The sequence below is a fragment of the Epinephelus moara genome, chromosome 11 (assembly GCF_006386435.1).
Source record: "Epinephelus moara isolate mb chromosome 11, YSFRI_EMoa_1.0, whole genome shotgun sequence".
Classification (NCBI taxonomy): domain Eukaryota; kingdom Metazoa; phylum Chordata; class Actinopteri; order Perciformes; family Serranidae; genus Epinephelus; species Epinephelus moara.
Genome location: NC_065516.1, coordinates 17681282 through 17753370, shown reverse-complemented (window position 1 = coordinate 17753370; position 72089 = coordinate 17681282). Strand labels below are relative to the sequence as shown.

The 72089-nt window shown below is 40.6% G+C and overlaps 2 protein-coding genes across 2 annotated transcripts; both read right to left on the bottom strand.

Moving 5' to 3' along the window:
- Window positions 1-18565: 18565 nt before the first annotated feature.
- Window positions 18566-32879, bottom strand: htr5ab (5-hydroxytryptamine (serotonin) receptor 5A, genome duplicate b). Its single transcript, XM_050057295.1, has 3 exons — window positions 32742-32879; window positions 28558-29337; window positions 18566-19377 (listed from the first exon to the last, which is right to left on the bottom strand). The coding sequence occupies exons 2-3, from the start codon at window positions 29263-29265 to the stop codon at window positions 19045-19047; spliced, it is 1041 nt and encodes a 346-aa protein (XP_049913252.1). The 5' UTR covers window positions 29266-29337; window positions 32742-32879; the 3' UTR covers window positions 18566-19044.
- Window positions 32880-53091: 20212 nt separating this feature from the next.
- LOC126398094 (uncharacterized) lies at window positions 53092-57640 on the bottom strand. Its single transcript, XM_050057296.1, has 7 exons — window positions 57510-57640; window positions 56036-56180; window positions 54752-54865; window positions 54513-54657; window positions 54235-54383; window positions 54008-54147; window positions 53092-53916 (listed from the first exon to the last, which is right to left on the bottom strand). Exons 1-7 carry the CDS (start codon window positions 57637-57639, stop codon window positions 53735-53737), a joined length of 1005 nt encoding a protein of 334 aa, XP_049913253.1. The 5' UTR covers window position 57640; the 3' UTR covers window positions 53092-53734.
- Between the last annotated feature and the right edge of the window lie 14449 nt (window positions 57641-72089).

Sequence of the window (72089 nt, the reverse complement as noted above, 5' to 3'; positions counted from 1 at the left end):
TACAGGCCTGTCTCAATTAGAGGCCTGGTCTGCCAAGCAAATAACTTCTATAGAAGCTCTTTGGATGTATAAAACTAGGCTGTTGGCTACCCGCTGGAACTAACCTGAGATAGCTTTAAGATCGCACATACAAATCTAAATATTTAAACTTTTGTCAATATGGAGATGCTACACAACATTTGCTCAGTTAGATTCTCCACAGTTCAGTGATTCAATTCATTTTACTGCGACCATGACCGCAAGAGAAGACCCTCATTCATTCATGACAAAAAAATGTGACTCCTTTCCTGTGCTACTAATTTAAGTTTTACTGTAATCATTTAAGTCACATCTGATAGATTTGACAGGAATTTAAGATCAGTCTACAGCAATGGGAGCAGCTCTGTGAGGCTTTACTTTGGCACAGCAGTGCTATGAACTTAACGCTAACAACAGTATGCTAACATGCTCACAATCGCTGTGCCCAAAATCACATACTATGCATCATATGTGAGCTATTGTTAAACATACTTTGTGTAAATTAACAGTTGTATGTATATTTTTGGTCACACTGAGCAATAATTACATCACTTCCAAAGGGCCTCCTTGCAGTTTGGAGACGCATTACCGAGGTAACCCTTGCCAACCTCAGCTCTATCAGAAATTAAAAATTATTTTGAAAATACATTACGACTAACAAAGACAAATCTTATACTTGCACTTAAAGCATTCTTGACGTTACAGAGCTGTCTTGTTGGTCGCTGTCAGTTATGAAGGTGTCGTCTCCTGCTTTGGATTGTGGGATACTGATGCTGGAATAGTGTTGAGTGTTTGCTTAGAGAAGCAAATTCCCTCCCCTTCCAGTGGACCACCATGGGCCCTTATTTCAGAAAAAATGTTTGAGAGTTACTGGCAAGAGACAAATAGTTTTTTTTATCCTGTTGGAACTGTGTAATGAATTACACACATAATGTTTCTTAATTTAAAAGAAAATTTTTCAAGTAAAAACTACATACCGTGGCGACACAGACCTCCTGTCTATTTTTGTAAGCTGACACCATTTCCCTCAGTGGAAACGAAGCTTTTATTGACTTTAATTTTATAGGTAAGAAACAATAAATTGTGAAGACAATAAAGCCTCCACAAAATAGCATTTTAAGTCTCGTGTGTGATTTATCTTTGCTTCATATGAGCAGAGGAAATCTCTGCTATTTGCTAGGCTAATTTATACAATGTAAAATGCCATAGGCTTATGCTAATAATGTTAGCATGTTGTATTTGTTTGAAAAACATGTTTAGTATATGACAGTTGTTTTGTCGGTGAACCTTGTGAGTTGTAATGGAGCTGAATTTTGTAACTTTACCTTTGTTAAATGTTGTTGTTGTCTCTGGCCTCATATGAGTAGTGGAAAAGTCCGCTAGCTGCTAGGCTAATTTATACAATGGAAAATGCTATAGGAGTGTGCTAAAAACATTAGCATGTTGTATTTGTGGGAAAAATGTGTCCAGATAAAGACAAATTCTTTGTCTGTGAATGCTACAAATTATGGTGAAGCTGATTTGTGTACTTGTGTTTGAAATCGTCACTATTAAGCCAGGTTTGAAGTTTTTTTTTTTTTGAACCAACTAAACTTTACAGCACTTCACAGATACCCTGACGCCGACTACTGTTTTGGACGTCTCTCTGCATAGAGCTGACATAAAAGTATAAATCCTGCTTTACACATCATATGTAGTCTTTTTGGATTACGTATTTTTATGTAATACATCTAATATTTCAAAGGTTTTATGACAAACTACTGGTTTCGTACTAAGGTTTCTGAGTTATACTAAAATATCTTACATATTGTTTTAGCATGGTTAATAGCATGTTTGCATGGAATTTTGGACGCAACCCATGACAATGCTGAGGATTAGCGTTCTAGTCCAGAATATCAGCATGCTAACATTTGCTATTATGTGCTTAACACAAAATACATTTGAGGCTGATCGGAGTGTCACTTGTTTTGCAGGTATTATTTAAAGTATTGGACAAATGAAAATTTTGATGTGATGAGGGTACTGGTTGGTTGAGGGATGACCAAAGTTATTACAGCTCATCCTGTGGGGAACATGAATGTCATGGAAATGGCATCCATCCAATAGTTGTTGAGACATTAATTTTGAAACCACAAACAGCAGCCTCACTGTGGTGCTAAGGGAAGGTGAAGGGATCACTGAAGCCATTAGGATAGATGCTCTTGAAACTATCACAACCCATTAATCATATAACATGAATATTAAAATCATTTGACTTGTTTGGTACATTTCTATGTCTTTTTCTTTTGCAAATATGAGAAAATATTTTTGACTCCTTTGAATCCTTAAGCCCATAGCTCACACAGTAAATAGCGCTGTTGCAGATTTATCCTCAAGAAATCACTTGCTCCAACAGAGCCAGAGTATCAGATGAAAGCATTTCACCGCAGTCATGTAGCGACTCTCTGACACAGCACAAGACACTGAAATCTGCTTTTGCATTTCACACATTAAAATATTTTCACATGCTACAGACCCCATCGTGAGGTGTAACAAAAAAAAGAAGTGTAACAGATGAGATGGCTCACTGGATTTAAGTGGAATTTATTGGTGGGTACATGGAGCACTCGGATGCTAATTAAGATCGCTGGCTACAGAGGAGGCGGCAATGTGGGAACCATTATCTGTAAATGAAGTGAGACGGAACAACCCATTCAGCAAACGGTGTCAGTGACATGCCAATTCACCTTGTTTCACCTTGGGCAAAACACACACGCACACACACACACACACACACACACACACACACACACACACACACACACACACACACACACTGATCTATCTATCTATCTATCTATCTATCTATCTATCTGTCTATCTATCTATCTGTCTATCTATCTGTCTATCCAGAAATTGCATCACTTCATGAAAAGCTGATTTTCTTGACCTTACATCACCTGCTCTCTTCATTTTTAACATCCCACTGTGCTCAGCGGGGAATCAAATTTGTCTTGCCACCTTAAAGAAATAAATCAATACTGATAAATAATGACGAGTCCTACAATTACACACACACACACACACACACACACACACACACACACACACACAGACATACACACACGGGTGACCGTGACTGATAATGCAGCAGACTCTGGAGACAAACGCATGAATCCACATATGGTGCTCTAAATTACATCGTGAATCTCAATTAAGCTACACAGCTGGGGTGTTTTAGTCATGCAGCACACCATGTTGCACTTTTTTGAACTTTTCAGGGAGCAGCGTTGGCAGATGAGTGAAGCCCTGAGAGATGTACACTTCTGCAGCGATATGTTAATGGCAATCGGTCAGTGAGGTGGATTCGTTACCGGGTGGAAAGTGTCTGTACATGCTGACATGTTGGGGGAAGGAGCGCTTTAGGATGCCTGCTTTTATGTTGCTCTCATGGGGACAGTTGCGTTGTCTTCAACACACATGAAGTATGGACATCTCTGGGAATTCATTTCAAACGCTCTACATGAGCTTATTAAGGGGGGAAGAAAACGACACAGAGGATGTGGCTTCTCTGATAATTTGTACCACTGTCAACACTGTCAGTGGGAGCTGCCGTTAAGTAGGGCTCGGAAGTGAAAATGCACAGAAGGAAAACAGGATCTGTGAGAGCATTAATGGTAATTAGGCTTGTAATGCTGAAGACAACATCCTAATATAGCTTATTTATACCCATTTAGCGTTATATATGGGAGAAGTGTATTCGAGGCTAGTCATATAAATACATTTGTGAGAGAATAATGAGCGTTCGGTTCATCAGTGGGGTTAATCTCGTATTCACAAGTACCAGAGGCTCACACTGTGCCAAAGTGATAATGCATGCCAGGAGGTTTAGCATATATCTCTCTGGAGCCCCAGCATGGCACTTGAACCGGTTTCACACACCGTTGTCGATGCACACAAAGCGAGTAGGCCGATGATGCTCGCTCTGCTTTGAAGATCATCATGTGCTTGTCTGTGCTTTGTTGCCTCGTGCATGCATTTCCTGTGAATCAGAGGGCTGTGATGAAGGTTTGATTGACCTCTGTCTGGCAGTTCCTTCCTGTCTTGATGATGACAAATGACTCACATGCACGTACACACAACTGAACACTGAAACACACACACACGGCCAACATAGGAAACACATCCAGTCAGCACAATACATCTGTTACTTGTACTTTTTATTCGTTTATTCATAACCGTAACATCATTGTACCTTTGATCTTTACTCAGTTGACTGTTCTCTAAAATCCTCCCCTGAACAGCTGTCGTCCAATCATAGCTTAGCAACCGTAACCAGCCACAACAGGCATTTAAGCACCATGCTTCTCCACATATTGAAGTGATGTACATGTGCCTCAAGTAGGAGTGACATTTTTAGACTTTGCAAAACTAACGTACAAGAGCAAATGTGTAAGGCATATATTCAACAGTGTTTGCTCTAACGTAAGCTTCGACTGTTATCATGTCTGTTTGTTAGCTTACTACCTATAGACCCTTGTACTGTTGGTAAACAGTATGACCTTTATTGGTGGGTGGGGCTTAGCTGGAGGCAAAACAATTCTCCACATACAATAGCTAACGCTAGGTAGCAAGTTCTGTTGGTTGGTACAGCTACATAGAAGGTGGTGACGAATCGTGTTTTGCCTCCAGCTAATAAAATGATGTCATTGTAACGTCGGTGCTAAAAGGGTCTATGGCTGTTTATTCGTTTGTGAGGTTACAGGTAACATTAAAAGAAAAGCAGTCTTTATGACAAGCATTGTGTGGAAGCCAGTCCTCGATGCCAGAGTCTAGCAGTTTTGTCCTGCTCTTTTTTGGGTTTGGGGAAGTTTACCTTCACTCCAGCAAACAGACACTGCGCTTTCCAAACACAGCGTTTAGTCCTCATCCAAAAAGCATTTTCTTTTAACAATAAAAATGAAAACACTTTAAAAATACAGACAGGCATGTGTTGGAATGAAGTAACTGTCTGATTTTACCCCTGGATTCCAATGTATCACAGCCTGCATTCTGCTCCCTTGCTCTCCCACCTGATCACCCCATTCCACTCACCTGCCTCCACAGCTGCAGCTCATCAGCCAATCAGCCTGGTATTTAAGCCTCTCCAGCACACAACCCCCTTCCAGATTGTTCTTCACCCACATGCAAGACTTTCCAGCACTTCTTACCTGCTTGATCTCCTGTTACCGACCCTGTCTGCCTCTGACCTGTCTACATCGTCTGTTTCCTGGTAGACTCACCAGCCTTCTGTCCCCGACCACGTGCTCTGCCTCTGCGTCTCTGGTTTCTGTCTGCCTGTGGCTGTGCGGTGTTTTCCTGCAACAACGTTTTGGCGTGAGTGTTCCACCTGCTCGTCAGTTGCCTGATGCAGCTCAGACTATCTGTGAGATGCCACACGCTACCTTGCGTGTATGTGTGTCCTCCTTTCGCCTACCTGTCGGCTTGTCCTTGTCCTCAGTCCCACTTCCGAGTTTGCCTCGGCCCCTGAACCCAGGGACTGTGTGTGGGCTCTGAGCCCAAAGAATGAACTGTTGCAAGAATATCTTCGTCAGCTCAAGTTCCTGTTTACTCTGTGTACAAATAAAGCTTATTACCAGCTTTCACTGAGTGCTGCATTTTAGTTCAATCACACCTGTTACACAATGGCTGCTGCACATTCAAGCTGCAACAAGGCTGCCGGAGGTGATCGCAGCCTCTTTAAACAATGCCTGTTATTCCCCCAGATGTGCAGCAGCACATTTCAGAAGCTCCCTGCTCAGCTAAAATACACGTCTAGTCTATTTTTAAGTTGCGATGCAGTTGCACAGATCAAATTAAGTGGGTCAGGAAATGGCATGGCAGCATCCGGCTTCAAAATAAGCACTCTTATGTAAAAATACTGTGGATACAAAATAACTAGAAGAATGAATGTTTTAACAACTAAAACACAGCCACAAATCTTTGACCCATGTTATTCATAACTGGACTTTAAATGGTATTAACTTTGTCTAGCTGAGCTGCAGCCAGAATGCACCACAGTTTTACCCATTGGAATCCAGGCGTTAGTTGTCTTTGCCTGCAGCTTAGCCTCAGTCTTTTAGTATTATATCATGTATGTAGCTGTTATGTGCCCTTTTACAAGATCCTTGAGTCAGCTGGAAACCGTGAGCTACCGTTAGCTTAATTGGTGTAGTGCCACTGCCCAATATAAAGGGCAAAAGAGTTTGATTGGCACCGGAAAACCTGACGTGACGTTAAAGAACCAGGTCGATAAGCAGGAGTCGTGCAGAAAAAGTCATTTATTAGCAAAAATTTTACTGCAACAAAGGGTAAAAAGTGGAACACAGGACATTAAATCAAAACTACATTTAAACTGAAGCAAAAGAACATGAAACAAATGAAAGCTGCAGCCTCACACGGCAAGCTGCCAACTCTCTTCCACCCTCAAACCTGTGAATGGACTTTTACCTTCTCAGCCTCACCTAACTGGGACCTACCATCTGCCCAGGTAAGTGTAGGCTGAGCTAAACAGAGCGGGCATACAAATCACACAGAATAATATTCATACCATGATTACAAGATCTCTAGGTTACTGCTGATATTACTATCTATCAGTATCAATGAGCACATCAAATATTACAGCATGCCATTTATTGCATAACTACCCACTGTATCTCTGCATCTACACGGTGCCCAGCTGACACCAACATCTCAGAACCATAACAACCAAAAAAATCTTTTAAACCCATAAAACAAATAAACTAAACAAGCTTGTGGCATTTATACACCTTAAATGATAAGGTATCAAATAAATTGAAACATTTGACTGAAATTAATAATTAAGCAGACACAAAACACTGTTAATACTGGTGAGTAGGGCCTGGGGAGAATGAAAAAGCTTAGCTTAATTAGGTAGCTAGCTACAGCTGATAACACCTGTTATTTCAGTGGCAAAAATGACAGTCGCAGGCTGAAATTGGGAAGCCTGCTTTGTCTATCTCTTTTTTTAAAGGGACAGTTCACCCCAAAATCAAAAATACATATTTTTCCTTTCACATGTAGTGCTGTTTATCAATCCAGATTGTTTTGGTGTGAGTTGCTGAGTGTTGGAGATATCGGCCATAGAGAGGTCTGACTTCTCTTGAATATAATGGAACTAGATGGCACTCAGCTTGTGGTGCTTAAAGTGCCAAAAAATACATCTGTAAATCTCAACAGCAATGTCTCTTTCCGGAAATCATGACCTGGTTACTCAAGATAAGCAGTTTCATGTAGGAACTATTTTCTTTCTACTGAACTACACCTGTTCCACCACACAGAAGATAGCATGCATCTACTAATGGATGAGAGGCTCGCGCATGTGACAGCGTGAGATGTAAACATAAATGGCGTCCTCTGCTGAGCTGTAACGTTAGCTAGCTCAGTGGTGCTAGGTGAGCAGGCAGTAGATGCACACTTCCTTCTGTGTAGTGATGCAGGTGGCAGGTGTAGTTTGGTAGACAGAAAATAGTTCCTACATCACCCAACAGAAGGAAGCGTGCACCTACTAATTTATCAGAGGCTCGCGCATGTGACAGCGTGAGATGTGAACATAAATGACGTCCTCCTCTGCTGAGCTGTAACGTTAGCTAGCTCAGTGGTGCTAGGTGAGCTAGTAGTAGATGCACACTTCCTTCTGCACAGTGATACGGGTGGAAGGTGCAGTTTGGTAGAAAGAAAATAGTTCCTAAATGAAACTACTCACATCAAGGTCTGTGGATTATCTTGAGTAACCAGATCATGATTTCTGGAAAGAGACATTGCTGTTGAGTTTTTATGTATTTTTTTGGCATGTAATGCACCACAAGCCAAGTACCATTCAGTTTTATCATATTTGAGACTGTAACTCACACTGACACAATCCAGACTGATAAATACCTCCACAAGTAAGAGGAAAAATATGTGTTTTCATTTTGGGGTGAACAGTCTCTTTAAAAATAACTGAACTAATAATACCTTAGAGTGATAAATCTGCCACTGCTATCATTGCAGATTGCAAGCGTACTATGCAAAAAAGGAAAGACATGCGTAACAACAGTAACTAAGGGAGAGAGAGACTGCTGCCAAAGATACATTAATACAGTTGTAAGAATAATTCACTGTATTTTCTGCTGCATTGTCTATTGTGGATGTTTATGTTCCAACACTGTGCATTTCCTCTCTATACATCCTCCTTTATAATCACACCTGCCTTTATTTTGATACTATCCCCACAGATCAGAGCTATACTCTCCCACGCAACACTTATTTCCATGATCACAGTTAACATGCTTTAAGCTAATGGGACAGCTCAATCCTCTTGAATCTGCCCACTCAGCACATTGTGCACATTGCGATCTGCCTAATTAAATAATCAATAATCGAATGAACACTTCAAGTTGAATTTAGAAACTGCTGAAACAATACAACGATGTATGAGCAGAGATAGGAAGATTTGTGCATGGCGATTGACCAAGCAGTGTTCACACCCTAACTATATCATAATATGATAATACTCTTTTCTTAATTATGGCTCCTCGGGAAGTCATTCAGTCGCACTACTTTTGTTATCTCACTTTTGTTCAGTTTTTAAAGCAAATTATTCAGATTTGAAGCCCTCTGGGTGTAAAATGATTAAACCTTATAAGGGGAATGTTCTCCATCTATAATACATAACCGAACAGTGCATTAATTTGACGTTTCCTGAGGAGAAATTGGCAATTCATTTTAACTTCAGCTCTTATCTCCTCTATGATTTAGGTGGTATCGAGCCTTCCTGGGCTGGCAGAGAGAACATGTTGCTAAGTGCTGCACCCCAAGAGGACATTTTAAGTGAGAAGTGGGCTGTGTGGAGTGGAGTTGGCGTGGACCAACTGTGGCTATAAAAAACCCAAGGCAGGGGTAGACAATGGTGCTAAATACAATCTGCCTTCTAGTTTGGCAGCAGTCAGATATTTCCAAACAGTCATTATCTATCTGAATGACTGAGATTATCAATAAATGGTTTATGATGCTAAGTAAAGATGCTGATCACATACAGATCCAGGGTTTGCACATTTTATTGAGCATGTACTGATTCGTCATCCATCTACATTAACTAAGACTTCACTTTTTGGTCGTTACGTGCTTCTTGCCAGACAGCAATGATATGCAAATTCAACATTTCCTCATGCAGTTTGAACCTCTCAAAAACAGCTACAGCAGAAGTGGAGACTAACAGGCAATCAGCTGGCCAATAAAGGTTACCACTGCAGGCATTTTAGCGAAGCACAATTTGTCCGAGACCCTAATGAAAATGCTACAGTGGCACACAGAGATATTTTTGCATCTTGTGGATACTTCCAGCTCTGCTGTGGAATTGCCAAATAAATCAAATAAAGACAAAAGTTTCTTTTATCTAATCGAAAAAAAAAGCATGCCAGAGTCAGAAGTGGGATATTTAGACTTGATCTGAAACAAGGATTTACTGATGTTAATACAGCTTGCATATTAGAAAAGGCACCAGTTAAGCCTGTGCAGATGTCTTCCTTCCACAGAATACCATAGCAACAAGCTGGACAAAATGTTGCAGTTTTCCAATGATGCTCATCTTGGGAAAACACCAAAAAAAAGTCATGTTTTCACTGTGTGAAAATGAGGTGATGGGGTGTTGAGGGCCATGTAGTTGGTTTAATGTCTGCCAATGTACCACAAGCATCTCGTGAATATGAATAGACTGCAACAATGGCATGCAAAACAAAGCCTGTTTTTCCCTCGGGGGACTCGTTGTGGTGCGAACATATGAGCTGTAATGCCGGCTCTTGTTCCAGTTGCAGAGGTTGGGTCAACATGGTTTCTAAGGCGGCTCTAAATCCTTGTTAGGAAACACAGCCCGGGGGATTTTCACTATAATATCCTGGAGCTCATGGTCACGCTGTTTTCGCCGCCGTTCTGATCATCAGGCAGGGTAATCAACCGCATTTTGTTCCCTTGCAACAGATCTCATTCATATTGTAATGTTTCTTCAAGGGAATTCAAACCAGAAGCTCTCACGTTGGGGGTGTACAATGTGAGTGACGATAAAGCGGCGCCGACATGCACGTTGTCAGACATCAAAGTGGCGTGTGCAAACATCCTCCGAGCTGATTGAGGTGGAGGGCATCAGCGTAGACTAAATTAGCAAAAAAAAAAAAAAAGGAACAGAAGGAATGGCAATACTTAGTGTGGTTGCTTCCCAAAGTACCAGTCAACTCTGCCAAACATGACATCACCCCCTTCCTCGATCTTACTCTCAGGCTGGCTCGTCTGCCAAGAGAAGTGTCTTCACTCAGGCATAACGTTGCAGTCTCTGTTGAACTTTGCTGGACTCTCATACGCAAACCGAGCCAAGCCTGATATAAATCTGAGCACAAAACAAATGAGGCATGCACAAGTGAACAGGGAGTACTTGACAGGCTTTTTCTTTTCTTTTTTTCTTCAATGCATACAAGTAGAAAGTAAAAGGCGAGCAGACATGTTGAAGATGTTTCAGGACAAGAACAAACATCTTCATTCTTTAACATAGCACTCATACACACCCTATATAACCCGGGTGACTGAGAATCTTCACAGACATGTACGGAGCTTTCTTTCACTGTCTTGGTGCCATAGCAACAGAGCATGAGGCTGTGTTGGTTTATCTTGACAGTGCTAAGGAAACAGGGGAATCACCTGTTCCTGCTTTGACTACCCTGCAATGGAATGACTGAACAGCACCACCGCAACCTCTTTGTCTTTGTGTTTCTGTATGACTGTGTCTGTGGCTTATCCGTGTTTGTATGCATGTACCTCCGTGTCTTGTCTCCCTGATGAACACATGTTGAGACTCCCCGCAGCTTACCATTTACCCACTCTGAGCAATCACCTCCTGAATTAGTTTGCTCGCGATTTCCTGCAATCTCGAAATTACAACGCCACCTGCCTGATCTCACCGGGAGCTAGCTCTCGCATAACAGCATTTAGACTCATCTGTCTGTGCTATTTAAAAAAAAAACTTCTCTCAAAGGTCTCTCTGTTCTCTTTCAGTGTCTGCATTGGTTTAAACAAGCCCACTGGGGTGTAAAATTGAAATGCAGACAGTCAGACAACACAAAGATAAGACTGTGTTTTTTCTTTCACTCCACCACAACCCAATAAAAAAATCATATTTTTTGTTGTGAGGATGCACTGGCAGGATCTCTTGAAACAAATTATGCATACACATACTGTAGCTTGCTACTGCTATCACAAGAGAATGCATTGCTACTTAGAAAGGCTTTAAAGGCTGATGAAGGCACTCCAGAGCGCCTCCGTTTAAAATGTCATAGGCTTAACCTAATTCATCAGTTGGACTGTAGCACAGCAGCATCTGCTGAATCTGTTTGAGATTCTTCCCACCTACATTGTATTAACTATTCATGGCCTGGCAGAGTGAGTTATTACAGTGAATGACAGCGCAGGGGTCAGAAGAGAGGGGAGGCAGAAAGAATAGCAGAACATAAGCAGTGGATCAGCGTTCAGAGCGAGCAGATGACATTAATGCTTACGAATTCCAACAAAAGACTGATGACTCTTAGCGGTGCTTAAGAATTTCAATGGCAGCGTTTCCCCCAAGGGTTCAGATCCTGTCTTGTTTTTTTCTTTTGAGGCTAAAAGGAAACTTTATTAAAGTGTTTTATTGTCACGCTACGAACTCGAGACCCTCACTCATAAAGTTTTATTGTGGACTGCACAGCTGTTCGTTTAAAGTTATGGGTACATTTATTCTTGTTTTGCTTTCTTTTATATTTCATGGTGGAAGATACTGTTTATGACTGAGTGAAGTGTTTTTGTTATTTGTGCTTTCATATATATCATCCCTCTTCACAGGCTCATTGAGCAAAGATATAAATCTGGAATAAAATATGTTTCACCTCAGTTTGATTGAACCTTTTTGTGCTACATCAGCAGCATGGCTCTAGACATGCAACCCTGTCTCCTAGAAATTACCATTGTATATTACTAAACTGCATCCATAATTACATTGTGATGACAATACGTGCTGCCTGGATTATGTTCACAGATGTTACTTTGATTTAAGCATAACGTACTGTAGTGGATTAATAAGAAGGCATCTTTTTGTGGTTTTGTGTCTTATTATAGTCATTTTATGTCTCTTTTAGGTAACTTTATATCTTGTCATTTTGTGTGGCTTTGTACTCTTGTCTTTTTGTAGTTGTTTTGCCCATTTCTATAGTTAATTTGTCTTTTTGCAGGTTCTTTGCATCTCTTTGTTGTCTTTTTGTGTCTCTTAGTGCAGTGGTTCCCAACTGGTCCAGCCCCAGGGTCCAGATTTGTCCTTAGTCATTAGTTCAAGGTCCACCCAGTTTAATACATTTAGTGTCCTACTTGCATTTGGCCATGTCGGCGAGTTAGTTTGCCGTCTCTATTAAATAGCTGTCTGTTAGTCACTCACTCTACGGCAGGAAACAGCACTTCAAAATAAAAGCTCTGTGCCAGAAATTCACTGTACTTCAAAATAAAGTGTTTTTTTTTTACAAACTTGACACGTTTCAGAGTCACTTGTGGCTCATTCCGACTGGACCCACAACCCTCTTTTGGACTTCTACCCACTAGTTGGGAACCACTTAGTGCACAGCGTATTGCAAGACTGCCTATTTTGGTGGAAAACATGAAATACATTGTCAGGGAACATTTTGCGGTCCAATTAATTAATTACAATTAATGTACATTCATTTTTTTCATTATGTTAATAGAAAACATGATTTGCTCAACCCTACATTTCCCTCATGGTCATATTTGCTGTTTCAAATCGTTTTTACATAAGCGTAATATCTAGGAGACAGGCTGATACATTTGGTGATCTGTTGTTTTTCCTCCAGCCCCCCACGAGGTTGACTTAGCAAATGCTGGCATGCTTATACACTTAATTAAGATGGTAAACACTATAAACATACCTTTCAAACACATGCATGTAAGAACTGTCATTTTGGGTCATGTTGAGCATGCTGACAGTTTGCATTTTGTGCATCAGTAGCCTCGAGGCGCCATTGTGGTTGTAGACTCATGTTTCTACGGATTGCACATTGCTTTTGTGTTTTCACTGGAGGATTTCTTAAAATATCGTCAGACTTCTGTCAGATAAATAAAATCAGCAAATTAAAAATATTCATGTCTATCAATGCAGGCTGTTCTGATGCACTGTATACCTAAGTAATGCACCACAATGCATATAAAACCCACGTAACCCATGTAATTGTGCAGGCTGCGATCCCATGACCAATGCGCTGATGGGGGCAAAGACAGGAGTAATATGAAGGTGGAAAGTCTGTGCAAGGAGGTATGCTGGGATCACAGGAGATTGCTGCTCAAAGCCATGTGAAACCAACTGAACGTTGAGTTGTTCTAAAGTACGGCGTCACCAGGTTTCTACTCCTAAACCTAACGCACATAACTTCATGTTAAGTAGATAAAGTCATTTTTGGGGCACTAATTCGTTAGCTATCATACAAACCATTGTGTTTGCATTGTGGTAAGATATATGAACCGTGTATGAGGGTATGTTGATCAATGCTATATTTTGCGTAGTTTGAACAGTTTTGGATAGCTTACATACTGATATTTAGAGAAAAGAAAAACAAAGGAAATCATTCTTCAACAAATTTCTACTTCTGGGTGTTAAGCTGCAGCTTCAACCCTTCACTTCTGCAGAGCTCATGAATTAAAGTGTGAAAGAAGAAAGTTTAAAAATCCTGTAAGCACTGTCCATCCCAGTTCTGTCCTGAGGCAAAGAAAGGTTTATCAGCTTGTATCTCCTCTGGAGTATTATAAAATTTCCAATTTTCCATTCTCCTACAATCATGTCTGTTTTGCCCCGAGAACCTGAATTAAAAGCAAGCGAGGAGTCGAGCGGAAGGTGAGAAAGTGAGAGAGATGCGCTCATTCAGATCACACATACGTACGCTCACTAGGATCCTCTTCTCCACAGTCCTGCTGTGCAGTTTCTATTTGGATAAAACTGAGCTGTTGCAGAATAACAAGTGGAATAACAACAGAGTCACACAGTCGCCGACGCCTCAGACAGGAAGAGACTGAGCCCACTTTGTTCTGGAGATAAGAGAGACGAGGCAGTGCGGGACATCTGGTCCTGTCTGGTCATTCTGCACTACATGCCACATGCACTTCACCCATTTCGTGACGCCTGTTTTATTGTTACAAGAGGCTAGTGTTGGCAAACTAGGAATATCTTTGTTTACATATAAACTGGCTTGGACAATACATAAATACTGGTATGTGGTAAGAAGTGCAGAGAGACACATATGCATATAATGGGTGCTGTTTAGGGTGTGAAAACAGTTCATAAGTCCCTGTACTTGGCCACATACTCCATTTATCATACATTAGAGGATAATCTATCACTGTACATGTGTCATCATGAGGCCGCTTGTGCATCTATTTCAGTAAAACTCAGTGGCTAAAGCACAGGTTTGCCTTGCCAGAGGCATCTGGTTCTAATCCTAAGTCAGTTTAGCCAAGGCACATTTTCATGCATGCTGTCTTCCCTGAAAACATGGATGGATGTGCTCCTTTGAACAGGAGCAGGCTCACTCCTGGCTCTGAAATGTGTGTGCTGGCAGTGGCACCACAGAGAGATAGGAGACGCCAATGCCTGTTTATAAAATGACCTCCAGTTGTTGGGCTGTGTTCATCATTAGAAAGAATTATTATCAAAACTGAACACTAAATTCTTTCTCCCTTTCATTCTGTCTTTTCTCTATGTGTCAGTCTGTGCAGGCGTGTGTGTGTTCGTTTGTGAATAAGTGTGTGTCTGTAGCCAACTGTTAGCAAATATCTAGCGGTATGCCTCGTGGCTCAACCTGAATAGCTGCTACTTTCATAAGCTTCCTTGTCAAAGTGCCAAGCTTGACGCTGCGTATCACAAATCAAGGTCTTGTTTATTGTCAATTTTATCATCCAAGGCTTCTGTGGAGGAGAACATGCACACATTGAAAGAACACTGACACAATTACACATGATTTATCATCCAAAATTCCACTACTTTTATGTTTTTTTTTTAGGTATGGATACAAGTATGGATTTCCAAAAATGCCTCTTTTTTTCCCACTTCTTTTGAACATGTAGAATGGAAACAGAGATGGATGGTAAACAACACAATTCTGCAACACTTTGCATTTCCTGAGCTGGGTCACCACAGAGAACAAGAGCTAAGAGGGGCAAAGGGGGAATAATCAACCAGCCTTGGGCGATCTGGAGAGCTGTGAGAAACTATTTGAATAAGTAAATCCTGCAGAACACCGTTGGCTCAAGTCATGCAATTTATACATGAAAGAAGTGCTGAGAGTGAACAGATCAGTTTCACCATTACTGTCATTTATTTTTTTACCCTATCTAATAATGATTTCTGTTTCTGACTATTTTCCATGTATTTCATTATTTACCACAGAATGTTTTCACTAGAACCACCGCAGCATTGAGTGGACTCATTTTCTTTTCACACATATTTATGTCTCTTCATTATGATGTATTTCTCTGTTGAACTTGATCATGTAGTACAGTCTAAATGATTTCTTGTTTGTTTAATACTATTGAGCTTTTTCTTATAAATATGGCACATTTAAAATTATAAAACACTCATGTCATTTGAGGTCTGTAAGTTTTTAACATACAGTAAATACATAATGTAAAAGTACAAATCAAGGTTAAAGGCTGAGGTCAGGTAGAGACCAGATACAGTCTTACAGTCTTTTTTTACAGATCGTAGTCTAAATTTGTGTATACAAAAATGTGTGTAATGTTTTATAGTGTTGTTTTCATTTAAAATATTAAGTCAGGTGAAAACTATGTATCTCAAAAATGTTAGGTTAGCTAAAACTCTGCAAAATCGCATTCTTCATATAATACAATCATTTTATGTTCTGAGCCATGTTACCAGCATGTCTTTTGGGATTGCAATATCACTTAAATATCTTAAAAACTATTGGATAGATTGGAATGAAACTTGCCATGATACCCATGGAGTAAAGCGGATGAATCCAAATGACTTTGGTGATCTCCTGACTTTTCATCTAGCACCATTGGTGTTTTTCAGTTAAATGCTTAAAAATGAGTTGCCATGGAATTAGCACATAAATTCATGTTCCCCAGTAATAACTTTGGTGATCCCCTTTTCATGTAGCACCATCATCAAGTTTAAGACAAAATACCTGCACCAGCTGCACTTTGTGTTCGGTGCTAATTAGCAAATGTTAGCATGCTGGCACACTAAACTAAGATGGTGAACATTAAACCAGCGAAACATCAGCATGTTAGCATTGTCATTGTGAGCATGTTAGCATGCTAAAGTTAGCATGTCTCTCACAGCCTTACAGCTAGTGTGGCTGTATAATATTAGTCTTTTTAAAGGGACAGTTCACCCCAAAATCCAACACAAGTTTCCTCTGATCTGTAGTTGTATTTATCAATCTAGATTGTTTTAGTAAGAGTTGCAGAGCGTTGGATATATCGGCCGTAGAGCTGTCTGCCTTCTCTTGAACATAATGGAACTAGATGACACTCGGGATGTGGTGCTCAAAGCACCAAAAAATGACAAGCAATGTCTCTTTCTAGAAATCATGACCCGATTACTCAAGTTAATACACAGGCCTTGATGTGAGCAGTTTCATCTAGGAACTATTTTCCTTCTACTTAACTACACCCACCACCTGTATCACTGCACAGAAGGAAGTGTGCATCTACTCAGGCTTGCACTTGTGACAGCACAAGCCTAAACGTTAATGGCGTCCTCCCCAGCTGAGCTGTAACATTAGCTACCTCAGTGGTGCTAGGTGAGCTAGCAGTAGATGCACACCTCCTTCTGCTTGGTGATACAGTTGGTGGGTGTAGGTCGGTAGAAAGGAATTAGTTCCTACGTGAAACTGCTCACAACAAGATCTGTGGATTATTGTGAATAACCGGGTCATGATTTCTGCAAAGAGACATTGCTCCTGAGTTTTTCCAAATGTATTTCTTTGACACTTTGAGCACCACAAGCTGAGTGCCATCTAGTTCCATTATACTCAAGAGAAGGCAGACAACTCTATGACCAATATCTCTAACACTCTGCAACTTACACCAAAAAAATCTGGATGAATAAATAGGACTACATGTAGGAAGAAAAATACATGTTTTTGATTTTGGGTTGAACTGTCCCTTTAAATGGTTTATTTAGCTCAGAAATAGTAAATTTCTTGAATCATAAACATTTAATCCTTTAGTTTATCTTAAGAGTTCATAATCACCAAATCTGGAGATACATGGTTTTCACTTGACAGAGAGGTTAGATGCACCTATTAAGAAATGTTCGTGAGTCTTTTACGTTGCTCTTCAACAGGAGCTCACTAACATGTAGCACAACTACTTGCTGAGGATCAGTTTATCATGCTTGATTCCTCACATTACAGTATATTACACAACATAATAAAGGTTCACTTACTGATTCTACAGTGCTGAACACTTTCAGTAGAAAGTGGCAATTTGTTCAGGAGATGGGGGAATCGTATAAAAAACATCATTAGACCAACTGAAGCTTTGTGTTCTGAGCCCATTAGGGATATCTGTATTGGTTAATATTAGCTTCTGATACTCCCATAATATAACACCACAAGTCTTACTTTAAACATGCATGGTCTCAGTGCTTTACTTTCTCCATACAGTAAAGCAATACTATTTTTTATTTTCTGATTTAACTCCTATTGAATTATCATGAATCTATTGTTGTGTTAATGCTTTGATAGCTTTACACCAGACCACACATCCTCTGGTTATCATAGTTGCCTTATTTATCTGCAGCGAGATGTAATAATTTGTGGCTGCGGGTTTCTCAACAATGCATCTATTCAAAGATGGTGGAAATAATAACTTGTCCTGCTATTTTCCTGCTTTATAAAAGGCATGGGAGTGTGTAGGTGTATGTGCAAAGAGAACTGATAGATATATATAGCCAGCATCAGAGGAGAGATTGCACGTTTATCTTGAAGTGTCTATGAACAAATTGCACTTGTACCTGACTGTGAGGTGGAGGTCTCTTTACTGGAGGGCTGTCAGGTCAGATAATTTTTTTCTATAATCAAATCCATTTTTCATTCATTCATTTCCGTAACCGCTTATCCTCTTGAGGGTTGCGGGGTGGCTGACATCAGGCAGGAGGCGGGGTACGACCTGGACAGCTCGCCAGACTATCATGGGGCTAACACATAGAGATGGCCAATTTAGAGTAACCAATTAACCTATCCCCAACCTGCATGTCTTTGGACTGTGGGAGGAAGCTGGAGTACCCGGAGACATGGGGAGAACATGTCCACACAGAAGGAATCCCTCCTGGTATCGAACCAGGAACCCTCTTGCTGTGAGGCGACAGTGCTAACCACCCCCAAATTCATGTTTTTTTTTTTTGGTTAAAATGTCACTTACAGCAATGAGCAAGAAGAATTGGTATACAGATAGTGTAGCAAATAATCCACAGTTTGTTCTTGGTTAATAATTTACGAGGGTTTTTTGTTCAGTTCTAAAAGATTTTTCGTGAACATTCCTTCCAGCTTTACTTTGATTTTTTTCCCAGCAGCTTCACATGAGATGATGAAACTGTTTACGAGGGAGTTAACATGGCTTCCTCCCTAATAGGCCTGAAACAGCAGAGGGAAACTAACATGTAGACATCACTGTATCCACAACTGCCACAACACAGCCAATTTATTCCTCTCTTTGTAGATACAGTAGCTCAGACACCCGTCTCAGTCCAGCTGTGAGGTTACCTCAGCATGGTAATCAACAAAACAAAACATAAATAAAAACAACACATTTATAAAGACAGTTTTTCAGACATAGTCTCTGGTTATCATCCGTCTGAAGGATGACTGAGTGAAAGATACAGACAGGTCAGTCCTTCTCTGTCTGGCGGGGTAACACTGTGGAGTGCATGCTGGTGTAGGTTGTCTGTCGAGCGTGCCGAGTGGCTCAGCGCTGACGGGAGAAGAGGTTCCTCAGGGCATTGTTGTAGTTCTTATTAAAGGCAGTGTATATGAGCGGGTTGAAGAAGGAGTTGGAGTAGCCCAGCCACAGGAAGATGCTCTTCCAGATGGGCGGGATGTCACAGGAGCACAGTGGGACGATGAGCTCGGTGATGAAGAAGGGGATCCAGCAAAGTACAAACACGCCGATCAAAATGCCTACCATAAGTGCCGCCTTTTTCTCCTTCTGCTCGCGCCATGTGTCGCCGTCTGTCTGGAAGGTCACGGTGGCGTGGCGCACGGTAAACACCATCTGCGGCTGATGTGTTTCGTCCTTTACCTGGGAGGGAGCCGATCAGAGAATAAATCAGTTACTCCACTGATTCATTTATCCGTGAGACACACCTGGCTTGTGTTAGAATTAAAATATCTTTAACAATGTATGCCATTTGGGCTGCTCTACAAAAGATGGATTATAGGTTGAAAAAAAGTGTGACTCAACAAGTGTATTCTTTCCTTACACACACACACACACACACGACACAGAGCATAAATCCAGAGCAGTGTCTTAATCTGCATTTTCCAGCAGCCCATTTTGTGCCATTTCACAAACATACTGCGCAGCTGGGAAAAGGAAAAAAAGAAAATGTCAACATTAATCTGCTGACTTTCTCCTCTCTTTATATGCTGCCTAGCACAGCTCAAGGCTGACTATTTTTTGTTTATCAGGTGAAGCTGGCCGGGGTCGTTCAGCAGCCTAACAGCTTTTATAGTGACGAATCAGCCCCCTAAATGTGTTGGAAGTAAAGCGCTCAGACTAACCCCTCTAAACTGTTGTGTCCTGTTCAACATTTAAACAACATCCTGCAGTCGGATGGAGAAAGTTGTTCACTCTGGAGCAAGTGTAGTTGAATCAATATGGGTCAGCAGGGCCTATAACTGTTTGGACGGATGAAGCCAGTCCATTAACAGCAGAGGCCACAGGTTAAAAGCATAGTGCTGTTGGGAAGGAAGTTTCAGATTCAGTGGATGGTTTAAGACACCTCAATATTAGACGCTGCAGGAGCTCAAATGAGCACTTAACTAAGAATCCTCCTTTAAACATTGGATCGATGATGAGGTTATGATGTACTTTCAAACTAAGAAGGTGAGACTCACTTTGAATTACTCACTTAATCTTGTTTCCTGTCATTAAATATAGAGAAACGTATCCTTCCCAGCAACATGAGAGCTACGTTTGATATGAAGCAGTCTTCCTACTCTCCTCCTAGTGTTAACAAAACCAAACATAAACCTAAATATGAAGCTTAAAAGAGGAGATGGTTAGCTTATCTTAGCATTAAGCTAGCCTGGCTCCGTCCAAAGCCTCTAAAGTAGGAAGTTACGCACCCAGAAAAGAAATAATTACAGCACGCAATCTTGAAAAACAACAATTAGTAATTTTTATTGCGTTAGGATCAATTTGCGCTGAATTTATGTGCTTGCTAGCTAACAACAAGCTAGCTCACAACAAGCTAGCTCACAATACTTCCTAAATACACCTTAACCTTTCTGTTTGTGTATGAATCAAACAAACAACAGTGAGCTTTAGAGGTGCTGATTGGTGTTTTTTTTGTCTAACTTTGGACAAAGGCAAGCTAGCTGTTTCCCCTTTGCTTCAAGTCTTTATGCTAAGCTAATCATCTTGTGGCTCTAACGTCCCACTGACTACATTTATATGCACAGAATATTCCAGTTTTTGCCCTTATTCCAAGACAGAATTGCCACCAAGCTGTTTACATGGATAAAAATGAATTCCTCCAATAGTCTACATACAGCTGTGTTTGACAGGGGTAGGTAACCTGTGGGTCCGGAGGCACCGGTGGCTCTTAAGCCCCTCTCCAGTGGCACCCTGTGGCTTTGACAAAAAAATTTGGAATACGTAAATGACAGTTTTTTATTTTTAACATTTTAATTTTCCTGTATCAACGCTGATCCAGTTGTAAAAATGTGTAGCCTATATACTGAATAAAATGTTTTAACATCTACTGCCTGGCACCTTTTCCTCAAAACCTAGTCGAACCTCGATAGCAGTGGCTAGTCTTGAGACTCTCTAGCTGGCTAGCTTTGGGTGCCAAATCCAAAATAGTAAAAGTTGTGGAATTAAATAGAGAAGTTAGGGGTGCTTGGACAGATTTGTTTGTTTTCACTGCCAGCTCTGCAACGTTAAAGTACCTAATAATCATAAATAGTGCCACACACAGTCGCCACCTTGTGGTAAAACATATTAATGAATGCTCATGTTATCTTCATCATAAGGTTCAAATATGTTTTGCGGCTCCACACAGATATTTTATTATCATTTTTGGTCAAAAATGGATCTTTTGATAGTAAAGGTTGCTGTCCCTTGCCCTAACATGTCGTCTATCATGTTAAAACATAGAAAAGTAATATTCAGATTCATATTCAGAATAACAGTAGAGTAATAGTGTACATGCTAACACAGTCACTGAATGTTAGCATAAGAGATGTGAACACTGTGTCTTCAGTGAGATTAAGTGCACAAAGTTAGGCTTCATACTCTGTGATTGACAGTGTCTTTCTTTGACAAGGACACCTGCAGATATGGATGGCTGTCTTTTATGACCACATTAAAAATCTTTTACTTTCTTCTTTTATGTGTTTAAAGGGTTTTCATGTTCAGAAAAGAAAGACAAGTGTACTTTTGAAGGTCAGGTGAAAGAATACAGCTGTGAGGTGAATACAGTTGTGAGGTTTTATGGAATCTAAAACGTAGAGTAAGTTTATGTATCAGTGTATTAACTTCAGTCACTTTTCATATTTGCAGTCACATTAAAGGGCCAGTCTGTAAAATGGGTGAAAACAGTGACATCAGTGGTCAAATTCTAGATTGCAGGGCTCACTCGCTCACCACTCCCGTCGGGTAAATGACGGTGGCCTCGTAGGGACAAAAAGCCTTGCGCACGACTTTTTCAGGAGTAGGTCTATCTAGCGACGAGGTGAATGTTTATTTAGAAATCTAAACCATGTTACGATATTGTAATGAATCCCTCACGAGCAGAAGACCAGAGGAGCGTTCGGGAAAAAGGCCAGTTTATTTGAGCACTCCAGAAACTCCGGTAACACTCCACTCCGTCCCAAACTCTGACTCTTCTGGCGTAACAGACACACTTCATAACTTCACACACATACTCGTTTACCATACTGAGTGGGGACCCCCCTCCCCTCTCTGCTCCGCCAATCACCAGCCCGCACACTGACTGACAGCGTAGCCGGTAAACAGAGCTCAGCTGTTTATTTAGCCTAGCAATATCTCCGGACTATAGTAGCTGCAATGGACGACTTTGAACGCGATTTTGAAGAGTTTCTTGTAGCGGACACAGACCCAGAGCCATACCTGTTTGAGCCGGAGCATACAGATGAGGAACTCCATGTGTTTGATGCTGAGCGGGCGAGAAGAGAGGCTGAATGCACAGAATGGGATTCGGTGCTACTGCTACCATCGTTGGGGAGATATATCATCAGGAGGAAAAGCGCCGCAGAGAGTGCATCACAAGGAGTGAAGTTGCGTCTTCTTTTCCTCGCAGATGACGGTTCGGGTTCATTCTCTCCTGTTGCGTGGTAAGTGTGGTCCATTCGCAAACTTTATAACTAAAAAAACTTTTCACTACTCTCTATCGACGAACTACTAACACTCTCTGCTGTTTCCTCCTCCTTCTTCCTTCCTTCCGCTGTCTTCGTTGGTTCATTTATACACGCGAAACGCGTTCTCTGGCTGGCTGGATTGTCCACTCGGTCTGCCGTACATACATGGCGGCGCAAGATGGCGACCTCTCTAAAGCAAGGCCCTTGCTATATATATATATAAAAGCATAATTATAAGGCTACGAAAACCAAACAAATTTTATTTTATAGCGATCATACACTTCATACATCATACATACATACATCATACATACATCATACACGTATAAACATATTAATGGGTAGAATATTCAGATTCAGATTCAGATTGACAATAAACCATGCCAAATATTATACACTGGCCCTTTAAACATTTTCTGAATGATACATTTTATGACTTTCAGTTCTGTAGTGTTGAGTTATTTGTGCATCTAGGCCAAGGATCTGTGCACCTTACCTATGAATGCGCTCTATATCTGGTGGCATGTGTATGTGTCTTAATGTCTTTGAGTGGGTGTTGTTGATGGATGATTGCAAGAGGTTTATTATCTTAGATGTGGATGCCATAGCTCACTTCACAACTCCGCGCAGACACTTTGCAGGGCTCGATGCCTCGACTCTTCGATGTACGCTGGGAAATGATGAGAATAAACTTGAGCTGGGTAATGAGACACGTATAATGCAACCATAAGCTGCGAGTGTGTCTGTGGAAAGCAAAGTGACTAATAAAACATATTCAATTTAATTGCGATAGCTACAGGAGCGATTGCCTGTGTAATGAAACTTGGCATAAAGTTGCTGTACCAACGCAATAAAAGACGAGGCTCATTTATTCGAGGATAGGTCCTCCTTGACCATTAGCTTCTAATTTTGGGCCAACTGATGCCACACTTGCATAACTAAGGAGTATCTTGAGGAATTGAGGTAATTTTCAAAGTACACGTGCCACATAAATGAAAAGAAAAAAGCCTCCAATGTGTGTTTTCTGTGAATCATTTCTCCCTTCTGTGGAAATTTGCCAAGTTCTCAGAATGCTCAGATGCTGAGCGATTTTCATAAGAAGCCTTTCATAGGTGGAGTAAGGCGTCTGCTCTAAGATGTCTAAAAGTGGCGTAATCTCTATCACCAAGGTGTTTTGGGGGCTTTTCAAATTGCATTTCCTTCAATAAGGGTTGGTGAAAAGTGGGAGCTGACTCAATTTTCACGGGGAAAATTTGCCTGATTAAATGTTTGCTAATGCTTGCTGAATAGATCTAGACCTTTGTGTCTGCTGATTAGAGAAACGCCAAAGCCAGAAAGGTGCAGTGGCCCATTAAAGATGCTAGAGGTGGTATTTATAGCTTTCTACCTTCTGCCTACGCACATTAACAAGCTGGTGGTGATGAGCAGGATTGCTGCAATTATTTGTCCGTATGCTCATACATTAGATACTTATGTCTCCCTGATTACTGTTGAATAGCTCATCAGCCAGAATAATAAATAATTGCACAGCAACTCATATTGGTAGGTCAGGGGCCTCAGCCAGATGACAGGGAGAGGAAGGAGAAAAACTCATCATTAGATATAGGACGAGTGTCAAAGAAATTGCTGGCCGAGACAGTTTATTTGTCCTTGGAACATGTGGTTTATTAAAATCCACAGCAGCATCTCAACATGAGCGGTACATAAAGTCCTGTCAATGAACTTTGCTGACACATGTACAGCTCGTCACAGGGGACTTGAGGCTGTACTACAAAGCTAGTTCAACTTATCCGGGATATCTTTTCATTATCTGGCTTAACTAACTCTTACATTGGCCTTTTGGATAACCACAAAGCTAGTTATCAGCAACTCTGGGTTTCATATCCAGCTACAAGCATGTTCATGCGAAAGAGGCAGGGATGTTGATTAAAAGCAACATCATCAGAAACATGAATGAAGTACTTCTTATGATATGAGATGACACAGTAACAACCCGCGGGAATGCTTCACCGGCAGTCATCGGTATGAAGTGTAAATGATAGCCTTATAACAGAACACAGGAAATAATTTCCAAATATTAAATCCAGGCCAAGACCATAAATACGTGAAGGTATTATTCTATGTGAAATTAGAACAGAGTGAGTATTTTTGCTGTTTAGCAGGATGATGATGAAACTACTCTGAATATGTCACATAAAACACTTTAAAGTGATGCCAGACTGTTTAGGGTGGTAAAGTAGGTAAAGACTGATGAGGTCTACCTGACTGAAATGTTACATTTCTAATAAAATATAATCTTTTTTTTTTCTTGTTTTCATCACACAGGGTGTAAAATAGCAACACTGTCACTGTGGACTAAAATAATCTTTGCATAAGTTAAAATGCAGCTAAAATCGTGTTTGTTAGAGGCTTGTTTTAAAACCAGTTGAAATAGAGCCCTAATAGAATTTTGTCCATGTCAGGTTACTTTTTTTCATCAGTGATCTGATTGGTCAGAGGTCAGGGTGGTGACTAGTTGTGATCTGATACACTTCTTTAACCTAACCAAAGTAACTTTATGTTAGGCATAAAACTTTATGTTACGAATGTAACGTCATCCGTGGGCTGCTAATTCGTCAGATATCATTCGAACCATTGTATGAGGATCAGTTGGTGCACTTGCTCTATGGGCGCCACGATGTGGAAGATCTGACCCCCAATTCTTTAGCTGGATGCTGCTGTATGTTTTAGATTATTTCTGGGCGTCTTTGTGAAGGATAATTCACAAAGGTAATTTTTATGAACTAGGCAAAACAACTTTAATTGAGCCTAAATCATTACAGTCTCAACAAAATATAACGTTGTTTAATATAATAATGTTACCTATGAACAGATGTGGGTGTTCTTGGTGATGGTGTTGATGTTCAGCCGCACAGACAATTCCAATTATTACACTGGATCAAATTAGTTTTTGGTTTTGGGAATGGAATAAACAGAACAGTGTATCGAGAGTCACTTTTACAGCTCCCCCAGCAAAATCTTTTAACCATCTTCAAAATGTGTTTTCTTTCCAACAAAGACGAGCCTAACACATAGCCTGTATAAAAATAACAGGAAAAGGGAAGGTGGACTGAAGTTACCAAGCTCGCTGATCTGTTATTGGAGCCTAGATTGAAAAGGGGTGGGACTTCGGAGGGGCTAATTCCTGCTGACTCTGAGCTCACTTTCACACCCTCAGAATTCCCAGCTGCAGCTCTCTCGGCTGATGGATGCTGGTCCTCTCCATGTCATCGCATCTCTGTATCTGATGAGGGCTTTACAGGGCCACTTAGGGACCAGATTATTTTCGAGTGGAGGGAGTGTGGTTATGATCTTTCATCCCACGAGCAGCTCTGCTGGGCTTACACCAGTAGAAGTCATCAGTGTTGCTCTGTATCACATTAATGCTAATGGGGGGTTAGTGAGTTTGCAGCACGCTCTGGTGGGTTGTAAAGACTGGACGTGGCATGTATAAAATCATACTGTCTGTAAAAGTCTTTTCAGGACACACTTGGGTATTGTGGATCATTACAGCTGGCTATCTGGTTTGGAATGCCAAATCTTACAAATGTGTATTTCTAGTCACTTAACAACCTGGTCTGTTGTGGTTGTAGGCAGGTGCAAGATTTCCAAGTGAAATGACTAATAGACTGGTGCCACAATGTGTTTGCCTCCATACTCACATATGTGGTACATCAATCATTGTACTTTTTGCCTGCTGGGCTACTTAATATGCTGGTGAACTGAACTGTACATGTTATATATTTTTTACTGTACATATTTTCACATTCACATTTTGAGCACTGAGCTGTCGCCTATGTGCTTGTTTTCCTGGGAAAAGTGTCAGGCTTTTACTATGTGTTCAATATTAGCAGATATTCTAGGCCTCAAAACAGCTTCCTTTGCCTGTTCTCTGCATTTCTAAAGGCCTCAGTGTCCGTCATGAATGTGTTCTAATATTTCCTGTCTCCTTAACTGAGATTTAACAACAGCCTAGTGTGATAAGGTTTCTGAACCTAACTGGAGTGTGTCCTGTATTTATTTATTTTGTCCAATGCTCTGCACAGTCCTGGTTTCCCTTGCCTACTTCTCCTGGGTAAAAGTTTTCCTCAGTCTTCTCACTACTGGTGACTTCTCTAACTGACTTAAACAAACATTTACCCTCCCAGTGGCCCCTTTTCCCACATTTTCTACACTCAGTTGCAGTGCTGGGCATTGCCTGGGGCATAATGCTTCTCCGTCCCGCATCGGAACACTTGTAGTCCCCCGAGTTGGTTTGCTCTCCTCCGTCACTTCTCTCCTTGGCTGGCTGTCTTCCACCTTTTGATGGTTGCTGGAGTGTCACCCTGCAGGCTGAGTGCTCCCTGTTGGTCCTGCTGGCTTATGTACTTTGCTGCGTCCTGTGCTTTTCATACCATCTGCATGGCAGTTTCCAATTTGAGGTCAGACATGAGCTGTGGTCTTCAAAGTCATGACGTGGAATTATTTTTCAGCTTTATAGCCTATTGTGTAAATAGGTCTGCTAACCTGAATCTCGACACCTTTTAGGCCAACTTTGCAGCCCACCAGTATAGGGTGAATCTCCAGGAGGGCCAGACATTCAAAATTGAAGCTTTCTAGTGAGCTAAATTTCACCTTAGCGTTGGATGTATCTCTCAGAACACCTCTAACACCATCTCAAGTGAACTGCTGGCTGACACAGCTTATTTTCAATCACAACATGTGGTTTATTACGTCCACAACAGCATCTCAACAGGAGCGGTATAGAAAGTGCTATTAACCAACCTTGCTGACTCACATGAAGCTAATTCTAGCTCTCTGATTGGTTTCAAGGAGTGTCAATCTACATGTTTTTACCCACTACCAACAATACCTATGTAAACTGTGGCTATGAAGCTGCCATTGGCCGGTTATTTTGGCTGGCCAATGGCGTTCTCCACCTCTCGTGCCATCTGCAAGTTAACGATTTCAAAATCCTCTTTGCAACAGGAAACAACAGCCTCCTAGCTAACAATCTACGTGCTGAAAATGGCAAATTTTGGCGCAGATTTGGATCGTACAATAAGTCATGCCAGTTTTGTTCTTTCGGTGAATTGATGTAAAGATCTATGATGAATAAGACGACTTGTGAAAGCACCTTGAAAAATCCCAGACTCTGTCCCGCAGGACTCTCATGTCTGATGTGGATCTGTTTCCTGACATGGCCGGTCAAGGTTGGTTTGCCACATCTTTTGACCCTGGTGGCGGCATGTGCCAGTGACACTGACCTAAATCATTCTACTTAACATGAGCATCTGTGATATCATTGTAATAATGTTCTGCAAAAGCCTCACATAGCTAGCAAATTGTCTTTAGTTTTAACAAGTCTGTCCAGTGTGTCCAAGTATAGTCAGGCTTCACCTCTACGGCACCGCTGATCAAATTATGTTTGTCTTTTTATCTGTAAAAATTGAATCATACAGTCAACATACATTTGTTGCTGTTTTTTGTGGCGTTTTCTTTTGCCGAGAATTCATGACAGTGCTTGTCTCCCCATGTGCAAATGCTCTATCAAAAAAGTCCCCCCTCGATGTTATTTTGCGAGGGCACTGTCGCTGCATCCTGGCCTTGGCACTGCCCAAGACAACTGTGATTGGTTTAAAGACATACAAACAAGTCGAGGTGTTTTTTCCCCTACTTCAGAAGGATAATGCACTTATGGACCTTTCTCTAGCGCTGACACAGGACTATTAAGATAGGACTGGCTAACTTGACTATCCAATACCTTGACAAGGAGAAGGTTATGATATTATGACTTATAAGGTTTGAGAGGTTATTTTGAGATAGTTTATATAAAAAAAGGAAAATGAATAATCACCTCAGCCATGGGTGTTATTGTGTTGGTCTTGCGGGAGCCAATCCGAAACTTGGCAGCCTTGTAGATCTTCCAATAAACAAACAGCACCACACAAAGCGGCAGGTAAAACGCTCCGAAGGTGGAGAAGATCGTGTAGGACGGCTCCTGGCTCACTTGGCACTTCATCCCCTCTGTGTAGGTCTCCCCCCAGCCAAATAGAGGCGACAGGGAAATGATGGAGGACAGCAGCCACGTGAGTGCGATCATCACATTGGAAATCTTCTTGCGCGTCTTGAGCGTGTACTCTAGGTGCCTGGTGATGGACCAGTAGCGGTCCAGCGCGATGGCTGTCACGTTCCAGATGCTGGCCGTGCAGCAGAGCACGTCGAAGGAGATCCACACCTGACACAGAACGCGGCCCAGTTTCCACAGCCTGCCGTTCAGCTCGTGGACGAGGCTCAGCGGCATGACCAGGGCGGCCACCATCACGTCGGAGATGGCCATGGAAGCCACAAGGTTGTGGGGCACCCGGTGGAATGTCCTCACCCTCAGGATGGTTACGAGCACCAGCAAGTTCCACACAAAGGTGGCCACCACCAACATTGCCAGTAATGTAAGAGTGAGCACGCTGAAAACAGAAAAAGGCCGGTAGATGTTTCCCCCGGAGTCATGGCCGTCCAAGGCTCCACTGAAATTGGCTGTCAGTATGCTGGTGTTGGGATACGTCATGGTAGCTGCTCTTGCCCTGCAGCCAAGGGCCAAGACAATTCAGAGACAGTTTCAGCAGACAGCTGATGCATTCTGCAGCGGGGAGAGAGAAGAGGGAGGAACTATTTTAATGTGATTGTTGAACGTAAGCCTCTCACATCTCTTTGTATCAATGAAAATTCATTAAAATTCAACAACATATGCTAAAAGTTGAACAAAAATAGCAGCTTTTACCACTGGCTTTGCACCATTGCGTAAATGCACCAGTGTACATCACAGTGTCGCTCACAAGAGAGGCACTTAAATGATTTGCTCACAATAGTAAAAAGCACTTGAGTTTCTAACAGCTGTCAAGTAACCTGCCTACAACTTTCAAGTGCAATTTCATCTGCAGTTAAAAAGGCTCAAAAGTACTCCGGGACATCTCGGGGTCTGGAAAAGACCATAAATATTCAGTTTCATCATCCCACTGCTGTCCTTTGATTTGCATCAAAGTCAGACCTCTATTGCAAAATGAAGTTTTAAGTGGAGTCTTTGTTGTACACTCATTCGGGAATATCTCACTCTTGCACCCGATAGAGAGATTCCTCTGTTCAACATTGTGGAGTTGTATGTTTTAAGTGGTTGTGGAGAGCGGCATCTATTTTCATTTTAAATTAGAGAGTCTGTTGGAGAGACACTCTGCATTAACATAGGATTGTCTCTGTTTCAGATTCACAAAAGAAAAAGATTTGACATGCCAGCTCTATCAATACAGTCACAGGAGAGGCTCGGCAAGTTGCAAAGTCTACGCTGCACGATGTTCAGCAGTGCAGAAACAATGAATCTCAAATCACCAACCACGCATACTGTCTGTCAGCGGGATGTTGTAAAGTTTGGTATTGATCTTTACAACTTGAAACCGCTATAAATGAATAGAGCAACTCAATCACAAGTGGCACAATTACATAAATCAGTTATCAATTATATGATTTCTGTGACTATTTAACGAGAAACGTTAAATGAAAATCCATCCTTTGTTCCCCCACTAAGACTCACAGAAGCAACATTTTCAGCAGCATGACTGGGGGCAATAACGATTTCATGCATCACGTTTTGGAAAACACATTCAGACGTGCCTGATTAAACAGTCTCATAAGATGTAAATTTTCAGTCGTTAATTCTAATTTCTTTCTTTATAAATCAGTTTAACTTTCACTACTCCTCCGGCTTTAACCTACTCCTGTGAGCTGCTATTGCTCCTAACAATCCTCCCAGGCTTTTTGAATTTTCTTACCTTGACCCAGCGAATCTGCCACACCGACTTTCGTGTTTAAAGTGCAGTTTTAGCCTCAGTCTTGAATACTGAATAAAACCATTCATTTTGCATGTCTCCTCTTTGTGACAATGAAGCTGAATGAGGGGATCTGGATGACTTGCTAAGGTTTTTTTTTTCTCCCAGGCCTCTGGGCGCAGTGCAAATGTCTATAATAAGTGTAGCTAATGCATATAATTCAGTCGAAATAATCGTCCCTAAGTGAGTTTCATATAAACTGCAGGATATAATCAATAGATTCATATTCTTGTGGGTGGTTAGCCCCTAATAACATTACTTTTGGCTGTATTACCGAAGCATTCATTTGATGAATAAATCAATCAAATGTTTCTTCTGAGGATGTGACGGTTTGTCTGCAAGAAAATCAACAGGAAAAAATTAAAATACAACAGAGTCCCACATGAAATGCTTTATTCATATATGTTTTTACACCCAGTGGGTCGTGTCAGAGTGTTTGCTTGTTGTCAATCACTGAGCCTCATCAATAAGGACCGACGGCTAATAACAATATGAGCCATGTCCCTGTCAGTCCATGTATTTATGTGACATGTGACACTGTCTCTTAGCATCACAAGCCGTGCCCTCTAATCAAAGGGTCCAACCAAGCACACCGATAGGCCCTCAGCTCTCTCTTCTCCCCGCGCCTATTAACAAGCCTAATAGCCATGAAATTGGACAACCTTTATGAAGGGAACAGGCAATCAAACATGCCTGTTCACTCCCTCAAACGGCGGCTGTCAGTCACTCTGTGAAAGGCAGACACACACACGGCAGAAAGACGCATGCAAATGTATATATGCATAAGTGAGAGGAGTGAGGGTGGAGATGCTGACAGACGCCGAGACAGGAATCGTGTTCACTGACGTCAAAGGATAATACCTGAATACATTTAAGTCTGTGCTTTAGAGTGTTTTTCGGACAGCTGTGTGGGTAAAGTGTCAATTCAGGTCAGTTGCTGTCTCGAGACTTGCAAGTGCCAGCTGGTTCACTGGGCATATTTGCTCGAGAGCCTTGTGGGGATTTATGTTAACTGTGAGACATTAAACAAGGACAGAGCGTGATTAACATCTCATTACCCAACTTAAGGTTGTTTGTGTTTACTTTTTAATTTAAGTAGGATGAAAGGGGCGAAAATGATAGAACAGAGACACATTTATTTGCTGCTTACGGAGTTGCAGAAGGGAGATATTTCCAAACCACATACATTTCATTCTAATTTAGAAATGAGCAAATTAATCAGTGACTAAAATCCTCTCTGAGCTTCACGAGGCTTTGCAAGAAAGCCACACTGCACCCGATGCTGCGGAAGGCAAGATGTTGGGCGCAAACTTAGATGAATGTGTTCTGCATGCTCTTAAAATTAAGTTTTCTTCTCTGCCATTGTTCCTGGCCACCATAAATAAAACAAGTGTAAAGTCTCGGGAAAATAATCAGCAAGTCCTACACATATTTGTTTCTGTTTCTAATTTCTTTTCGCCCCCTCTATGCAATCAGCCTGCTGATAAAAACAATTCCCAACAAAGCACAAAAGGCTGCCAGCTGCAGTTTCAGGTAAAAACTACTTCGACATCTCAATTCCTTTTCATTTTTTGTGTCCACACTGTCACAACCTGACACAGCAAGAGTGTGAATGGCATTCTCTTTGTGTGGAGCTCTTCTTTCTGAAACGGTCGTAGGCTCATTTGTTACACGGTTTTCACCAAGGAGGGTTTCTCTCAGGCTTCAGAGGGCTGACATTTGCAGCTGAAAGGAAGGGGAATGTATAGATGTGTCCTCTAGCTGGGGTCATATTACAATCATAAGGCATGCATAAGGGTGACCTGAGTGGGGATGCTGTTACTCAGCAGCTTTGGTCTTTGGTTTGGTGTTTCCAAACCATTTGAAGCATGCTCCTCTTTCTCACTGAAAAAAATCACATGCACATTATTAACTGAAATCCAGTTTCTGAGAGATTTATTCTCTAGAATAATAACTTTACCATATAAATATTAAGGATCCCCTGTAGAGCTCACTTGTCCCATGAGGTTTCCTGTCATCACTTGACTCTGGTTATATCTGATTATCAACCGAGACACTTGTTACACAACATCTCAACAACACAGCCTCACTTTTGAATCCTATTCCAGAAATAAAGCTATAACTAAAACTCGGCGGCAACGATTCATATCCGGAAATAACTCACCCCATTAACAGTTCGGCATAAAACAGTCCCGCACGACAAGATCTCTGCTCGGTCTTAACCTCTCCATCGACATTCACTTTGCTGGCGCGTCAGCGGAGTGATTGAACCGCCCGGCTCAGTGTTGATGACAGCAGCAACACACCTCGCACTGAGGATACAGAGCCGCTGGAATGAACCACACAGTGGTCGGAAGGGGGAACTGAGTCCAATTCAGATGGTAAACACTGCGTTTTCTCGGCATGTGGGAGACGCGCGCGTGTGTTTGTGGCGTGCACTTGGCGCGAGCAACAGCTGTCTTTTGAGAGGCGTGCGGTGTGGATGAAGACGGTGCCTCTGTATTGTGTCACTGTTGGTGCCGCTCTGGAAACATTCCCTCTGTGTAATTAGTCTTATTCTGCAGTGATCAGAGGTGGCTTGAGGAGACACGGACCCTGCTGCTTTCTGATGGATGATACTTCCACGCGGCCACCCTTGTAACTCCCGTGGTGTTTCTCCCGTGTCCTGCACATTAATGCGCATTTCGCGCAAAGTAATTCAAATCTCATATATTGGCAGGAGCGCGGCTCAGAACTACTTGTAATCAAGTTTCCATATTTGGCTTTATTCCTCATTTCCAGTGGGACACTTCCTTTGTCCTGACCTGAGGAAATCTCCCAGGATGATTGATTTAATTAAATCATCATAGGCTGCACCGCAGTAACACTTTGCATACAGGACCAGAACACTCTGTGACCGTTTAGTAAAGCATGTATCCATCTTGCTTATTAATGTTAATTACTTCCACCTGCAGCAGACCTGTAGCTATATAAAACCAGGAGTGGATACAAGAGGGCAGCTGATACAAAGGAACATCTATGATTTCTATCAGACTTTATAATGTCAGGCTGATGGCGGCGGACTGTCTGAAGGGCAGGGGTGAGACAAATAAAAAGGCACCAGTGTGCAGAAAATTATGATCCATTCAGGATGAATCAGGTCCAAAAAATGGTTAACATTAAATTTGTTTTTATTAATTATTGAATTTGTGTCTATATTTAAATTTACTATATCTATATCTATAGATAGCCTACTACTAGCTTTCCAGCATGTACAGCTGCCTGTTTGTCACTGCATTTCATTTTCTCCATTTAAGGGCACCAATTACTGCACTGCATTGCATTTTCTCCACTGGAAGGGCACCCTGGAGGGCACTGTATCATGTTTTCTCCATCGTAAGTGCACCCAATACTGAATTGCATCACATTTTCTCTACAAGAAGGGCACCCTAAGGCACAGCATCACATTTTCTCCACTGAAAGGGCAGCTTAAAGGGGACTGCATCATGTTTTCTCCACTGGAATGGTACACTGGAGAGCACTGCATCATGTTTTCTCCACAGGAAGGGCATCCTAGAGGGCACTGCCTCACATTTTCTCCACTGGGTAGGTGCCCTAGAGGGCGCTAAATCACATTTTCTCCACTGGAAGGGCACCCTATAGGGCAGTACATTGCGTTTTCTCCATTTTAAGGACACCAATTAGTGCACTCCATCACATTTTCTCCACTGACAGGGCACCCTTGAGGGCACTGCATCATGTTTTCTCCATTGTAAGTGTGTCCAATACTGAATTGCATCACATTTTCTCCACTAGAAGGGCACCCTAAGGCACTGGCTCACATTTTCCCCACTGTGTAGATGCCCAGAGGGCACTGAATCTCATTTTCTTCACTGGAAGGGCACCCAACAGGGTACTGCATTGCATTTTCTCCATTTTAAGGACACCCATTTGTGCACTGTATTACACTGTCTCTACTGAAAGGGCACCCTATAGGGTAGTACACTGGGTTTTGTCCACTGGAGGGGCACCAAAGAGGGCACTGCATCACATTTTCTCCACTGGAAGGGCACCATAAAGGGTACTGCATTGCGTTTTCTACATTTTAAGGACACACATTAGTGCACTGCATCACATTTTACCTACTGAAGGGGCACCCTACAGGGCAGTACATTGCGTTTTCCTCATTTTTAGGACACCCATTAGTGCACAGTATGAAATTTCCTCCACTGGAAGGGCACCCTAGAGTGCACTGCATCATGTTTTTTTGTCATTGTAAGTGCACCCAATACTGAATTGCATCACATTTTCCCCACTAGGGCACCCTGGAAGGCACTGCATCATGTTTTCTCCACTGAAAGGGCACCCTAGAGGGCACTGCTTTACATTTTCTCCACTGAAAGGGCACCTAACAGTGTATTGCATTGCATTTTCTCTATTTTACTGACACCCATTTGTGCACTACATCACACTGTCTTTAGTGAAAGGGCCCCTATAGGGCAGTACATTGTTTTTTTCCATTGGAAGGGCACCCTGGATGTTGGTGTTTTGCCATTTTAAGGACACCCATTAGTGCACTGCATCCCCATGCACATTGGAGGGCACATTTTTATCTCAATTTCATGTACACTGAGCCACCATAGTGTGCACTTTATCATTGTTTTTAATCTACTATAGGGGCATCCAAGAGGACACTTGTGCAGCATTTTTTCTAGTCCACCAGTGACCGTGAAGGTAACTGACATCCAACTGTCCTTTAATGTAATGCAGCAATAATACAGAGCAATGCTCTGGCTACAAACTGACTGTTAAGTGTCACAGGCACACCATGAATCCCTACAGTAACATGATAAATGAGAATCCAGATACACGTTGTGGTTTCGGACCATAGCCAGCAGTGCCAGCTTTGTGGCAGCTGCTACTGCAGTGTAAATGTCACATCACACACCTTCCACTTTTGTTTTACTCCAGCAACCTTGGAGAGTTCGAGGAGTGTTTATCTAATTGTCGCTTGTACTAACACTCACTTCCTCTAAATCCATGGGATTTGTTTGAAACATCTGCTGAAAGAGGATGAGTGTGCTTCGGTAACTAACCATGAAATATGCAGCTGCACGCATGTATAGGCACACTCGGCGTTTATCACATCATCCCTGCTTAAGGGAAACATTGAGTATCTGTAGGGCCCTCTCGCTGTCTCCCAACTCCTCCCACTGCTATTACTCCTCCTCCTCCCCCCTTAACTCCCTCATACAGGTGATGCTGATGCACAAAATCAAATCAGCTTAGCAGTTGCTTGTGCAGTAAGTGCTGAATAACCTGCTTTGTGAAATTGTGTCTTGCTAATTATAGGGCTATGAAGGCATTAATGCAACCCACTTAAAGTGTCAGTGCAAAGTGCTCCTTATTAAAACAGATGACATACTTGTGCTTCCAGCTGTTTAGCCTTTTAGTCTGCAGACTTGATGAAAATACACTGTAGATGAAAACACTGGAAGGGCTCATGCAGCGTTGTCTTGTTTTTGCAACAGAAAAGAGGAAAAGTGTGAGCACTAATCAAGCTTAACATTTAACTCTGTGCCACCAGAAAAATCACACTGTGTCCTGGGTAGAACAGCTGTGACTCACCTTACTCGCACTAAATGCAAACATCACACTTCCTCTGCTCTGTTCCCTTTTCTGAGGCGAAAGGGTCTTTTTATCCTTGTTTTCTCTGGGCACTTTGCTGTAAATCACGTCTCTGACCTTGTCCCGCCAGGCTGGTCTCGTCCCCATAAATAGCCAGCCATCAATTATTCCTCTTACTACCAGAATTTAACACTGTCAGCAACTACAGCTTCACATCCCAGGCCCTGGAAAATGACGAGAGAGAAAAATGTGATGCGGTACTGGAGCGGGGACTTTGCTGGTAAACCTGCCACATAAATTCGCAGTGTGTCTGGACTGCAGTAATTGTGCAATGAGTGATTTAACGTTAACTACAGAGAAACATGGCACTTCATATTAGGGTGCCTTCTGTTTGCTCTATGATCCCACAAGGTCACGTGAGTATGTGGGAACGTGTTGTACATACTAAAACCTTAACTGCCCTGTTGAAGCAGTGTCGTGATTTATTAGGTCTTTTGGAGAGTTCATTACACACTTTCACACTGATTAATTGTGCCAGTTTATACATTTTTGCTACAGGAAAGCCAGTGTGTAAAATGTGTTTATTTATTTGGCTTTTGCATTGGGATTTTATCCAAACAACAAAATTCTTAAGGGTGACGTTAAATGAGGTGACTGGCTAAATGTGCTGTGGAAGATAAAGAGCTAAACCTTTTGAATTGGAATCACAAATTCTTCCTCCGTCCTGCCTACAATGTTGATACTGTCAAGCTCCACTGTCATGTGTCCCTGACAGTTAATGATATCTGTCTGCACTGCACCACCCACATCTAATTAGAGCTTCAGTGTGTGTCAGTAGCTGGCGAGGCAGGAGTAGGTTCAGACAGGCAAGGTGTTAGGCTGTGATGTGCTGAGGCAAGCAGCGCTGGCCCAGTAGATGAAGGAAAAGAAGGAGAGATTCGATAAATTGTGACGATGGAGCGGCAGAGGTCCTCTTTGATGGACTGTTGACGGAGTACACAGGGAGCAGGATTTCCTGCACACAAGCAATGCTCACCACTTGTACTATATGTTCAAAAAATAGTTGCCACTGTTGACTCAATGTAACAATGACCTCAGGTACAGCGTGCATGCCGAAGACTGCAGCAAGTCTGCAGTGTAATGAGGCTGCAGTATAATCGTGTTGTTCTACTGGATTAAAACATGTTTATTAAGGAGAAACTTTAGTTGTTTAATGTAGCATTTTCTCTTAAAGTAGCACACATGCTAAAACTGTAAAAATCTAAAAATCTCTGTGGCTTGTAGCTTAACACAGCTAATTTTTACTCAATTAGAAGTGATTTTGCTGCAATCAAATGTATCGACAATTAACCTATGGATGAATTGTAACGACTTTAATAGTGTTTTTAATAGTGTTTAATAGACACAATAGTGCCAAAAACTGCAGTTCCTCTAACGGCCACTTGGGTCAATCCCCATAGTAAAAAATACTATGTAAAAAAGTCAAAATTAACAGTTTAAATAAACATGTGTACAGTGTAATATGAAAAACTGCAAATGCATATTTAAAGGTAGGGTCTGGAGGCTTTTCCAGTTGCTGTTTGTAAACACACATTCAAATTTGGCCCCTCCTATCAGGCTCAACTCTCCCGGGTGTACGGAACCCGGAGGTACGGAAGAAAGCTTCACAGAAGAGGTTCAGGCAAGGCTCGCGCTGGTGCACGCTTGGACACGCTTGGGCACGGCACCTGCGCTCTCTCATTGGCTGGGGAAATCTCCGCCCAGAAGCGGTCTGAGCTCACAAAAACATCAAAATACAGTTAAAGGGCAGGAGCTCTGCAAACAGAGTCACTACCACACATGAGTAGAAGCCCATAGGTGATGATTAAGCAGGATTTCATTTGTATATGTCTATATTTTGTTTTGTTTGAAAATCCTCCAGATCCTACCTTTAAGGGCGTGGTTGCTTTGAGTGATGGGCTGTCTGCGAGGCATCCACCCCTCGTTCATCCATAGTTCCACCCTCTTGTCAAATATGGTCAGTTCTGGCTGCAAAAAACAAACAAAAAAATGAACAAAACAAAACAAACAAACAAAAGACAAGCAGCCAAGATGCCAAACATGCATCTTGGGTTATCAGATCACAAATGGATGGCTCTAAGTACAGGTTTGAACACACCCAATACCTCCTCAGTGTGTCTTGAGATGTAATCGCTCAGACTACATGCAGAGGTGGTCTGTGTCACATAGGGCCGTGTTGTTTCAGCAGTGTGTACGCTAATGTGTCCCATGCCAAACTAAAGGACTGCCTACTCAGCTGACATCCTCATATGTGGAAGTGTGTACTCATTTGCACACCAAGTATTTCAAAGTGCGAAACAAGGAGAAGCCACAACAGTAAAATAAGAAGACGACAAAGAAGGGGAGGCCATAACGACAGGCAAAATGGATTTCCATGGATGGAGTCTGATTTCCATTTGGGCTGAAGAGTTAGTACAACGGACACTGGATGATTCATAATGGCAACCTGGCGATAAATGAGGCAGCCTAGGCATGGCAAATGAAAATGATTTATGTGTTTATTTGCATAGAGCAGGGAAGTGAGATTCAATCCCAAGTGGCTGCTCAAGATGCATGGAGACGATTCCGAACCATGTCATGTCTTTACAGACTGTCCACTTGTGATTGAATCACCTAAAATGCATGTTAATACGAGGTGTAGACGGGGCCTAAGAAGATAAACATGGTCAGGATCGTACCTACTAACCATCAGCATGTTAGCATGCTGACGCTAGCATTTAGCTCAAGGCACCACAGTGCTTAGGTACAGACTCACAGCGTGGCTGCAGACAAATTTTAGACTTGACAAAGACCCTACTTTGTACAAAAAGTGACATTTTTCTATTGATTCACATTTTTACTACATATGTGGCACAAACTGTGTCTAGTTTTGAAATATTACTGAAAAAGTATCGGCTAAAATATATATTTTATATGGACCCAGGAAGAATGACTGCGAACAAAAAAAATAAATAAAAAAATTCACACACCTTTTTGGGTGTTGGTTGTGGGTGGTTGTTATTTCTACCACTAACACCCCCTCCAATGAAAAAATCTTCTTTATATCCTCTTTTAAGTTGTTATTGACACACACAGTCTTTCATCATCTTCCCCTAAACGTTTGGCTGGTTTTTAGGCGTTGCACATAATATGAGGGACAGAGGTGTCCTTATTGTACAGCAATCATCTTGATAAATTGCTCTGACCCCGTGGGGTGCTGTGAACTTGCCAAGTCTGGAAATTCTTTAGCAGCATGCTATGTTGGGGGAATTTTAAGCTGCTATAAATGACAGATGGAGGCTCTTGTTTTCTTTCCTTCAGAGTAATGTAAGAAGAATGGTCAGATTGTTAGTGCAAAGCTATATGATGCTGTCAACATCACTGTCAGTATACAACACTTTTTCTTAAAGCATTTATTTATTTATGACTTCTCACACAAGCAAACTGACCCTGAGATGCTTTCAGTAGTAAAATGAATTTTTGGGGAAATGAATATGTCTTTAAAATCGCTATTTTCCTCCTGGTTGCTACTGATATTTGTCAGTTTAGATTTTTAAATATAAGATTGAATAAGTACTTGCAGTGCATATCAGTCAGGGAAAGATTTTCTGGCCTGTTTCTTCTCTCATTTTGGGTGGCCACAATGCAGATGATATATTCAGTCTTATTCACACCTTTCCAGAGATGACACATTGAGTGTAATGCATTTCAAAACACAATGAGTCAGTGCATGAATTGCGAGTCTTTGGTCACTTAGCTCCCCGAGTGAAAGGCATTATAGACGTCTGTCAAAACATGCATCCACCTGTCTTTTATCCTAAAATGAATTCAGTTCCTAATTTACACCCTCTGGGGAGCATCTGATTGTTCCAGATGAGTTTATCATCGTCATGAATAATGCCTGTGATTCAAGTGGTTAAATACCAGTTAGCGTAAAGCACTTTTCAAAGCAACTCAGCGTCACCATCGGAGTGTTGCGCATGATAATCTTATCTGCATTTACCCTTTTAAAGGTCCTGTGTGTAGGATTTAGGGGCAGAAATGGTATGTATTATTCATAACTAGGTTTTCCTTAGTCTATAATCACTTGAAAGCGATGATTGTTGTATTTTTGTTACTTTAAAATGACCTGTTTATATCTACATAACAAGCGGGTCCTCTTCATAGATGTATAATAGTACAGACATCTCTTTAACAATTGTGGTCTGTTGATAAAATACTTTTTGGGCCCCATGGAATTTTTTCACTGCAATACTGCGAGTGGACACTGGGAAAAATTGGAGGCAAGGTCGAGGGCATTCCTGGGGGCCTGGTCCTTTTCCATGGAATCCCCCATGTTGCTCTATAGTAGCCCAGAATGGACAAACCAAACACTGGCTCTAAAGCAAGATTTATACTTATGCGGTGAATTGATGCTGTACAGCATAGGTTCTGCGTAAACACATAACTTACACTGTAGTCTGACATGCACCTTCCCAGAAATGTAATTACACCCCAAAGCAACGCAGACATCCTGTCTATTTTTTTTAAAGATGAAAACCATTTCCCTCAGTGGAAAAGAAGCTTTTATTTACTTCCACAGATAAGAAACAATACATTGTAAAGACAGTAAAGCCCCTACAAAGAACATTTCCTGTGTGGTATTTATCCTGGCTTCATATGAGTTGAGGAAAGTCCACTTGCCACAAAGCTAATTTATGCAATGTTTAATGTCCTAGGTTCATGCTAATAATATTAACATGTTGTATATGTGGGGAAAACGTGTCTACTTTAAGACAACTGTTTTGTCAGAGAACTTTGTTATAATGGAGCCACATTTTGTAACGTTACCTTTTTTTTAAAGATATTTTTTGGGGCATATTAGCCTTTAATCGATAGGACAGGCAAGTGTGAAGGGGGGAGAGAGAGAGGGAGTGACATGCAGCAAAGGGCCACAGGCTGGAGTTGAACCCGGGCCGCTGCGGCAACAGCCTTGTACATGGGGCGCCTGCTCCATCCACTAAGCCACCGACGCCCCAACGTTACCTTTTTTTAAATGTTGCTAGCTTCATATGAGTAGAGGAACCCATCTGCTACGGTAATTTATGCAATGGAAAATGCTCTAGGCTAATGTCAATAACATTAGCATGTTGTATATGTGAGGAAAATGTGTCTAGTAGGCCTAAAAGACAATTGTTTTGTCAGTGAACCTTGGGAGTTATAATGGAGCCAAATTTTGTAACGTTACCTTTGTTAAATGTTGTTGTTGCTCTTAGCTTTGTATGAGTAGAGGGAAACGCTGCTAGCTGCTACGGGAATTTATGCAATGGAAAATGTTGCAGGCGAATGCCAATAACCTTAGCATGTTGTATATGTGGGGAAAAAGTGTCTGCTATAAGACAGTTGTTTTGTCAGTGAACCATGTGAGTTATAATGGAGCCACATTTTGTAACGTTGCCTTTGTTAAATGTTGTTGTTGCACCTAGCTTTGTATGAGTACTGCTAGCTGCTACAGTAATTTATGCAATGGAAAATGTTGTAGGCTAATGCTAATAAAGTTAGCGTGTTGTATATATGGGGAAAATGTGTCTAGCAGGCCTGTAAGACAATTGTTTAATCTGTGAACCTTGTGTGTTTTAATGGAGCCGAAATTTGTACGAATTTTGTGTTTAATTTCTTCGCTACCTATTACGCCAAGGTTTATGTGTGTTTTAGGCATGTTTTGAATCAGTCAAACTTTACAGCACTTCACTGAAATCCCACCACTAACTAGCATTTTAGCGATGTAACTGCAGAGCGACATAGACAGACCACAGCACAAGTACAAATGTTCACAGAGGCGTAGGCCACTCATATGTAGGTTACTTCATAGGCTCTGCATCGAGCCCACACACAGCTATAAATCTGCCTTAAATAGGGCCATTTGTGTTTTCGCCACCGTAGTTCTCCTACAAGCAATCTGCAACCTCATTGCTAGAGGCCACTAAATCCTACAAACTGGACTATTAAAGTGCTGACTTTGTTACTTGGCACTGAATTCATCCCTAAATCCATCAGAGTGGAATGGATGTGGTTTTTAACGTTAAAACAATTCTGATATAATTGGATGTTAACCAGACTCCTGTCACTAAATGCCTTAAATAACTACTATCCTTTGAATAATTGAAAAAGAATAGCTTACACATGAAACAAAAGCTAATTTGATCATTTTAATTTAATTATTCTTCAACGAGAATTTTTAATTGAAATAGTTAATGAACTGTTGAAGTCTTTTTAACTGGAAATTGTCTAATTTCAGATCTTATGCCTCAAGTGATCCCCTGACTCGTCTTTTAGGTGGATAGCCCGAGGTATTGCCCTAAAAAAATAAGGAAATTAATAAAGCACTCAAGGTCATGTGCCAGGAAACTCTGAGAGGAGCCATCCATCTACTGCTCCTAGGGACCGGCCAAGGTAAAAACAGGCTGAGGCTTCATATTTCTTTAAAATGACATTAGCATTTTCAAATGCAACATTGTAGAAGTGTGGTTTGGCATTACAATAACTCATCTAACATTGTTATGCTGCAAGCAGGAAGCCTCTTTGAATTTACACCATGGGGTTGTATCATCTTTTCCTAACATCTTTGTGTGCAGTAGTGGAGACACATGCGTGAACAGTTTGCTGTCAGGCTATGCTGATTTCCCTCCTTTTCATGTGTCTGGCGCCTTGGCCGCTTTCCTCCAATCCTCCTCTCACCTCACTCAGTTAAAAATAAAGAGTGTTGGGAAGCAATAGAGCTAGCTGCCCCCTGACAACACACACACACATTCTTATACACACCACTCCCCAACCTCTGTGATTCACATGTCATCTCAGACACCAGCCAGTGTGTTGGGAGCACTTGTGTAACAGTATGAAGGGCCCTTTAATCTGTAATTTGCTGCAATCAGAGACCCCGTACCTTTGGGGTACAATGAGTCACATACTTGAAATTGATCCCTTGCCAGACACCAAACAATGAGGGTGTACTGTCCTATTTTCTGTGTCAGAGCTCACCGCTTTGCCCTGTTGGTAAGCTTAATATGAAGTCAGTCGTGACACATCTAATTTAGGAAGGTGTCTTCTTCCTCAGTCTTAACTTGTAGACTGGAGCCGAGGTTTTGATCCTGGAAATGACTAGATGTCTATAGTTTCATCACCCCAGTCCTTCCTTTATTGTTACCCATTTGATCTAACATAACATAGAATTTTAAATTAAAAACCACGGCACACTGACACAGCTGGCAGCAATATTTCAAAATAACATTTGCTTATACGATGTGCTATTTACCATATTCCTCAGCGGAACAGATTCCACTTTCAGATTTTTAACACGTAAAAACATATTGAGCATTTAATTGAAATGTATTTTAGCTACAGCTGGAAGAACAAATTCAACTCGGACAGAAATATGTTTTCCTGCCTTATCAGAAAACAGTCTCACATCTGACAAACAAAAACTGTCATTGGAGAAAGAGAAGAGGCATAATGCTGTTAATATATATAAACAACAGCATGGATGAGACATTAAATACTTCATCAACGTAAGGTATAGGCTACTTCTTGTGAGCTAGTTTAGACGAACAACTTGTTGCTGTAACACATATCCAATGCGCATTTTACAAAAACGTTGGATATGGTGAATATGTCAGTAGACAGTGACACATCCAGCAGACACAGAGCAACATTAGCAGTCATTTCGAGTCACATTTCTGCCCACATTGGGAATATATATTGAACATTCACTTCTTTTTACCTCTGTTTTGGTCTCCACCATAGAGTGTTTAAAAATAATGGACGTAGCCATCATGATGTCACCTGCTGGTTTGCGGAATCCACGTTTGAAGCCTCGAGTTTGGCATTTTGGCCATTGCCATCTTGGTTTTTTGGAGCCAGAAGTGACCATATTTGGACCTGTGAAGGAGTGAGGGGTGGATCTGACTCATAAACTCAAAGTGATAGCCCTTAATTATGCGTAACATTTAGCTTTAATAAAATGTAAACAGGTGAGTTATGCTGAAAATTCACCCCCCATATAATTGTCACATATGTTGAAATTAGCTCTGGAGACCAAAACCAGTTTTTGTACTAGGCTGTAAACATGTTTATTTCTTCTGTAAATTTGGGCATTTTAACATGAGGGTCTATGGGTGCTTAGACTCACAAGTCAGCCTTTAGACGCTTTGCTTAACTAAAGACTGATGACTTTCTCCCTGATTTTGTGTTTAGATGGGCGGATACAATTTCAGATTTTAAAAAAACTCCCTACGTTGCAGAACCAATAGTAAATCCGCAGGGCGGTCCTTCGGTGGCTCGCTGAACTCTTGTGCTCGTAAAACATAGTCGGACTGCGTTAAAAGTTTTAAACAACGTCGCCGTAAGTCCTTACTGCGTTAAAAGTTTTAAACAACGTCGCCGTAAGTCCTTCATTTCCACAATCTTGCGGACTGAGCACATGTTTGATAAAACAGAGTTAAATCTCTCGGCATCCATTTTCAAGCTCGGACGAGAAAAGGGGGAGCGCACATTTCTGGGAGGGCGTGTCCTTTTAAAAGATGCAAGAGGCGTTGCTTTGTTGCCGGCCGCTTTCTCCAGTGTGTTAAACACACTTTAGAAAGGAGTGTCCCCAGACTATCAGAAGGCGCAGATCTCTGATTGTCTGGTGGCGAGACTAATGGGTGCTGACTCACTTTGGGAGCCAGCCTCAAGTGGCCCTACGAGGAACTGCAGTTTCTGCATTGGCTTAATTTTTCAGCTCCAATAGCTGTTTCTGTGTCTGGACCAACTTCTGAGGAAAATGTCAGGCTCTTTAGCTGCTCAATCCTCCCCATATTCACCAGCCAGTTGCTAGCTTTGTATCCCATTAGGTTCTGGGCAGGTATCATGCAGTGGGTTTAATAGAGTGTTATTGCTGAAAACGGCTTCCTGCTGCAGCTGGAAACAAACTGCAGGTAGTTGCGGGAAATTTGCTCTGTAGAAATGTTGATATAAAATGTTGATTAGAGCAGCTCTAAGCTGTCACTTGTGCCTGCCCATGTTTTTTTGTTGCTAAGCTGCGGCTGCTAAACTCCTTTACTAACTATGCTGTTAAACTGCTAAAGATGTTGTTATCACTGCTAGTGCTCTTAAGGTAACAGTCTAATTGTGCTGCTTCTGGATGTTTTTTCTGGAGGGAAAATCATGTATGGTGCTCTGTTTGTTACCTTTATTGGTCTTGAGGGCACACTTCAAGTGCACATGGGAGAAGTTTGTCTTTAGAGCTGAAGGCAAACTTCTCCCATCAGCACATCAAGCCAGAAGTGGAGTTTTCTTGTCCCCGCTGTGGCAGTTGTTTGGTGCCGCTGAGACTCTGTCACTGCTTTAGAAGGTAAAGTGGTTTGGCTCTGTTTAGTCAGTGCTTGCATTCTTAGGTGACTAACATTAAGCTGCTGGTTGCTAAATTGCTGCCTGGTGAATCTGTTTGTGGCCCACATACTCTGCTGGCTGCTAATTTCCGACTAACTGCTTGTCATTCTGCTGCTAATTTATTTTTGCTGAGCTTCTTCTACCTTGGTTGATTGCATTTGAATTATGGTGCCTGTTACGATGCCTTCACGCTGTTGATTTGCAAAGTGGTGAAGTATGAATACTTATGTTCGCATACTGTGTGTTATTTGCTGAACTGCTTTAGCTGTCGGTTATTGTCATTTTGAAGGGTTGCCTAGTAGAGGGTTATATTATATGGTGGCTTGAGGGATGTAAACATAATTGTATTGCTCACACAGCACATTTTGATAATTATTCCCCTGTAAGAATGGCTTCTTAATGGAAACTCAGCAACGCACAGATAACAGCCACATTTTCTCCACACACTTCTTACTTCTTACCAAGAATCTGATAAATATTGCAAAACAATATATTATGTGGCTTTACTGTCAATACCATAATGACATCTGGATCAACTGACTGCTGGTCATATGCTCATCATGCTACCATTTCATTGGATGATAATGTCTGCTCCAAGCTTTGCTTTAAGGTATTAATATTTACAAGTAGGCTGTGCGTAATAGAATACTGCAGGGATAACATTTATTTTAGATCAACACAGAAGTTAGCGTCACCCTGGTTTCCTCAACAAGGAAACTGGACTTTTGATTATTCCAGAAAATAAGGTGGCAAACAGAAGTTGATGATACTTACATGTTTGTTCAGCGAGATAATATTCACAAATTGCAATCACCAGAAGTAAAAAGCTAATGTTAGGCTATAAATTAACTACTATACAGTAACATGACTTCAACGTCACCACCGCAACAAGGCTGTAAAGCAGTGTTCATTGTGATATCGCTCCGTAGTCTCATTTAGCTACTTGTTAGCGACCGCCATTTTAAGACATGTGGCTAAAGGCTTCAAAATGTATTTTATGTTTTAGAACAAAACATGAAAGTCTTTAAGTTTGTGTTAACTACAGACCTTTTCTAACCAAAAACATTAAAACATTTTTTTTTTATTTCAACACAAGGCCGTGCTAAAATGCTAAGTCATTTCCAGGTTTAAGGAGTCATTCCTGCAGCACTCTACATGTGAGAGGTTTTGATTTATCCATCTACAGTTAAATTAATAGTTTGACGTTTTAAGAAAGGGAGTAAGAAGAGAAGACTGACACCACTCTCATATTTGAAGGCTAAATATAAAGCTAAAGCTAGCAGACAGTTAGCTTAGCATACCTCAAAGACTGGTAACAGAGGGATAAGAGCTAACTTAGCTCTGTCAGAAAGTAATCCGCCAATTAGTGCCTTTAAAGCTCACTAATTATCACGTTATGTCTTGTTTGTTTAATTGGCATTTTTAAAAATGTCAAACTGTCATTTTATAGGAGGTTATTTGCATTTTTTTCTTGGCTTGGCATCACAGTTCAGTTGCCAGACCCTTTAACTTTTGTCGTAGACTTGGTAGGCCTAATTAATGCCACAGTTAAGATTATCTTTCCTATTGGCACCCAATCAGAGACGCAGCTTCCAATTTTAGGTCTGTTGTTTTGTCACACAAAAATAAGTGAAAGCACTTGTTTGTGTTGGGCATGTTTTGACATCATTTCAACATTTCAGAATCAAGTGTGAAACAATTCTGCACTCTCAAAATTCTCCTTTCGTTATTTTATTTTGCAGCATTCCAAGCACAAGCCATATTCAGTGGGTTTTTTTCTGCAGGCTCTTCTGTGTATGCATCTTGTTGACATGCCCCTCATAAACCTCTGGGATGTGTGTGTTCTTTTTGAATCGCACATTTCAGAGTAAGAATGACTTTGTTCAGCGTGTAGGACGGCAGTAAAGGGAAACAGGCTTTGTTAATTTGTGTTGACACATTTCAAGACAGTTATACAAAACGAGATTGACAAACTAAGTGAACACAAGTCATGTTAAATGCAGGACTGACTGTGAACCTGTTAAATTAAAATAAGAAAGTACAGTTAGAACAAACAGCTGATGCAGAAAACACAGATGTTGAAAACATCTGCAGACATATGCATCAGCTGTTCAGCTCTTAAAACTGGCTCTAAACATGTGGCTCTGAGTTATATTCCTATCTTTTTAAAGTCGTATACGGACCACCAGAGAGACTTGTTCTCTATAATTATCACTCCCTTAATTACAACTGTAAATTAAAGTCTATATCTTTTGATTAACATCAACAAGTTCCTTGTTGGTTTGCCTGCGTCCTAGAAGACTACATCAATGCTCATCTACACTGACAGAAAGCACAACCACTAATTAGTCAGATCTTAAAAAAATCATCAATTTAAAGTAATAATTATTCCTACAGCTTTAACTCTTTGGCGTCTGCTGTCCCCATATCTGGACTGAGTGGGTTTGCCTTAAATATGGAGCAATAGGAGTCAGGGATTACCAGCTAATTAGTGTAACTGTGTCATGGGATTAATTAACTCAAAGCATTTACATATATTCTAATTGTTTTACCAAGCTAATTGGCATCACCGTGCCACAGATGTAATATTGAGGGTTGCTGAAGTTTGTTTGCTTCCAGCGAAAGCCAATATGCCAACCTTGTGCATGATGTCTTTGCCCTGTCAACTTTTTTTTTTAAATGCGCACATAATGTTTAACACGTGCTGAATACCAATAGAAAGGCATTTATTCAAAACATGTTCATCTGGGTTTAGGTCCAAGGTTTACTGTACATACTGTAATGAAAGGTGCAGGGTTATTGTAATGTGATGAAGGTATACTTTATTGTTGGAATCCTGAAACCTTAATACTGCTGAGAAATGAACCAATTTCTTAATTGGTATTAGAAAGTCATTAGAATGTCATTAGAAGGTAAAGTCTTTTGTTTTATTTTTTGATTACTTATCTTTTTTTTCTGTTTATTGTTAAATTGGTCTCGAATTTCATTCCAAGTGGCATTAGTAATGTCTTAAATCCAACTTGCCTTAAACTGTAGAAACTGAAATTATACATGTGCAATATGACAAAGTTTTAGACCACTTACAACTGGATTACTGAACAGGCCTACCAGGCACAGGCCCAAGGGCCAAGAGTGTCAGGGGGCTCCATGGCCTTCACCTGCAAAATGTCACTCAAATTAACACCGGCCAGGAAAAGGCACAAAAAGACCACAAAGAGATGCAAAGGAACTGCAAAGAGACACAAAATAACTACAAATAGAGGCAAAACAACCACGAAGAGACACAAAACAACCAAAAAAGACACAAAAGTATTCCAAAGTGACACAAAATTACCTTAAGAAGTCTTGAAATGACCACAAAGAGACACAAAACGACCAGAAAGAAACAAAAGTACCTCAAAGTGACACAAAATTACCTTAAGAAGTCTTAAAATGACTACAAAGAGACACAAAACGACCAGAAAGAAACAAAAGTGCCACAAAGTGACACAAAATGTCCTTAAGAAGTCTTAAAATGACCACAGAGACACAAAACAACCAATAAGAAACAAAAGTACCCCAAAGTGACACAAAATTACCTTAAGAAGTCTTAAAATGACCACAAAGAGACATTAAAATGACCAAAAAAGAAACAGTTACCTGTAAGTGACAGAATTACCTTAAGAAGTCTTAAAATGACCACAAAGAGACACAAAGCAACCAAAAAAGAAACAAAATTACCTCAAAGTGACACAAAACAACCTCAGTTAGTCATAAAATGACCACAAAGAGACACAGAATGACCAAAAAAGAAACACAATTACCTCAAAGTGACAGAATTACCTTAAGAAGTCTTAAAATCACCACAAAGAGACACAAAATGACCAAAAAAGAAACAAAAGTACCTCAAAGTGACACAAAACAACCTCAGTTAGTCATAAAATGACCACAAAGAGTGACAAAATGACAAAAAATTATTTCAAAGAGACATTAAACGACTATAAGAAGACACAAAAGAGGCACACAACTGCAAAAAGATACATAACGACTACACAAGGATGCAAAACCACTAAAAAGTCCATGTGTTTTGCCCTTGAATGGAAGAGGTCAGCCTGTTCTCACTCCCAACTCGTCAAATACCACCCGTTTGTCAGCGATTTTGGTGTCACACACCAACGCAAAATGGCATCTTTCACAGCAGTATGATGTGCTGCTGGATGGTGTCAGTCTGTTTGCCAGATGGTGCCAGTTTGTGATGCTGCTGCAATAACGTAATAGGAAGAGCTGTAGGGCAGGCAGAAGGGGTAGTGGATGGGTCCAAAGTACCCTGGACTTTCACCCAGGAGCCCACTGTTTGCTTCCAGTTTGAAGCCAGACCATGACGTTTTTGTCTAAACCTAACCATGTGCTTTTGTGGCACAAGGAAGTAAACATAAAAACAAGCTGTTTTTAAGTGAGTGAGTAAGAGTGTGTGTGTGTGTATGTGAGTTTTTAAAAAGACTGCATTTAATGAGCGTGCATCATTCCTGGCGGCATTTCGGATTTCCACAATATTTTGATCCTTTTAATAATTCCCCCTTTATAAATAAATATAAATAAATCCTGCTGACTGAGGCTGACTGATATTATTTTATCTGAATCTGTAATAGACTGAGCCAGAGAAAATAAAGAATCTGTGATTCTGATCACAAACAATTAGTTTGATGAGTAGCTGTGAAGAACAAACACTTGTCCAGTCAGTTTAAGTCAATAAATTATTTATTTTAAGAGCTTTAAATTAAACAGTACTTCAGAGCAGCTGATGAAGCATAAATTGTGCTCAGGGAGACTTCAAACATAACCAGATTTCACTGTGAAATATGTTCAAACACAAAGGCAAGCTCTAAGCTGTGTTTTAAATTAAAGCATTAAAATGCACCGAAAATGGGGTCATAAGGTCATGTTTATGCATTTAGTCACTGCGTTTAAACCTCTACTTGTATTGATTACTTCCACCAACTCACTGTTTGTTGATTCCAAAAGGCTTAAGACCACTCACAAAAATGTCAGAGATAATTGATGCTCATCTGCGTCGCCGAGCACGCTTCAATATTCCGAGCTAATTTAGCTGTACCCTGCAGAGTGAGGGGGCTTGAGTGGGAGGACAACTTGGCACAAGGTAAGACTTTTTTTTCTCAACCCCAATCTCTTTTCTCTGCATAATTATATGAATTAAATTAATTGGGAATGCACATTTGCATATCTAGGTTATTTCTCTTATGGAGAAAAAAGTCTTTGGAGAATATAGAAACAATTACAAGCCCGCCAGACAGTAGAACACCTCCGTTTCCTTCTTCACGTCTGCCTTTCCCCTCTTAGTGTTTTACTCCAGGGAGGATTTGGCCTCAGTACTCTGGAGGGAAAAAAATGATAACACCACGGTGCAGGAGTCACATCCATGAAGCAATTTAATGGACTTTGCTACCACCTTTAACACACACTATCACCTGACATCTTTAAATTACTTTGAACAGTCGTAGGTATTTAGAAAAATTGAACTATTTGTTTTGTCAGGGAGGGAATAGTTGAAATTAAGTTCTAAAGGAAATTTGATTGGACCAGTTTAATCTGATACTGGGTGGTAAATGGTATGGGGTGAATCTAATTTTCTGCTCCTGCCTAGGAATTTTTCACTGCAGCATTGTAATAATACTGAGCCAATGTGGTGCAAAGCCATAGCTATTTTTAATCAACTAAGCTGATGCATTATGTTGTTAGGGGTGGAAATACTACCAGACTATCTGACTCAACTGCTTACTGCTGAAAGTCTGGAAAAAATCCTTGGAAGTTTACTCTGAATAACGGTTACTGTATTCTAACACAAAGGGAAATACAGCCGGTGAGTGCACCCTCTCCCCTTTTCATACAGTTTCCAAAGTGATGAGCACAATTGCTGCAACTTTAAAATTTTTCTTGATTAAAAGGTTAATCACTTGCTCAACAAAATACCAGAAAATGGCAAAATGTGCCCTTCATAGTTTCCTGGGAGCCCAGGGTGACAGCCTAAAAATAGCAAATAGCTGAAAACACCAAAATAATAAGTTTAATATCACAAAAGACCAAGACAACCTGAAAATATTCACAAGTGAGAAGCTGGAACCAGTTCACTTAATAACTGATTATCAAAATACAGTCAAAGACTCAAACATATTCATTTTATTACAATAGGAATAGATGAAGAAAATATTCACACTTAAAATGCTGTAACCAGTGAATTATTGCTATTTGTACTTAAAAATTACTTACATGTCTTCTGTCAGATTAAGTGGAATCTAGACATGAGGGTGTGTGTGCCAAACATGTGCAAAGACAACAGTGGCAAAAATACAAATGGCCTATCTAGAGCCAGTGTTCTGTTTGTTCATTCTGAGCTACTGTAGAAACAACATGGTGGACTCTCTGGGAGAGGACCCACTCAGTATGTAGATATAAACATCTCATTCTCGTAACAAAAACACAACAGTTCTTATTTTCAGGTGAAAAAACACTACTGGAAACATAATTTTGAATATTATATGCAATTTCTGCCATTGGACCTTTAACTTTTGTCATTTTTTGCTTGAAAATGACTTAATTAATAATCACAATACAGTCTAAAACCCAAAGATATTCAGTTTGCCATTACAGAAGACCAAGAAAACTGGAATATTCACATTTAAAACCCATTAACCAACCAATGTTTATCAACATATAGTTTCAACTTAACTTAAAACAACCCTTAACAACAGATTTCCTTTTAACAGCAAAAAGGTTAAAATCATATTTTAATGGCAAATCCTCCTTATAGTGCTACAGTATCATCCCAGCATGCAGCTCTGTAATTCCTGCATCTCCAAACATATTATAGCAGAGTGTAATATTCCATCAAAATCAGTGTTTCTGGAAGCAGAATTACTCACTCAAAAATGTACACAAAACTAAATTACAGTGATCTGATTTGTAATTAGTGATTTTACACTCCCGTGTGCTCCAACGCGGCGGCGACCCTGAAAGCGAATCAGTTCTGCATTATGAAGCCGGAGATAATAACGCTCTGCAGAATTTTCTCCAAATGAGGCAGTCAAACAAATTGCCAATGTGAGTTTACGATCAGGATCACAGACATCCACTCACAACAGAAGGCTCTTTTGCAATCTAATGTCTGTCTGTAAACACCAAAATAACACTTCAGCAGCGGGGGAAACAACATTACGGTTTTTATGTTGAATTAATCAATGATTCTCAATTTAGATAATAATAAAAAGGACATACTGTGTCTGCATCTCACTCTGAATCAATGTGAATATGTTGAAATAAGGGGATAAAAGACCATGGTGTATTTAATTTCTTTATTTGTCCCACTAATCAAACCCGTGCTGTCGATGGAGACCAGTTTGCTCAGCTGTACGGTCAGCACCTCCATCTATAGACACATTCATTGTATCTCCATTGTGTCTTCTTCCCTCTGCTGCTTTCATCTGATGCTGAGTTCTATTCAGCTCAGCGTCCTCATCAAAGGTCCTGCTCACAGCCATTGGGCATGTTTGATATTCCATTCTTTAAGCCACATCAAGAAAGAGGGCACTTATAAACTTGAGCATGTGTGATTATCTCTGCTGTATCACGTCACAGACACAGTGAGAGACGCAGACAGGGAGTCAAGGAGGGTATAGAGGTTTTTAATGACCTTCGTTCACTCAAGAAGTTTGAAAACATCATCATCATCATGAGTCAACAAAATACCCAAGCTAATATGGCTTATATTAGGAGTTAAAGTGTGCATTAGGGTTTCATATTTTCAAACAAGGACAGAGATTATCTGGTTTCAAAAACATAAAAATAGTATGAACAACGGTTAAATAATCTTCCTATTTGTTTTGGATGCTTTGAATTTTTTTATTAATGAACTTCAGTTTTGAATCATAGTCTTAATACAGATATATTCCCTAAAAAAGCTTGAACCACTGTGCCATCTTCTGGTACAGCAGGGCTAAGTTTGTCAAACGCTTCTCAGTGTAAAGTGAGTAAGTACTGCCCCCTGTTGGTGATTCATGTAAAGTGCACATTTGGTTGATAACATATTTATTAATTTTCTTTCACCACATATGATCAGATTTTGCAGAAGTCTTTCTTGATGTCATCACTTCTGAGGTTTGTGTGCCACACTTTCTCACAGTCCTCAAATGTCACAGAGGGCTCCATGGCAACAGGTTTGCTTGACTTATCCGTGTGCAAACATGCAGAGATCAAATGGATCAAGTTCATGACCGTCATAAGGAGCATAAGGAACCCTGGAGATAAGAGAAGACAGGGTAAACTTCCACAATATATAGACACATTTGATTGTTAAATGTGCATCTGCACTTGAAGTTGACATCTTACCACAATAGACTGTGTTTGTAGCGAGGTCATGGACACGATAGCTTCTGGTGAACATGGCACCCAGGCCCAGGATGAGCATAGCGTAAACAGAGAATGTGTAGCGCGTGTACTTGGCTAACAGGAAGATCTGTAAGATGAACCTGCAACATTTTCAGAAGTTAAAATCTTTCCATAATTTTGCTTTACAAACAGATATTTAGCATTACTTCTAGTTCTTTTGTCCTTACCAGTTTATAGCGCACAAGGAGATGATGGTGAGAACAACAGTGCTGATGAGAGGGTCCGGCACGTCTATTTTGTACTTGAGCACAATGCCAAGACCGACCACAGCATTCAAGAGAGACCACCAGGCAAATACTGCCAAGCCATTCTGGGTCTGCAATAAATGTTAAAGCATAAAAAAATGTTGAATTTGACCAAGCATGCTAGTTAAATTAGCAGGAATTTAACATGACGAATGCTAATACATTTTACTACATTACTTTTGGTAATTGAGTGGCCTCACCAGGTAATGTGTCCACGAGATCACAGAAGGGTTGTTGATGGCTAGCCAGACTTTGTGCTTGTCGAGGTTAGAGTAGGACATGTAGAGCATGTAGAAGCTGAGGACCAGGAGAATCCACTCGAGTATGACGGCTCCGTGTATACAGCTGTAGAAAGCAGCAGTAGCTTTGACTGATTATGAGCACACATACTGAATGTCTTTGCAAGTGTTGCTGTGGACAGAACATTGGCACTACTTACTGTCGGTCCCACAGGGCCATGCTGCACATCCTTGCAATGTTAATCATGGTCCACATAAAATAAAATACTGGGGGGTGGATTTCCGGACAGCAAGACTCAGGGCCGAGGACATTTCTGCAGACACAATAATAACAGTCTTGACTATGATCACATACAACACCTTGACGATATAATACCTGCGATTTTCATCAAATCAGACCCCATTGTTGAACCATTTACAATCAGCATTTTTTCATCAATAGCCATTCAATGTGTTTACATTCTGTAATCACCTTTCCACATAGTGGTTTTCATTATTAGTGGCGGAGTCCGCCACTCTGGCCTTGGATTCAAAGTGTCTACATATGCATACCCATTTACAGCATGAGTTTGTTTGGTTGCACTGTAAATAGATTAACTAGCTACCATTATGTTGTATTTCTGACAAAGTAGCAGCTTCAGAAGTGTTTGTTACCCTAAGAATTCTGGGATCTGTAGTATTACATTGCACAGGTGTCGCCAAATCAAACTAGACGGAAGTTTTAAGGATTTTAACAGAAGTTCTAGTAAACCATTGGCATTGTATAAGGCAGGGGTGTCAAACTCACTTTAGTTCATGGGTCACATACGTCCCAATTTGATCACAAGTGTGCCAGTAAAACCATTGCATAACAACCTATAAATGACATCCCCTTCCTTTTTTCCCTTTTTCTAGTGTAAAGAAGTACATTATGAAAATGTTTATCCATTTACTAAACAAATGATGAACAGCCAGCGATATCCTTAAAAAATATGTGCAAATACAACAGTATGTGTCAGTTTTTCCTTATTCAGTCAGTTTCCTACTCTCTGTTCCACTCCCACTAAAGCTGAAGCTATTAAAGAAGCAGGTTAAGTCGTCCCCTGCCCTACAAACCATTTACAATCTGAAGTTATGTCAGTGCCTTAGCAACAGGATTCCACCCATATTGTTTTAAGATAAAAGCCTGACACAGATTCTTTGGAGCTGTTGTTTGACAATATTTTGCACACTGTGAAATAACTATGACCACAGTAAGTACTTGTTTTTTCGGAGAACTGTATTCTGGTCAGGGTGGAAAAACCTCTGAGGCAGCATTTTACATGAAGTATCTACTCACTGTTTAGATTGCTCCTGAAACCTCTTAACCTTAACAAGTGCATCAAGATTAGGTGTACAAAGTCATCTAGTGGGCCGGGTTGGACCCTTTGGTGGGCCAGTTCTGTCCCCCAGGCTGTATGTTTGACACCCCTGGTATAAGGCTTTAAAGACACCACTCATGCTACCTTTTAAAAAGGCCGACCACTGCATACAGGAGCCAAGCCATAGACCACAAGTCCACTATTATCCAGTAACAGTCAGACCACCAGTCCAAAGTCACCTCCAGGGGGAAGGTCTCAGAGACATTCCTGGATGAGGTCTGAAACAGAGCTGAAGCCCAAGAAAGAAAGAAAGAAGAAAACATTGATCCTTGGTTGGGATAAATGAGAAATTTTCAGAAGTGACACATGATAACTGGGGCATTAATATGTCTTCATTATTCCACTTCAAATACCCTCTACTGAAATCACTATAAAAAAATCACATTGTTTTTTATGTTACAGACTCAGTCTAGACTGGGCGATGTGTGTTTGTGTGTGTTTATGTACCCTAGTTAGTTTCAATGGCCTCCATTCAGGTCAATGGCATGAAATGAAATGACTGTCAGGGCAAAGGTCTTTCAGTGAAACTTGGCTTCAAAACGTAAGTATTTCTCAATAATATCAAATGTCAGTCCGCTCTCCCCGAAACACAACCTCTAAGGTCGACTGTGCAAGCAGCATATTACGACCCATACTTATGTTTACTGTAAGGCGGGACTTGTGTAGTGTGCATAGTAATCATTACCGGAGCAGAGGAGGAAGTGATGTTACGTAATATTGTAGAAATATTGAAAAAGCCCCAACAAGGTGGGTGGGAGGGGTGGTAATTGGGTCACACAAACATAGGACTTTCACCCAAGAGACCGGTGTTTGCATTCTGAAGTCAACATTGTGTTCTTTTAATAACAGTGTAGCCTTGAATGCTAATATGTGCAGCATGCTGAGCTAGTGAAGTATGTGATACATTGTATGTGATGTAGGTCACATGTACCACGTTACGTAAGTGACAGAAGTACTTATATAATGCCAAATCTTGATGTTTTACCTAAACCTAACCACGTAGTTTCGTTGCGTAAGCCTAACCAGGTAGGTTTGGAGCAGCACTGCGACTGTTTTATGATGTTAGGGACATACTGATAACTGTGAATGTTAGAAAGATAATGGTGCAGGAACGAGTCCTTAAAAAAAATCATAAAAGTGATGTTTGGTTGTGAAGATTGTCTTGCTGAGGAAAAACATTAAAGTATCATAAAAAAAATCTTTGCCACAGAGCTAATTTTCTGCCTAAATTTGATGACGTAACCAGGGCGATTCTAACTTCCGTGTCGGCAGTCAAAAAAACGTCATCCCTGCAGCACTCTGCCTACGTGGTGGAAATCTACCTATTCTGTCATTTAGATATAAGAGCTTTGCTAAATATTTACAACTAAATATGCAACAAGCTTAGAAAGATGAAAAAAACATCTCTGAGTTTTGCAATCATCAACCTGACTGGTGCACTTTGTATATGACATTTACTAAAGCCCCCCTCTACAAACCAGTGAGAAGAGCTCTGAATACAACCATCAACCTACAATCTGTGATTACATAATTGAAATATTCATGCAGAGTCACTCACCATTCGGAACATTGCTGTCCTGTGCCAGGTTAAAAAAGATGCCTGTGCTCACCTGAGCAATTACAGCCAGGGCAATGCTCCCAGCGTGTATCACTACATGGTGACTGTTTTTCACTGTGATAGGAGACATCTGGAAGCTCACCACAGTGTCTGAATACTGAAGACTGTGCTGCGAGGCACGATATATGTCTCCACAGTCTAATATTTTGGACTTTGGAATGTTGCATGTACTTCAATTTTATGGTATCTCTTTGATTACTGCTATCATAGGTGTAATGGTGGTGGTGGTGGTGTGTGTGTGTGTGTGTGTGTGTGTGTGTTAGGCTATCTTTAGTGACACACTTCAGACTGTAGACAAGTTAACTAGGGACATCTTGTCCAAATGGGGACAAAAGCTTGACCTAGTTTGGGAAAAAATTAGATTAGGTTCAGTTTAAGGTTGGGGTTAGGTTAAGGTTAGGCTTGGGTAAGAGTTAGGCAAGTAGTGGTTATGGTTTAGTCCTGTCTCCTAGGAATCACATTTATATAAAACTAATTTGAAACAGCAGATACGTGTTTGATGGAAACATTATGCTGGGCGAACTGCGCTTGAGGAGGTGTTGCAACGCTAACATTAGGACACATCAGTTTATATGATTATGCTGTTTTCACTTGGCACACAGGGCTGCTTATCACAGGAATACGTTGGCGCTGAAAGGATTAGCTGACTTACTGATTAGGTGATCATTGTAAAAATGATCAACAAACAATTCTAATGACTTATTTGTTTGTTAAACTCATTTATTAAGAAAAGATGCCAGCTGCTAAAATGTGAGGATTTACTGTTTTTTTCAACATCTTTGAATTTTGACAGTTTTTTCAGCCCTTGATTAAGTTGCTTCTTTCTGGAACTTTTTTCCTTTTGCAGCCAAATGTTCATTTACCTAAATGTGTACTGTTTTAATAGAGCATGTTTATTAAACAAGAGGACAACTATTATGCAAAGATATGCCTGACGGTTATTTTTCTCTCATATTTATAATTTACTTCAGCCTTACATTTGCTTTTGTATACTTTTTTAAAATATTATTTCCATGTTCATCGTTATTTGGCTTTACAATTATTCATTTCAGTTTTGAAATCCTTCTGTTTATTTGTTTATTTTAAGGATCCCCATTAGCTGGGTCCACACCTTACATACAATATATTACACTACATTACATATAAAACATACAATTTCATCAATTTACATTTTAAAATACAAAGCTTATGTTTATATGAAATTTAAACAGAAAAAAAGAACATAAAGAAGAAAGATTAAAAAAAGGAATTACATTCAGTCATTTCAGTTCAAAATTGGGTACACTGTAGGCTACATACATTAAAGTAGAATACTAAATAAATCAATATATTGAATATATATATTCAAAAAAGACAAAGAAAAATTGCACAACACAATATTATCATTTATTAAATGTATTGATGTTTCTTTTCACTGTTAAAACATAAAATTCAAACATTCCTAAATATTATTAAATCATTAAAAATATTAATGACTTCCTTTTTTCCATTCATGTATTAAATTCTTTACAAAAAAATCAGTATTTACACACAAATTATTTATTGTTATACATTCACTCACTCTAAGCTCATAGTCAAAGAAATATTTTTCTTTGTGTCAAAGCCATTTCCACTGGTGACCTACTGGGCCCACTGTCTTTGTAAAGCGGTCGTTTATGATGCTTCCATGTGACGAGGGCAATGCGTGCAATGAACACGATGCAGGAAAAAGCCAGGATCACAGCTGAAGAAGGAAGAGGAAATTAAATATCTCATGAATCAATGTACAGTGTAGAGAAATGCAAAAAGAATATTGATAAAAATGTGTGGGGCAAATATCCCTCAGTTCAAGTGTCAGACTGTACCTGCAAATATATAAATGTCACTTATAGGAGAGTCAGAATTGCTCAGGGTGCCTGTCAACCACAGGATTACCACGGGGTAGATGGTCACAATGTAACGCACATGCTCATCGAAGTAGAAGTTCTCTAACAGAAACCTGGGAGCAGAGGGAGACAACGACAAAAGATCTGGGTTCCTTTGCTCGTGTATCGTCTCTCTGGGGAAGAAGAAAACACCGACAGCTAAATGACAGAACGCAGCGGGGAGTCAGACTCACCAGGCTAACAGCTCCATCAGAAGCAGCAGCAGTGACAGCATTGCACAGTCGCATCGAGACGTTTCTGTCTGATACTGCAAATATATCGTCAGGTTCAGGAGAGTGGAGAGAGTCCCCCATGTTGCGTATACTGCTATTCCATTTTGCACCTAATTCAACACAATGAAAGAAGACTTCAAAGCATGGAAAGCTATGACCAGATGGCAGCTGGCTGTATCCTAATCCTGAAGTATTTGGCATATTCTCTGAACGCTTTAAATACAGTTTACTGCAGAGGATGCTGGCCTGTCATGTGACCTTATCTATCACCTCTTCTTTAATGTCAAGCTCAAGGCAAAGAGGGACTGGGAAGCCATGTCAATTTTTTTTCTATGGCCTCACTCGGCTGCTTCTAACCTCCTAATCTCAGACCACAGTCGCCTGGTGCACAGACGTCGCACAGCCAGTAGGACTGGGCATTTCGGCGAGGATTCACTCTTTAGATATGGGTGACGGAGCAGCCAGCAGCTTTGGGAGCAGTGTCTGGCTTGTTTAACCTTACAGTGTGTCAGCGGTGTGCCGTGGGACTTGCATGGAATGGTACCGACTGAGTGATAAAATGTCACTTTAAAGGAATAGTTTGACATTTTCAAAAGGCTGCCTATTCACTTAGTTTGTGGAAAATTAGATGAGAGAATTGTCACCACTTTAATGTCTGCACAACAGAAAATAGACGGTTCAGAAACCATCCGGCGCACTTTTCAGGCTGACAAACACTAGCATTTCAGACACTAAAATGGCATTTTTTAGACATCAAATCAGGAGAAAATAAACTGTCTTGGTCTCACAAACACACTCTTGCAAGATTTTGCAACAATTGATATGATCTTTTACTGGGTTGATATCAGACATTAAGCTAGCACATACAAACATGAAGCAAAATAATGCACTAGCATTAAAGGTATACAATGCAGGATTGTTTTTTGCTGTTTGTAAACACACTCACCAATGAAAGTGAAAGTAAAATCCAACCCCAAATTCAATGTTATTTGGCATTTCGCTTTATTAAGCTCAACCTCACCTACATGCTCCTGGATCAACATCCCACATCATGTTCCTGGGCCAACATTGCAATCAACCAATCACAGCCCTCTGACATCATCAGTGTGCTGCTCTTGTGCTTGAAAAGCTCTGAAGAGGTGCAGAGGAATTTTAAAAGAAGCACAAGAGCACCACACTGATGATGTGAGATGGCTGTGCTTGGTTGATCGCAATGTTGGTCCTGGAACACGACTTTGGATGTTGATCCAGAAGTCAGTCCTACTTAGCAAAATCACGTCCGTGGGGGTACACACCCATAAACATCCCAAACACAAAAAACAAGGCAAGCGAAGGGCAGTCTCTACAGAAAAATCCTCCGCCACACACTTCTACTGGGTCATAAGTGATGACTGAGTGTGAAATACTTCTGTATTGATTTATGCATTTTTAAAAAATTTTTTTTTTAGAAAAGCCCTGCATAGTGTACCTTTAAATTTGTACTGTATCTAGTGTTGTATTGTTTTGAAACTGCTTTCATTCATCCACATGACGTTCACAGCACTTCCAAACAAGGTGACAGGATGCAAAGGGAGACACAACTGCTCCCAACTCAGAGACTAAAAGTGTATATCATTTATGTAGAGCATCGTTGGCTTAGCTTAGCATAAAGACTGTAAATGGGTAAAGTGTCCAGAGGTAACGAAATACACCTACTAGCACCTCTTACACTCACTAATTAACACATATTAATTTATATGTTTGTTAATCTGAAGGACACATCACCTGGATACTTTTTAATGCTTGCAAATAATGATTTAAATACCAAGGTAATGAGAATATGAATAGCATGATTTTTCTCTATGCGACAAGAGGGAAATGAGGACAGTCAATTTCCAAGAATAGTAAATGTTAAAATGTACCCTGGTGAAGGCCACTTTAAAAAAAATTCTGTGTAGGTGTAACAGTCCTACATATAATGGCTTTTTACTGTCCTTGAACTCACCTTGGATTTCCACCTTTTTGCATATGTGTCACTCCTCACTCCAAAGAGCAAGTTTGTTTGCTGAATGTGTGACTTTATTACTGTTTTTATAAGCTTTTTAACTGCAGTGTCTGTAAACCAATGACACTGTACATTCCTTTTAAACATGTTATTCTCTTTAAAGCCAAGTCAAGATGTTAAAAAATAATCTGTCAAAATGCAAATGGGAAAAAAGGCAAGTAATTGTTTTACCAATATTCTGAAGAGCCACAGATCTACGGTGTGATATTTGTTCAACCAGGCTCCATAGATTTTTAGTCCATGACAGGAGAAAAACAGGATCATGTAGTCGGTGAGCGTCATTAGTAGCGAGATTATCAGCACTGGCAGCATCAACCTAAACACACAAAGAAAAGCAGATGTTTAAACTGTTACAAAAGACACCAAAACTTTAGCTTTTGGTCATGTTTGGGGGCCAACCTGGACACACACACTTACTCTCTGTCAAACAGAAACAACCATGTAATGTTCAGGCAGATATTGGTGATGATAGAGACATGAAACCCATAGGGTAGCACTGCAGGCGTGGTGTACATCCAGTCATAAGCATTCCTGCGGGGAACAATGATAATATTGTTTTATTTGAGAAGAGAAAACACACCACGGCAAACAAATTGCGCCTGCAGGGAAATAATCAGACTCTTGCATATAAAGTCAGAGCAATCTGCAACATGTAAAGAGAAAACGACTGCACAGAGGAAGAGTAAATTGCCTCTGGACTAGGTGAACTGATTTGCTGCGTGCAATAATACAACAGGATGAGATAAAAGCATTAAGAAATAGGCACAGTTATGCAGTGCGATGCGGCTATTAAGCATTATCATCTTTTGTAAATTATGTATGAGAATATGACAAATGGTGCTACCTTCTGCAGAGTCCCACTAAGAAGTATATAAACATGGCCAAAACCCAAAAATAAATGAAATCCCAGACAAAGAAAGCCCACTGAGATGGAGTTATGGGTGTTGTATACTTGAGTATCACATCCTCTGTGCTCTGCTTGAAAACCCCTGCATGGAGATAAGCACAGTTTATTATTTATATCTTAATGTCTCACTTTACAAAACCTTCAACTGATTTATCCGACAAACATTCACCTGATTTAGCACCGAATCCTGATAGAGAGTTGACAGTGATCGCGGCTAAAAAGACAAACAACCCAACAAACATGAGCACCACGCGGGCCGCACACTGGTTTACCATGGTGATGGAGTGAGGGTAAAAGTCCACAAAGGATAGAAGTGCCACTTCAGACAAAAAAGCATCAAAAACACGCTATTTATTTCCTTGATAAGTAAAAATCTGAATCTATAGTTAAACCTAGCTCTTTGTTTATCTACGTTCTCAGTCTTTCTGTTTGTGTCAAAGCAAATGCAGTCCAATATCTGCAGGTGTGAAGCAGGGAATGACGGTGATAAACTGTATATGGTGCCATCCTTTTTTATTGTCCTGCACTAATCATCTGTTATCTTTCCCCGTCATAAACAACCCGCCATTTAAAGCAGGGTTAAAGAGTAAAGACCAGGTGGTGAAAAGGAAATCAGGACATAAATGGACGAGTGTGAGATTTAAGAACAAACAAAAACTGTCAAAATCAGAGTGACTTGGACAGCCCCGGCTATGCCTAAAACACCGATGCAATCGCCATCTTTTGAGTAATGAAATCTAAAAATGCCCTCTCCTTGCTGGCATTTATAGGAGCAAGTGTGAGGATGGCAGGAGTTTAGATCAACAAGGTCATAGCTCTCTACAAATCTGTTTTACTAATGTAATCTAACATGATCATCATCTAACGAATACAGCGTCAAATTACATTAAGAATAATGAGGTTGTGGCACTGGCAGACCTGGAAATCATTACTTAAATGATAGTATTGACAGTATTTCAGAGCTCTAAATAGCCTATTGTTAATGTTTATCCTCTGTGTTTGCATTATAGAGGTGAAGCGAAAGTGTGGGGCTGAAACATTGTTTGTTTTGTGCTGATTTATACTCTGTGTAATACACTTGACATTACATAAAGCCACTGCAGATCCTGTGTGTGCAGCTTCCCTCCACACAGTGGCACCATTGCATGATAACGTGGCAGTGTGGTCTTGTGAGAGTGTATAGTATCAGCTCATGTTGCTTTCATTTACATGTAAATGCAGCATGAATTGAAAGGAAAGTCCGACTGAGCAGTAACTACTGAGAGCTTTTTGTCTGAGGATCTGAGACACTTTGCACACCTACTGTAGGGTTCCCACAGTCATGGAAAACCTGGAGAGGTCATGGAATTTCATAATCACATTTTCCAGGCCAAGAAAAGTCATGGCATTAGTAAAAATCATTGAAACTTGGATAACCTTCCATGTAATGTAACATAATGGCAAATTTATTTTCTGTAGCTATCAACCTAACTTTGCTCTAATATGCATCAATGTGGGACATTTTGTTTAGCATTATGATTCTCCACACGTTCCTTCTGTCTTCATGTGTGCCAGCTGGCTGAAATTATGTTTAAATAAAGTTTGAATCTGATTTGTTTCAAAAACACCCACCAAGTGGATCAAGTTTTTGTTTTTTAATTATGGGTTCTTCAAAAGTCATGGAAAAGTGTTGAAATACCAGTAGGGGGCCCTGGGGTACACCCAGGACATGCTGCATGCTGGAGAGATTACATATCTCATCTGGTCGGGGAGCACCTTGGGGTCCCCCAGGAGGAGCTGGAGAGCGTTCCTGGGGAGAGGGACATCTTGGGTGCTTCGCTTGGCCTGCTGCTCCCACAACCTGACCCCGGATAAATGGATGAAAATGGATGGATGGATGGATGGATGGAAATGGATATTGGGAGGGCATTTTGATCATATTTGAATATTGTGGGGATGCCCCCATATATTGATAAAAAATGTTAAGAAAAATATTTGCTATTCTAGGACAGGCAACCACTCACCACTGTCCGAAATGTGGTGTTGCTGTACTCTAGCACAGTGGTTCCCAACTGGTAGGTCACGGTCCAAAAGTGGGTCGCAACTCCATTCTGAATGGACCACAAGTGACTTACAAACGTGTCAAGTTTGTAAAAAAACACACTTTAATTTCAAGTACAGTCAATTTTAGGCACAGAGCTTTTATTTTGAAGTGCCATTTCCTGCTGTAGAGTGAGTTACCAATGGGCAGCTGCATGACAGAGACAGCAAATTAGCTCAATGACATGGCCAAAAACAAGTATGACGCTGAATGTATGAAACTGTGTGGACTTTGAACTAACTAGTATGTCATATAAAAGGTCATAAAGAGTCATAGCATAGTATATCATAAACATAGTCATTGTATATGCCATTAAAACAAGTCATCAAAGTGTCATATGACATTAAAAAGGTCATAGTTTGTTCACTTTTGCTCTGCGGCCCTCAATCATATGCTGGATCCCTAAAATTAGTTGTTACTTTTCAGATTCATATCAACACTAAAAGATACAGTAAGCAAATAAATTAAGAAACACTGGGACAAAATAATAACACTTGCATAAAAACAAAACAAAAAAAAACAGGTATTTTGTGTCCATGTGTGCCATTATCCATATGATCCAATTATTCTGCTTCTGAGGACTCAAGTCTGTGGGCAGGCAGGCCGTGACACGGCAACACAGCTGAAGTTCAACCTTTCTAAAGGGAACACTCGACCCAGGAAACCTCTCCTGCTGGTTCTCTCACCCGGCACCAGATGTTGCCTCATGGTGTAGTATACTTACCGCTCTGCAATAATTAATGCAGAGCTCCTCCAGGAGAGCTTGGATTAAAGGTTTTATGGTCTCCTGCACACAAATATGCAGTCATACACAGGTATGCACTCAAAAGCACAAACACTCACAGATTTTGCACTGGAGTTGAGTCATACAGTAACTACATGTGGGAGAAAATAACAGCTCTTTATTGATGCTTGTGAACAGCAGGTATTGGTGACCATCAAGTCAACAAGCTCTCCCCAATGTATGAGGCTAAATTTACCAAAAGAACACTTAACACTGCTGTTGACTTTACACAGACGTACAGAGCAGTATTTGGCTTTATTTCTGATGTCGTAATCCCACATTGTGTCTGGATGACTCTTTCAAGTTCACTGACTGATTGCTGTGACCTGTGCTGCTGGCAGAGGACAAGGCCCAATTTGTCGGCTGCTCATCATCTAATAACTGAAATCATATCCAATTACATGCCCGCCATCTTTGATCACTTACATTATGAGAGATATGTGCATGATGGGTATTATAAAGGATCACTGTCACTTTGGTAACAAATTATGATTCACTTTATGACTCATGTAGGTCTTTGGCAGCAGTGAAATCTCATAGGCTTTCTGCATCACGCAGCGATTTATGTCCAAACACTGCTAAATATCAAAATATTGTCAACATTTTTTTGTCGGGATGCCAGCAAGAAAAGCAATTACCTTGAACTGACAGGGATCCGGATCAACAGAAAAACAGTTTGTGGCTGGAAATCTTGATCAGAAGAAAAAAAAAATGAAGTGAAAAGATCTTCCAATAGTTATGCATGCCAGCGGCTTCCCTGGCATCGTTTCTGTGCAGACTAGATTGGACAATTGGGACGTTCCTACATGAACCGTTTGGTAATTAGGGACCATGACTAACAAGCTCTGTGTATTTGTAGTGTTTATCTCCTCACAGCCCTGGCTATGTGACTTTCACACTGTATTTGTGGACGACATTTGCGGATCCCTCTAGAACCAGCTCCTAATGTCACAATTACGCTGCCATGACCAATGGTGGCGGCTGTGCCAGCTAGATTACAAATGAGGATGGCAAAGGACAACAAAGGTGAGTGGAGGATATTAGCCTCTGAATGGCATCGGGACTTACTCTGAGTCCCACAACTGTAATTTAGACATTATTAGGAAAGTGGTGGAAGCTATTCAGTCTGCAAGATCCAACATTTAAAGGTACTGTATGTGACTTTTTAAATGTTCATTTTTTTTACTGCCAATGGGTGAACAGATTGTAACCTAACTTAAAAACTGAGACCTTCCTCGACTTTCTTAGTTGCTTATAACAATGGTTCCCATTAGTGAGTCGTGGTCTGAAAGTGGGTCACAGATAATTACTGAATGGACTGCAAGTGACTCGCATACAAGTCAAGTTTGTTAAAAACACACTTTATTTTGAAGTACAGTGAATATCCAGCACAGTTTTTGTTCTGAAGTGCTGCTTCCTGTTGTTGAATGAGTGACTAATGGACAGCTACTTGACAGAGGCAGCAAACTAGCTTGACAACATGGCCGAACGCAAGTGTGACACTGAATATTTTAAACTGTGTGGACCTTGAAATAATGACTGAGGAGAAATCTAGAACCTGTGGCTGGACCAGTTGGAAACCACTGCCTGTGGACTGACTTCTATGCAAAGAACTTGGCCTGAATATTTTACGGAAAATCCAAACGATGTGATGAACCTTGACCATGAAATTCCTTTCTGGCTTTCTCCCAACAGCATGTTGTATCTCTCTTTTGCTCCACCACAGAGCTACAGTACTCAACAGTAGCTAACATTAGTTACGAAATGGAGTCCGTTAACTTCAACAAATGACCTGCACACACCGGTCCATTATGTACATTTTACAGCTCCAGCCCAGAGAGGGACCTTAGCGTTACAGCTGCTGACTGAATGTCCGTCTCTGAAGCTACCCTCCATGTTCCTTTGTGGGAAGTTATTTCTGAGCAGCGGGTGTGAAGCGAAAGGCCAGCAAGGTGTGCTAGCTAATTCTTGTCTTACTTGTGGTCTGATAAACTGTAAATTCATCAAATTCAATGCCCCATATCATAATTTCATTGGCCTCTGGCGCTGAAAAAAATCCCAGAAGAAACGCTGCTGTGAAATATATTTTGATACTGTGGTTTTAGACGACTAATATTAGTTAACGTCTAATTGCTTTGTAACACGGACAAATTGCCATCTGACAAATGTAGTAGAATACTGGAATGAATGAATAATGTTAGCTAATTCATCCAGACTCTTGGGGTTTGCAAATTAACATAGACTAACCATGGTTTGTACACTTTTTGCCCTTTAGCACACATCGGTGAGCACACCTCTTTGTGCCAAGCATATTTGTTTGCTCATTCTCCAGGGGAATGTCCGAGGCACAGGGTGCACTTTGATTGATGTGTTTTGGACCAATAGATTTTGAGAATAAGGGGGAAAGTACTGCCTCCACCTTTCAATGGTGTTCCGCACAGGTGACATACAGAGCGCATTTAACATGATTTCAATGTCGAAAATGTCACAGAACACATGGAATATTATCTACCATTATTATTTATTACTGTTACTATAATCTGTTTTAAATGTAACATGATCAATTGTGTATAAATCTGTGAAATCCTATCATTGTTGCATGCAGGATGTCATGCCATCAGCATCTATTTAGACAGACTTGCAGTTGCAGCTTGGTTTGTAAACTTGTATATAGCTGCAGTCTGACAGTGCTGCTAAGTGGTCACCGCCCAGCACTGATAATAAAAATGCCCATTAAAAGTTAATATACTTAACAACTTCCGATAACATAATAGTCATTTTATATACTAAAGTACTGTGAGAAGCCTGGATTAAGTTGCACACTTACTTAAATTTCACATGAACAAGTGGTGTGGAGGTCTTTTTCCTGGTCTGGGATGAAAGAGGGGGAGTTGAAGATGAGAAACATATACATTTTATTTATGGCCTGGAAGTATTTATTCAGCCATCGGCTAAAAAATGTAATCTGTACAGAACACTGTTAGTCTTCATTATTTTATCAGCTACGAAGCAACCAATGCCAGATCCATGCAGCGTAGCTAAGCTACAGCTAGCTGGTCAGCCAATGACCGCAACCTAAGCTAAGGTTAGTTAACTAGCTGTAAAGCTACGCTGCATGGATCTGCTGTTGGTTGCTTTGTAACGTCAGCTGATAAAGTAATTTGCAAACAGCAGGCTACTCAGTATTATGGAACCAATAGTCCAAATGAAATATAGGAACATACAGAAAGGGACGTTATTCTACAAATGAATGTAATTTATTTTCCAGTAGTCAGGGTCAGTCAATTGTTCGTCACTTTGTGGCCAATGCAGGTGCTCGCTTGCAGCTACGAAGGACACTGTCTGCAGTTCACTTTCAGAGACAGGTGTCACTAATAACAAGGATTTTCTAAAAAGCTACGTACATAACATTTCTAGATGATCCATTTCTCAATAGAGAAAAGATTTTAAGCTCCAAAAATGATCTTGCTCAAGCACTACTGAGCAAAAATAGCAAGTTACATGACAACAACAGGGTTTTGTTAAGAAAATAAAAATAAATCACCTCCTTTGACCGGCACTAGACACCATATTTTCAGCTTTGATAGAAGTTTCACAAGGATCACATCCAATCTCACTCCTTCCTATCCCCACCTCTTTGCCTCCGACAAGCCATCACAAGAGATAAATCTCCACATATGAAACCACTTTGGTCTGTAAGAGGCTGTCAAAATAATATTTTCATTCCTCCAAATGACCCTGGTAACCACTGTCTACTGCTGTGCTGTATTATCACTGAGCATAAAGTTTGGACACAACACATAGGATTTTTTTCTCAAGATGTGTACAGACTGTACAACCTTTCTCAATGCCACTACTTTCCTGTCAGTCAAACCCTGGGTGCTGCTAGTGGAGTGTGAAGGCTGGAGGTTGTGGATCACGGGACTCTTCAGACAAGCCAGGTGATGTTAGACTACATCACATTTTGGGGATTTAGAGACCCAAAGTTACATTTTTTTCAACTAGATGAAGTGTTGCACTCCAGTCAACCTTGGTACTGTGAAAAAATAACACATCACACTCAGACGAATGTGCAAATATGAAATATGAAAAGCCTTTTGTAGCTGTTTTGACAGTTAACTTTTGATATGGGATATTTCATTAGTTTGTGTGAAAGCCTTTGAATGTTCAAGGAAAAATTTATTTACTTCTGATACATTCAGTCATGTGAAATGAAAACTGGTTATTGTTACCTGATACTGAATTATTTCTTGTTAGAGTAACGGTAGAGTATGTGAAAATATAAAACGTTTTCCACAATGAATGCAGATGCTCCCAACAGGCGGTCACTAAATAGGCTGATGAGAATGAAAATGAATCTGTGAATCTAAACTAACCTTTCAAAACACCAAAGTCACACAATACCCCAAACTATCGATCAGGGCAGTGGTAGACTAGCAGCTCCCATGTTCAGCAAAGTAAAATTACTGTCTGGTTTTGAAGAGAGCAGTTTCACTTTCAGTTCAGTTCCCTGTTGGAAAGGGTTGTCAGGCAAGTTAATGTTATGTGTTTGGGAAGCAGAGTATACAACTGGATAAATGAGACTTGAATTATACTGCACCAGCTGCGTGAGAGGTGTTTTGATATAGTTATGCTCAGTGGTGTAAGGAAGTTACGTCGGGCCCTAGTGCACGCTATCGTACATGCATTGTCTCGACATGAATAAAGACTTGACATTGGACAACATCAACATACAAAATACCCAACATTCTTTTAATGGACAGGAATGTTAGTCTGTTGCTCCAAACTGAAATATCTTAACGACCGGATTGCCGTGACACTTGGTAGAGACATACATGTTCCTGTCAGGGGGTATTTTAATGACTTTGGTTTATGTGTAAATACTTGCTAAATTAATGACATTCCCATGATCCTCAGCTGTACTTTGTGTTAAGTGCAAGGGACAACCGCTGGGGCTAAAACATGAAGCCAACAGCGAAGTGCCAAAAACTGCAGTTCCTCTAATGACCTTACAACAGAAATAAACGGGGTCTGCCCATTGGTCCGACCATATTAAACCCATTGTTCCGACCATATTAAACCCATTGTTCTGAGGTCCCATTGTTCCGAAATCATCATGATGCCCTGTGGTTAAGGTCTGGTTAGGTTTAGGTACAAAAAACACTTGGTTAGGGTCAGGAAAAGATCATGGTGTGGGTTAAACTGAAAAAGAAAGTGGCAAACACATAAGCCGTGAGCCTGCTTCGCCTCAAGCCTTTCCCAGCTGACCCAGAGCCGGTTGTGGTGCACCATCAAGGCAGAACCCAGACCCCAGAGTTAATAACAGGAGGTTATGGTGTTTCACTCTCTTCTCTCTATGACACTTGTATCTTGACCAGTAGCCCACTTTTGTTGCGTTGCTGATCCTCTATGGTACACAAATACAGTATAGCCTAGTATAATCACATATCGGAACAACGGGACGTCGGACTAATGAGAGGTCGGAACAATGCTACAGCACCGAAATAAACATGTTTACAGTCTGGCACAAAAACTGTTTTGGTTTCCATAGTTAATTTCCCTCTTCATGACAACTTTACAGGGGTGAATTTTTATATAACTCACCTGTTTACATGTTGTTGAGGCTTAAAATTATGCATCGCAGACTGTCTGCGAGGCTTCACCACAGCCTATCAATCATAGGGGTATAACAGTACACAGAATTCATGGTTTGGTTCAATATGATATCGTGGTGTCAAGATTCGGTATGTTTTTGGTACAGCAAAAAGAAGAAATGCCAGTAAAATTTCCTGGATTTTTTACATTTTAAATGTATGAGATCTAACATAATTGGGCTTTTGTTTCTTTGTACAAAGCAGGATTTACAGTATGGCTGAAATGGACTTGTTAATGTCTGGGTAAAGCAAAATATGACAAGCTGACAAGAGTCTGTGGCTGTGTGACAGCTCGTGCTTCAGCTTGACAGTCATGTATGTTACTGTGCTACTGGGTTAGCAGCTGAAGAGAGTCTGTTGCTGTGCGACAGGTCGTTCTTTGACTAAGTGTGTTTTTATCCACCACTCTGTCGCCATCGTCCTCATAATGTTATTAGCACAAGCCTATAGCATTTTAGATTGTATAAATTAGCCTAGCAATGAGTGGAGATTTCCTCTACTCATAGAAAGCTAGAATAAATCATATCTTATCTGTGAAATCAAAATAAATAAAAGCTTTGTTTCCACTGAGGGAAATGGTTTCAGCTAACAAAAATAGACAGGAGGTCTGCATCACTGCAACACATTGTGAAATTTCTGGGGTGGTGCATTTCAGGCTACGTCGTAGGGTATGGCATAGGCTCTACATCGACGCATTGCCTACACTGTAGGTACGATATGATTCAATGCAGAGGTATAGATCCCACTTTAGGGACTATTCTGAAGCTGTTCTGGCAGCTTCTGGTGGTTCATCACCTTACTAAAACTCTTTATATTGTTTGTTCCCTTAATCTGTCACCATGCTATATGTATACAATCATACGCGCTTTTGATCACACACACAACTGATTATAAAATTCTATTCCTGTCACACA

Coding starts and splice junctions, on each gene's coding strand:
- htr5ab (XM_050057295.1), bottom strand. CDS start 29,265: ATGACGTATCCCAACACCAGCATACTGACAGCCAATTTCAGTGGAGCC. Junction 19,378..28,557: donor CAATAACACCCATGGCTGAG/GTGATTATTCAT, acceptor GCTCCCTCCCAG/GTAAAGGACGAAACACATCA.
- LOC126398094 (XM_050057296.1), bottom strand. CDS start 57,639: ATGTCTCCTATCACAGTGAAAAACAGTCACCATGTAGTGATACACGCT. Junction 54,384..54,512: donor TCTCGTGGACACATTACCTG/GTGAGGCCACTC, acceptor CATTTATTGCAG/ACCCAGAATGGCTTGGCAGT. Junction 53,917..54,007: donor TACAAACACAGTCTATTGTG/GTAAGATGTCAA, acceptor TCTTATCTCCAG/GGTTCCTTATGCTCCTTATG.